This window comes from Nannobrachium achirus (assembly GCF_963921795.1).
Source record: "Nannobrachium achirus genome assembly, chromosome: 19".
In the NCBI taxonomy this organism is placed as follows: domain Eukaryota; kingdom Metazoa; phylum Chordata; class Actinopteri; order Myctophiformes; family Myctophidae; genus Nannobrachium; species Nannobrachium achirus.
Window position 1 is genome coordinate 11,576,031 of NC_137826.1, and position 72,089 is coordinate 11,648,119.

At 42.2% G+C, this 72,089-nt stretch overlaps 3 protein-coding genes across 3 annotated transcripts in view; 1 reads left to right on the plus strand and 2 right to left on the minus strand.

Annotated features, from left to right (window-relative positions):
* Positions 1-399: 399 nt before the first annotated feature.
* On the minus strand, positions 400-27,191 carry bckdk (branched chain ketoacid dehydrogenase kinase). Its single transcript, XM_080749132.1, has 11 exons — positions 26,682-27,191; positions 23,704-23,772; positions 22,790-22,900; positions 21,617-21,664; positions 18,832-18,951; positions 18,136-18,234; positions 16,954-17,027; positions 14,814-14,942; positions 7,220-7,309; positions 5,944-6,093; positions 400-2,695 (listed from the first exon to the last, which is right to left on the minus strand). The coding sequence occupies exons 1-11, from the start codon at positions 27,036-27,038 to the stop codon at positions 2,551-2,553; spliced, it is 1,392 nt and encodes a 463-aa protein (XP_080605258.1). The 5' UTR covers positions 27,039-27,191; the 3' UTR covers positions 400-2,550.
* Positions 27,192-43,040: 15,849 nt separating this feature from the next.
* On the minus strand, positions 43,041-58,059 carry lrwd1 (leucine-rich repeats and WD repeat domain containing 1; the record flags this gene model as incomplete). The annotated part of the gene is made up of 16 exons (XM_080749235.1): positions 58,017-58,059; positions 55,030-55,119; positions 52,541-52,775; positions 51,457-51,576; positions 50,915-51,061; positions 50,708-50,803; positions 50,219-50,548; positions 49,523-49,655; positions 48,331-48,437; positions 47,403-47,613; positions 46,268-46,340; positions 45,950-46,090; positions 45,706-45,809; positions 45,021-45,182; positions 44,361-44,470; positions 43,041-43,190 (listed from the first exon to the last, which is right to left on the minus strand). The coding sequence occupies exons 2-16, from the start codon at positions 55,107-55,109 to the stop codon at positions 43,041-43,043; spliced, it is 2,199 nt and encodes a 732-aa protein (XP_080605361.1). The 5' UTR covers positions 55,110-55,119; positions 58,017-58,059.
* Positions 58,060-69,578: 11,519 nt separating this feature from the next.
* LOC308304610 (lamin-B3-like) overlaps positions 69,579-72,089 on the plus strand; it is a gene marked incomplete at both ends in the record, with an annotated part of 5,252 nt that continues 2,741 nt past the window's right edge. The window contains one exon of the mRNA XM_080749236.1: positions 69,579-70,786. Coding sequence (XP_080605362.1) covers positions 69,579-70,786 — 1,208 coding nt within the window. The remainder of the gene's footprint in view (positions 70,787-72,089) is intronic.

Sequence of the window (72,089 nt, forward strand, 5' to 3'; positions counted from 1 at the left end):
TTTAAAAACTTGCACATGAATTTAAATTAAGCCTGCATGAGGTAAGGCTTGAACCAATAACCTTTAGACTAACAAGGAGAATCTTTACCAACCGAGCCATTCAATTCAAACTTTGGACAGTGTCAAAGGAGCATACAATGATTTGTCTTCCTTTTTTAATGAAGCCATGTCAATGGATAAATCTACAATATCCATTGGCTCATGAAGGCTTCATTCTTGTCCATAGAGCTTGGCCTATTCATTTGTAGGCCAGCAGAGGGCAGTGGACATCCAGTGCTCCATGAGTTGAGTCTATTAAGGTCGTCATGCTACAATTATGGCTCACCAAAAACGTCTAAAACATTGATAAATATTATACACAATAAACATAAATGCAGCTAAGACTTCAGCTTTCTGCTGCCTTTATTTACAGTCCATATGATACACCAGAACCATTATATACTCACAGGAAAGATTCCATTGCTTCAAATGGTGTACCCCCCCATTCTATACAGCTTTATGACATTATTACAAGCCTTAACTTTTAAAGTCAGAGGCCATCATGTTACAACTTTTACTCTAGTCTAACAAGAAACTGAAAATTAGTAGCACACACAACCTCTTAAAAGCAAAGATGAAAAACTGAAACATAAGCATTATTTCATTCGTGCCATACCAAATGTCATGGCAATCCTTGAAAGAAAAAGTTCATGAGCTCCAGAAAAAGGCATTTAGACAAAACTACATGATAATTTTTTGGTTGGGGAATGTACAACAAAATGGAGGAGTGTTGATGGTGAAACAGCATAATTGTTAGTTTCTAGACATTTCCCGGAGCTTTCAAATGTCTTTTTTCATATTTAAACACCTGGACTTTGTGTAATCCATACTGTCCAGACCGGCATAGGAACCCTGTTTTTGAACCCCTCCCGGAATGTGATCTGGTACACTAACACCCACCAGACGAGGGCAAACAATCAAAATGAGCAATTCATTTGAAATATATGAAATACTAAATAATAAATGAAGATATACAACACTTCTGGTACACTCAGAAAACTGTCAAATCATATTAAATCAAAAAACAAAACAAAAAAACTACTAGGATTGATGCAATGGCTGAGCACTTTCAATATAAATCTAGTCATTGTGCAAACAAACCTGCTGACTTAACTGACAGATGTGTTTATGAGAACAGAATCCGACAACAAAGATACAATAAATTGAGTGGCTGTGAAACTGCATTGGTTAAAGGACCGGCATCGCACAGTAAGGCAACTGAACATCCCACTTCCCTCCCTGAGAACGTGATGAAAACACTCCTGAACAAAGACTTTCATCATCTCTGTCGTTCTCAAAAAGTCAGTGGAAAAGAAGTCCATTAATGAGCAAATGGTGTTTTGGCAGTTTCCTCCAAAGTAACCATCCACAAGGTCATTAGAAAGATGGTCTTCTAGATTACAGGGTGGATAGGATACTGAAACCAGACAGTGTCACGATGCCAAGTACGATCAGAATACCACTGTAGTGTAGTGAAAACTACACTGTGGGCAAAATGGCACAAAAGTGGCAATATAACTAGCTCTTGGATTTGGATTTGTGTTTTGTACATTAATGCCACAAACAAATACTGTTGGTCCATATGGACCTTATATTTTGAAAAAGAATTACATTTTTAATAGGTTTAAAAAGGATTTGGAGCGACACTACAGCATTAGTAGCAGATCATGCAGCTCTAGTGATGCTTTGTCGTAAATTGACATTCAGACAGCTAAAGGAGTGTTTAAACCGAGTCGCTCTCTGTCCAGTGTCCAGCTGAAGTATTTTTTAACAGCCTACTCAACACTTTCAAGCTGGCGTTCCTATTTTTGGGCATGTCTTTATAGGAGTAAATCTTGAAAATGTTTCACAAAAACAAGCAAAAATACTGTAGCTCATCTACAAGCTCACACATCACGACACATTGTGAGCTTTTAGATTGGCTATTTTCACGCAACACTGTCGTACAACAAGGTATAAATAGGTCTTAAGTGGTTAAAAGGTGAACCAAATTTAAGGCCAATGTTCTTTTACACCCAATTTATACTGGGTTGAGCGCTAGTGTCTCACACCGTAAATAGCCGATCTACAAGCTCACTCATTTGCAACGCGAGCCATGATGCGAAATAAAGCATAAATCAGGTTTCAGTCGTTCAACTTCAGTAACAACGCAGATATTCAACAGAGCTTTCTTACACGACAGCCTAAAAGCTTCCAAAAAAAAGTTATCAAACCCCTTACAGTGACAAGGGGACATGCGAGGCGCTAAAAGACACAAAATGAAAATGACAGGACACATCAATTTCACAGCCAACTCGGCTTATAAAGACTCAAAGGCAAAAAAGGAGAGGAAAGGTTATGGGTTGAATCTGTGAGCCTCTTTACAACATGTAGACTCTCACTTCATGGACCGTGTCATTTGTAGTCCAGGAGAGGTTTGAACGTGGCTTCCCGGTGGGAAGTTTCCTTGCATCCTGGCCGGCAGTAACGTGAACCCTAAGAGCGCTCTCTGGGCTGTGTTGCGGGGAGCCTTCAAACCCGGAAGCTTTCTCCCTTCCCGTCGATGTGGCGCAGACGCAGGTACACGTCAGTACCGATGCCCTGCATGGACTGAATGGACAGGGAGCCCCCCAAGTACTCAGCGTAAGCTCTGGAGGTTGGTAGCCCGAAGCCGAACCTACAGAATCCCAAAGGCAAAAAGATACAGGGAGTGAGAGGATTACAAGACAAGTTCAAACACTTGACCCCAACGGTTCTATTTCAACAGAAGACACGTCATGATAATGATATTTTCAAACTTTTGAATGCTTTATTCAGTTTTTAGACATCCAACATTTAATGTATCGTAGGCGCTCAGACCAATGAGAATCGAAAAGCCAGGGATGTCTGTATGTGTCTGTGGGTCTGTGGACAAAACAAATCTCTGTTTTTGGGGTGGTTGGTTTAGGCACCCGTTTCCCTGAATGGCCAACCCGACCCGCCAGCTTCAGGGATTAGCGGAGCTTTGCGTAACGTTTGTTCTGCAGCGTGTACGGTAGAACTCCATTCGTACTTCAGCTACACAACGTATTGACGTCAGGGAACCCTGCATCTCAATATTTTATTGATTTTAGTATGTTAGTGGGTACCGTACTGGGTACTCTGAGAACAAGTACTCTGACAAGAAGTACAACAAGCTCGGGGTATTGCATAAATAGGTGGGGCATGTAGGGCTGTCACGATGTGACATTTTACATGACGATTAATTGTCACTCAAATAATTGGCGATTAACGATTTAATTGTGTTTTTGACGTTGATAATTACATTTCTGTTTGGCTTTTAGGCTTTGAAGCTGCACATGGCAATCATGACACATAACCTAAATATACAAAAAAATTACTGACATATTTGCCAACTTTATACTTAAAAAATAACATTGATAGTGGAAATAGCCGATCTACAAGCTCACAACGCGATCGGCTATTTCCACTATTTTTTTCATTTTTTTAAAATATATGAACATCTTTCAACATGGAAAAGATTATGACGATTATGAAAAATAATCACGATTATTTCAAAAAATCACACCCGTGTGAAGTGGAGCTGTGTGTGTGTGTGTGTGTGTGTGTGTGTGTGTGTGTGTGTGTGTGGATCATGTGTACCGATTTTTGTGACATTTGAAGAAAATATGTAGGAAAAGGAGCAAAAAGTGTGTTTTGGAGAAAATTCAAGATGGCGGAAAATCTATCATGGCGCAAATGGGCGTGGCCTATATGGGGAGATCCCAAGGAATCCAGGGAAAAAATATTTTTAATTTTCCGACCTACGGTTCAAGAGTTACAGGCCAAAACGTAAAGTGGGGTGTTATAGCGCCACCATGAGGCCAAATGACACAATTATTTTTTATTTAATCCTTGAAATCATTATGAACCTCCTCTCCAAGTCTTGAAACTGTAGCCCCTGTGGTTTGCGAGAGACAAATAATTGAATGTGAGTTTTTGCGATTCCCATTCTAAGTCAATGGGGAAAATTAATTCACTAATAAATTAATATCAATTAAACTATAGAACCTTTCTCTTAGAAAAGTAATAGCCCACGATTCCCGAGTAAGCCGGTCGATTTGACATATGGCGCGAGTGTTTGGTGGCAAAACTGTGGGACTAGTGGCGTGCCGAAGTTTAGGAAGTTCAGGCTACATACAGACAGACAGACACACAGACAGACAGACAGACACACACACACACACACAGACCCACACAGCCACGTATAGGGAGCCTGTGTTTCACACAGCTCCAAAAAAATCACGATTAGACGATTATGTAGTAATTGTGACAGCCCTAGGGGCATGCATTCCCAACCTGCATGGTCCAGACTCGCGGCGATCCCGAGCAGGCCTTTTCCCATACATAACTGTTAGCCTGGCCCCTGAGCACAGATGTTGATTAGGACTTCCACTTTTTGGTTTCTGCAAAAACGCCCACCCAGCGCTTGGGGCCAGACCGGCCTGCAGAAGACACAACGTGTCGCAGTGCGACGCGTTGTGAGCTTCGAGGTCTGCTATTTTTGATATTTCCACCAAAAGGCCCGTTTAGAAATGTCAGCCCCTGCCTCTCTAACATTTTCTGCACGATAATGTGAATTCATGTGACTGGGATGTTTTACCAGAATATATAGCTGTGCTAATGGGTGCCTTACTGGTTACTGGGTATTACATGGACCCTGAGTTGTACATACAATCGTACAAAAGGTGCTGATTGAAAGATGATGAATGAAAAAGGTATGAATGAAAGTCTTTGTAAGCGCTCGCATTTTCCATTACAGGGCCTACAGAACCTTTTATTTGGCATTATAGCAAAACGTATATTTTGTATAAATACTTTTCACAGGTGTGAATACAGGCGTGCCTTCATATCTTTGACATGCCCTTTGGTGTGACTTAGGCACATAAAGTTTGAAAACCCCTGCAGATGACATTCAGCCACTAGATGTCGCACTACACCTCCTGCCTCCACATCACAACACCTCAAGTGGTTAATACAGTTCATTGCACATCCTGCATATTTCATGGTTGAGTGGGGTGAGACCAGTGGAGTTAGACTCTCTCTGAGTAATGAATTCATTTTGAATTTTGATTAAAGCTATGCTACGTTATGTTATTGGCTAACAAGCCATGGGAACCAAACGTCAGACATCTTGAAGAGATAAAAAGGAGATACATTTTGGACCTGTCAACCTTTGAACAATTATGAATTCCACAATACTCTTTTTTTTGGGGGGGGGGAAGCAATACTTGTATTCTGCCTCATTCTAAAAAGTTCATATTTTCTACCTTTAAAAAATGTTTTCACCTTAAATAATAATAAGGGATCGGGGATTAAAACAAACACATGTAGGGTGATAAAAGAGAGCTACCCAAAGATCTGACCCGCCATTTCCACATTAGTTTAGCTATCCTCATCCATGTTGGAATCAAAATCGCTGTATACAAAGTAAGCATGTGGATGTCGACCAGTACAACATGTTTGGGGTCATTCTTCCCATTATGTCTATTCTTGTTAGCAGTGTTACAGTCAACAAATGACAGTGGCTGCAACAAGAATTCATGCGGCCCCACGTGACACGTCGTAGACAGGATCAGAATGCTGTATTTGCCCTGGGTACTAGTATTTTTCAGTAAAAAAAAAGATAAGACAAGATTTGAGGTACATCTGTGGCCTACTGGCAGCGCGCGTGTGCATACAAAATGTGTTGCCGATCAGCCCAGGGGTTTCAAAGATTAGCTCTGGACAAAGACCCTCTCATAGACGGCCAGCCCCTTGAAGAGCCATGGCATATACTGTACTGTATAGTATACAAGGTTTCAGGCCACTGGAGGCCTTTTTCGGGTCAATAAACATGGCACCACATGAGAAAATGTGTGAATTCTCAACTTGTGATTGTCTTACCCGTGCATAGGACCAGACTGAGGCCCACTGTTGGTCATGTTGTCGAAGAGGTTGCTCATGGCCTGGTTGCTCTCCTCCGCCGTGCTGAAGTGGTAATTCATCACCTTGTCGACTATGTTGTGAGGGATGCCGCCACCACGGTCTGAAATCCTGTCAGACAATGATGAGATTGAAGAGCGATGACAACATTATCTCAGGGGTTTTAACCTGGATTGTATAGAGGCTGACTGCTGACTTAGTGAATTATTCATGTGTGCACTGTAGGATAGAGGTCTGCACGGGTCAGAGCGGAAAATATACGACGAAAAATCCCGATACCCACCCGGACGGTGTTTTATTATGGACATTGGGTCTGGATCGGTTCAGATTCTATTGCCTCTCGGGTCCCGTGTCTGTTTATCATTATGTGCAACAACATCCGGGAAGAACCTTGCTCAGCACTTATCAAGAGAGAAAAGCATTAAGTGCTGCATGATGATTAGGCCTTATGATTGATCCTAGATCACTAGGATCAGATTACAACAGCGCAAAATAAGAGGGCAAAAAGCAGTGTGCCAGGCTGCCAGTTGAGAGTTACGAAAGCGGACCAAACTATACATTAGTAGTCCATTTGGTTCTGTCATTTAAAGAACATTTCTAAACCCAATCAGATCTCGGAACGAATTACACAGGTTCATTAGGGTTCGGGACCATCATTGAGGACCCGCAAAGAGCTCTACTGTAGCATGTACATGCTACTTCACCACTTAAGCTCTATGCTTCATCATACAATAGAGGAAACAGCAAAAAAAAGAAAGAAGAAAAAAACGTGTTGTGGGCTTCCAGATCAGCTATTTTCGCTGTTTTTGAAAGAAACATATGAAATAAAATAATTGAAAAGATTTAAAACATTTTGATCTGCCATGAGTCCATGTCATTAAATACCTTGCTATCCTTGCTAGAACTGCTATCCCGCTATCTCTTCATTAGTACATATCTAATGGCTGCAGTGATTGCTCGTAAGGCTGTGACAAATCACCAGAAACAACAGTCTGCTCAAAAGCTTTCATCCGTTTCTAACTTCTGAGCTCAACTTATCCAAACAGAAGAGATAGCTAATCACTGCCCCTTCACTGCAAGTCAAATAATCTCAGCACCCATGTTCTGATAAGGCTTTAGCCTGGGAAATGCTGTGTCAGGTTTCTTATTCAAGCTGCTGAATCCCGGATTCCAAGCGATTGTAGAGAATGAAATGGCTCCCGAACTGCTTGTGCTGGACAGACATTTAGCCACTCACCTAATGACAAAATCTGTGTCATTATTGGCGATGGTGACACCCACATCAGGCACATTGTACGGAGTGTCCAGGTGGCTCTCCATAGTGGCCCTGCAGGGACAAGATGGTAGATTGAAAGAAGAAATGGTGAACTCAGTGCCAAGGTTTTAAGTAATGTAACAATAGCCTGCACTCACAAACGTAACCTTTTGAATTATTTATTAGTGCACGGCAGTATTACACAACAAAAGCATTTCAGCCTAAAGACGTCATTGCTGTTAAAATGGCAGATGACACAACCCAGGGAAGATGCTTGCATTTTTCAATGCCACTAAATGCAAGAAGACATACACATGTGTGTGAAATGAAAACCAACAAATCCAATGAAATCAAAATACTAATGTACTGTACAACATTTTCAAATAATAGTGTAGTGTTAATGACATTTCAGGGCTGTTGGGGGTATACTGTATATTCAGATACTCCCGCTCACAGTAAAAAAAGAAAAAAGAATATACTCCCGCTCACAGTAAAAAAATCACACTCGTGTGAACTGAGCGGTGGTGTGTGTGTGTGTGTGTGTGTGTGTGTGTGTGTGTGTGTGTGTGCAACAGCGCCCCTCCCTTAACATGTGTGGTCAGAAAAGGTTACTGCAGGCTACGGACATGGAGACAGACAGACAGACAGACAGACAGACAGACAGACCCACACACACGGCCACGTATAGGAGCGTTGTGACCACCACTCAAAAAGAAAAAAGAATATACACTTCTGAATAGGTCCTTGAATGTATAATGTTAAAATATAGCCAGTGTAACGGAGGTGATCCTAACCTCCCCACCCGGCTTCGAACCCAGGTCTCCCGTGTGAAAGTCCAATATCTTAACCATTACTCCAAAGGGATATCCCTATGGAACGAGGGCAGATACTAGATTTTTGAGGCTTCAGGCTGGGGCTGCGACTCTATCCGCCACACTCACCCCCCTTTGACCTCCTCCTACGGGGAAGCCCGGATCCGGGTCACGGCACCAATGTAACAGAGGTGATCCGAACCTCCCCACCTGGCTTCGAACCCGGGTCTCCCGCGTGAAAGTCCAATATCTTAACCATTACTCCAAAGGTATATCCCTATGGAACGAGGGCAGATACTAGACTTTTGAGGCTTCTGGGGCTGCGACTCTTTCCGCCACATCAGCACATAGTGAAGTCAAAACAGGAGGAATATACATTATGGATTTTGAAACAACAACACCACTAGATTTTGAAACACTGTGAATGTTGCATCATCCCCCAGTCAAAGCTTTGAATTTCCAGTCAAAGCAAGAGGAAGCAAGGAAACAGGGTGGGATCCTTATCTTGCCAGGCCACAGGCATTCAAAGTCATACTTGCATAAGAGATATACAAAGGCAAAATGTAAACTTAGATGCCGCTAAACACGGACACTCAAGAATAAAGCGGATTCAGAGGATTTCCTGGTACGTTCAACAACTTAAACCCTATACACTTCATTGACTGGGGTCCCCAAGGCATCTATATGTCCTCCTTTTTCCCCCTCTACACCGCCTCTTTGTCAAAAATGGCGATCTAAAAGCTCACCGTGTAGGTCTGCTATTTTCGCAGAATGTTTGCCTATTATGACATGCCCAGAATAGGGATACTAGAGTTCAGGTGGTTAATCGAGAGCTATTTGATGCATTGGGGAATGTACAGTTAGTATTCTGGCAATGTAGAAAACATGACATTTGAAGCTGCTGTGTTTAAGTTATGTGTGGGTGGGACACCGGGCACGGTGGGTGAGGTTACTGTACTATCTACATTATGTGTTTTCTTTAAATCAATGACCTTTATTTTGTATGAAATATGCTTTATAAATAAAAATAAATGGACAGTTTTTTTTCCATCTGATTGAATGTTTTCGGCTGTTGAAATCGAAGCTTATTTGCAGAGAAATTACTAAAAGATTTATTTTTTCCCCTTTTTACTCCCCAAAAAGTGTACAGAAAGTGTTAAAATTATGTTTTTCATTTTAAGTATTAAGTATGCCTGGTTGTCAGGTGGGTGGTGACCCAGCTGAAGTTAGCCACACCCACAGTGTTGTTGTTGTTGTTGTTGTTGTTGTTGTTGTTGTTGTTGGTGTGGTAAAAGGAGGGAATCATATTATGATGTCAGTTGGGCCTTTTGACAGAGTAGCTTTCAGGAAGTAACTAAAAATAGACATGGAAGACATATTTGCATATTATAAATCACACCTGGGGGTCTATTAAAGTAATAGACCCCTAAACTAAACTATGGCACCGCCTCTTTAATGTTATTGTATTTTCGCACGCTGTTGACAATGATTCCACTGCCGGGAGGTTTAAAACAGCTGAGGTGCTGTAGACATGACAATAAGAACCTTGAAACCTGGGATAGAATGCCATCCAAAGAGATTGAATCCCTCTCTCTATTATGCCCATCATAATGTGTAAGTAGACAATACATCGGAGCCACCAGTCTTCTAAACAGTGTCCATGCCTCCCTGTCAACCTCATGCTCTCTGGTTTCAGCACAATGAATGGAGGGAATGTAGCTGAACCTAAGCCAGGAACTGGAGCCAAGAACAGTGTGTTCCCAGGCGGAATAATGAGACCCACCACAAGCCTCAACAGTCAGAAAGGACATCCTAACTGCCCATCAAGTCAAAATTAGGAGCCTTTGTTTCAACTTAGACCTTGCCTGGCTAGTTCTCTTTCTAACGCCTTGCAGTATCACAGCTTCATAAGAGTGCATTTTCTCCCAAATTTCCCAATCCAACCATGGAAGCTAAAATCCATCACACCGGTGTATGACAGACTCATCATAGCACTACTCCCACCTTTAGATAGGGCTGCGCATCACAGATCAATAACAGCGAGGTATCTCAGCGGTGGGTGAGGAAGAAGGAGGAGCTCCACATCAAATAATCAGGGTCATGTTAAGTATTCTAAAGCTTTCCATTGTAAGTTTACCCTCCTGTTTTAGGACATCCGGACAGATTTTATGTTGTTATGTCCCAACAGCATTTGTTTGAGGATAACGCAATCGATACAACGGTGAAACCAGACTCAATAACTGGTTGCAGCTGGGATGAGCCTGGATTCAATAGTATCAAGTAAGGTTATTCTCATAATTATGTAACACATGCTATTGTCAATCAGCAAAAGTTTCTGTTCCTCATTTCACAACAAGCTTGTTGCAAGGGTATGAACGGACAGGAAAAAACAGGCAGGAAAAAACGCCAGAATGACAGAGCACACTGGTGTTTTCAAACATTATAATACAGGGGTCTTCAACAGGGGGTCCGGGACCCCAAGGGGGTCCTCAGAGTTACTACAGGGGGTCCTCCAAATCTTTGTGATAGAAACTCCCCTCTTTTTTTATATCAACCATTTCAACCCTAGCGTCCATATTTCGAGAACTTTAGCCAAAAATAGCAGATCTACAATGCTCACAACGCCTCGCGCTGCAATGAGGTTTGATTTCGGGGGGGAAAAAGAGCAGACCAAGTACAGAGTGAAAAGTCAAGTTAATTAGGTATTGACAGTTCAAGTCGTTAAATATCCAAAATATGCTGAGGATAGTGATCACTATATGGAAACTATATGGAATCTCTGTGGGGGTCCCTGCTTCATCTCTCTCTCAACTAAGGGGTCCTTGGCCTGAAAACGTTGAGGACCCCTGTTATAATAGATTGTGCTTAAGATTTCCCCTCCAACCTATAACAACCTGTAGTGTTTGTGTCAAACATCTGTCACTGACTGAATGCATTCTCATCCTGATTGAAATGGATAGGTCTTCTACCCGGTAACAGCCGCTGTAAATGTGGCTAGCTGCCAGTTAATATAACGTCCCACTGACCCATTTTCCCGTGGCTAGAACATGTTCTGAAACTACGTGGCAGTACTGTATGAATAAAACCAGATCAGTCATACATAGAAACATACAGTGGCCAATGCATTCTGGGCAAGCTGCCAAGAGGGCGTTCGAGGCCTGTTACACAATACAACTGTTGACCTACTTCTGCTGCGCGGGTCATGGTAGCTTCGTGTAAGCATAAATAGTAATGCATTTCGCAGCCTCAGTGCCCCTCCAAAGTTTTTGTTTAGTTTATTAGCAACAAGCAATGACTAAATAATGGTTTTAGTCATGGCTGTATTTGCTATTACAAAATACTGTGCGGGTGTCAACATAAAGAATATTCAAAAAACACCAGTGTGAAAGGTTCCCTGGTTTTGCTCAAGTTTTGTTATTAGGAATTTGATAATGTCTCTTAGACAAACAACTGCCTCCATTATGGGATATACATATAAAGGTGACTAGCATTTCACTGTAAACTCCATGGATTGTGAATTGATTCACAATACTCAACTCAAATTCCTCTCATACACTGTGACAAATAGCAACATTTGCACAAAACAATAATTATACAGAAGCCAACTCTTATGAGGAGTCACTTGTTTAGAGTTGTCAAAAAAAGGACTGAGGCCCTTCCTGGATTTGTTCCACTTCAGCAATTACATTGTATAGAAATCCTTTCACATGCTTACCCTCAAACATTTGCAGAAGTTTGTACATCCATGGGTTTGGTTAACATCGATAGGACACATACTACCACTCCTTATCATTACCCTAGGCCAGGGTTTCCCAATTTCTTTGGCTCCTATAAATATTTTATTCTTAGATTTCACTCCCAGCACCTTATATTTATAGCATATTTTAGCGATTATGTTGCGAGGAAAGCGAGATTAGAGCCATTTCAGTTAGAACTGACTGAAAATAACATTGTACTTCAAGTTTAAAATGATACTAAACATTTTTAAATGTCCAAATAAATGTCAAATATTATCAAATTATCTCGCGGCACCCCTAGACTGCTGTCGCGGCACCCCAGGGTGCCCCGTCACCCACTTTGAAATCCCCTGCCCTAGGCTACTCAGCAGATCTGTGCACATAGACATCCAAGTGTATTGCAGACCACATTAGAGCTGTTAAGTGGAGACTGGAGAGGTTTCACAATTGTGCTCTATTTAACCACTTTAATCCTGGTGTTTTTACTAAATAAAAAGATTTGAGAAATATTTTAGAAATTATTATAATAAATAATTTATAAGAAATCTGAATAATGTTTGTGATTACGTGGTTAAATGAGATTCCCTGATGGCCCTGTCTAAACGGTCTGAACTGCTCTAGCAATGCTGCGCCACATACATACAGTACAGCTGTGTTTCACTGTAAACAAGATAAACCCCAGCTGGTTAGTTCCCCAAAACCCAGCTGGTTAGTTATCCTTGATGGAAGCAAAGCTTTTGTAGGGACGCCATGAACCCATTTTATTCTATGAATCTGCTGAGTGGTCACAGCTCTGACAACCATGAAGTGGCAACAACTGAAGACAGCGGTTCTTGCATTGGTGCCACTTGGACCAAAGGATCCGATATGGCCCCTAGGGCAGGGGTCTTCACTACAGGGGGTCCTCCAAATCTTTGTGTGATAGATTTATCCTTTTTTATATTAACCACTTGAACCCCTATAGCGTCCATATTCGGGGGACTTTAGCCAAAAATATTCGGCAAAGAGCTTTTTGGTGTAGAGGGGAAAAAGAGCAGACTAAATACAGAGTGAAAGGTCAAGTTTATTATATATTGACGGTTCAAGTGGTTAAATATCTGAAAACACACCATTAACATGATTCCAAAATACACTGACGATTGTGCTGTCAAAAGATGAAACTATATGGAATCTATGAAAAGGTTGTGGGGGTCCCTGCTTCATCTCTCTCTCAACTAAGAGGTCCTTGGCCTGAAAACTTTGAAGACCCCTGCCCTAGGGAGAACTACGTATATCCTACATCTGGGTATTGCTCAACACATCTGTCTCAGGATAGGGAGGAATGAGATCTCAAGTGGTGGTGGACTTATCCCTACTATGGTTCTGATCATTTGGAAAACTTTGCACTGTTTGGGCTCTATTATGATCCAGGTCTTATGACTTATGCCTTAACTTCTTTGCCTTTTTTTTTTTACTATATAGACATATTTCTTTTTATATTTTAAATAGCTGATCTGCAAGTTCACAACATGCAGATGTAGATCAGCATTTGAAGTATTTAAAAATGTTTTTCAAAATAGTAAAAAAAAAAGGCAAAGAAGTTAAGGCATAAGGCATAAGACCTGGATCATAATAGAGACCTGGATCATAATAGAGCCCTTGGTGTGGTATCAGAATCACCAGCATAGACGGCATTTGGCTACTTTTAACCAAAAGTGAAAGCCCTTTGAGAGCTAATCCTAAAATGGGAATCAGTACTCTTTGGCCGGCTTTACACTGCCACTGAAATCTAGCCTGAATCAGATCTGAGTCACTTCAAAAGTGGAATCCGATTTTTTTTAAATAGTCTAAATCCAAACATGTCACATTCAGGTCACATGAAATCCGATTTTGAAAAACCACATCCAGAGGTAGTTTCAAATCCGATCCATATCGGATCTGAGGACATCTGACTCAGTCTGAAAGCAGCAACCACATCCACCCCATAGAGTTATATGCAGGTCACATTCAAGTCACATCAAACTGGCCAAGCGTCACTTGCTGCGCGAGCAGCGCGACCTGAGCGCGGCTGTAAATTACATCATTACAGAGCGCGAGTATTTACTATTTGAAAATTTGATACAGTGCACTGAGCACATGAGAAAAACAAAAGAGAAGAGAGAAAACACGTGAGCTAAACAGTGAAAACGAGAGAGAAGAACGAAACACAAGAGTAAAGAAAAGAAGAGAGAAAAACAATATTAATGTGTGTTTACTATGGTCTATTATGTCGCATTTCCTGAACGTAATCAACCAGCGTCGACGTAGTGACGTAACGTCATGACGCCTACGTCGTTACCACGGTAACCAAAGCATACATGTCACTGCAGGGCAGCTTTGGGCTAACGCCGTCTGAACGCACAGATCAGATCTGTGTCACTTGCAAATGCTGTGTGAAAACTCTGGCCAAAAGATCAGATTTGACATCAAATCGGATTTGGGCTGGATTTGACTGCAGTGTAAAGCCGGCCTTAGTATATTTAGCCTTATATTCATTTTTCATCCACTACCCAAGATGTGTAGCTTCACAACCATTTAACTCTTCTAAGCAGACAACACCCTGCCTTTTCCCATGGTGGATTATCACTTCATAATTTTATATTGCAGAGACACCGGAAGTGATGCAAGACTACAATACTAACATTGATAATCAAAATGAATAATTTTACAAACATGTTGTTTTGGTTGATTCCACTGATATATAATATTTGTATTTATTTTACTTTCAGTATTATCATCAAGGGTGGCAGTATTTGTGGAGGTGACTGTTTATGAAACGTCAATCTATATGCAGTATGTATGTTTCTTTTTAAAATAATGTTTTATGTTGGACTGAAAAGTACTTTGCAGTTTCACACGTTCTGTAAAGTTGGTTGCCTGGTACCTGTCTGTAACTGTGCACGGAACTACAGATGAACTCATCCTGCGTGGGACAGTTAATGAACCGTCCACTGTCCCGGTTACATAAACAAAGTCAGAAAGCAAAGCAAACGTAAGTGGTAGTGTTACCTCATGGCATTCTTGAGTAGCTCAGGCAGAATGTAATCCAGAGGCAGGGTAATGAAGGGGAAGCGAGCGGCTACATGGCCGTTGATCCTCACCCTGGGGGAGTTGCCATACTGGTGCTCACACAGACGTCTGGTGGAGACAAGCAATGTACGCAGTCAGACATCTTTACACTTTCAGAGTTACCATTCTGATTGAAAGCATAATGTTAGGGCTGTCACGATATGACATTTTACATGACGATTAATTGTCACTCAAATAATTGGCGATTAACGATTTAATTGTGTTTTTGTCGTTGATAATTACATTTCTGTTTGGCTTTTAGGCTTTGAAGTTGTACATGGTAGATATGACACATAACCTAAATATACAAAGAAATTACTGACATATTGGACAAATTACTACTTAAAAAATAACATTGATAGTGGCGACGCGTTGTGAGCTTGTAGATCTGCTATTTCCACTATTTGACATTTTTCAACATTCACGATTATGACGATTATGACAAAATAATTGCGATAATGTCAAATAATCACGATTAGACGATTATGTAATAATTGTGACAGCCCTAATCTTTACACTTTCAGAGTTACCATTCTGATTGAAAGCATAGTGTTGCTGTCGGGTCGATTGGAAACCTTGTGTGTCCAAAACAGCTTTTTTTATTAATATTTTTAAAACATTTTAAAATAGTGAAAATAGACAATCTTCAAGTTCACTCCATTTGTGTGACACTAAAATAGGACCAAACAATATGCCAAAAACATAAGAAGTTGAAATAATAAAGAGTTTCCTCCTGACACAGCAACGATAAGCATCAACTTCTAGAACATTAGAAACTCCAAGTCCTGCAGGGCTTAACACAATACTGCCATCACTGAGCATGAGGTTTAGTCTAGAGAAAAGAGACAAGCCTACATGATGGGCCTGACTTTGTTCAAATCTAGCCAGGGCTGTCGACTACAGAGGGCCAGAGAAGGTTTTTGTATTTGTGCACTCGTATCTCTACCTTTATAAAGACCACATATTCACAAAAGGGAGGAAAATGAGGGAACCCGTCCAACGTGAGAACCCCACCCAATATGTAGGTATCTTTTTGAACGCCAAAATGATGGTCCAGCAGTTTTTGTTTTTTTCAAAAGAAGCAATATATTCCATTTTGGATTGCTATGTCCTACCCAAACAGGGCTTCTGACAGGACCGCGTGGTTGAATTGTTAATCCGGTTATTTTGGTCACTCGAAAGTCAATTATTTTTTAACACAACCCACCGATGACATCTCATGGGTAGCGCCATTGTTGTTCTTAAAACGCTAAACTTAGAACTCCCGTTGAAATCCGTCTCTCGCCAAGGCTCGGGGTACTTCTGGGTCCCATTCACTTGCATTGGAGAACAGAAGTAACGCGATCCAAAATTGAATATATTAGTTCTTTTGAAGAAAGAAAAACTGCATAATTTTGGCAACCAAAAAGATACTTTTAAAGGTAGGAAAGCCATTTCTCCCAGAAATGCTTCTTTAAGGTTAGGGAACGAATATAAAAGCAAGCTACCTGGGAATAATACAAGCCAAAATATTGTCTATCATCTGTACCCTCTGTGATTCCATGAAATCTCAAGACTTTTAGCACATAGACAGATGCAAACAAAGCAAACAAAGCTAATTCTGACAATATACAGAACATGAAAAGAAAATCTAGCCCTGGTAAGTAATAAGGGGAATGTGAATTGGCTGTAAAATATACACCCTTAATGGAAGTTGGACGTTTTCTAGAGAAACTTTTCTCTGGTAAACATCCTCAATGAGATTTAGTTTAGTTGCATTGCGATATACATGGAATATACTGTATGTAATAAAAGTAGGCATATTAATAGCTTCAGCAACCAGGATGTACCCACCTGAACCTTCTCTTAGAAGCCAAAGTAAATTTCAACTCTATAAGGACATTTGATAAGATGGAAGTGAAAGATTAATGGGAACAATAGCCTGCACCTCGCTACTGAAATACGACAATGCCTCAAATCTTATCAGCTTATCTGAAACTAAGCAGAGGCCTGTGAGAGCAGGGCGTGAAGAGAGCAGTCATAGTAGCGCTAAGGTCATCTAAAGATCACCATAATCTGAGTGAACAAACACAACACTCACCTAGCAAAGTCCACCCACTTCTCTATGACCTTTTTCGGCGAGAGACGCCTGCAGATGATCCCCACGAAATCCGCCTAAAATGAATTAATGAGTGAATGAATGAAATGACCGAGAAGGAAGTTGGAAAAAGAAATACATTAGATGAGAGTCTGTAAGTGGTTTTGCAACAGTTGAAAGACATGAGTGCTACACGTGAAACTAAATTATGATGCAGTTTGTACAATAGTCAGCACTAGTGGTTTGAAAAAATCACACCTGTGTGAACTGAGCGGTGGTCGTGGTGTGTGTGTGTGTGTGTGTGTGTGTGTGTGTGTGTGTGAGACCCCCCCCCCCCTCCCCTCCCCCTGTTGTGAACGTGTGTGTGTGTGTGTGTGTGTGTGTGTGTGTGTGTGTGTGTGTGTGAACGTGTGTGTGTGTGTGTGTGTGAGTGTGCCTGGCCTATCCTGAACAACAGCGCCCCTCCCTTAACATGTGTGGTCATAAAAGGTACTGTAGGCTACATACAGACACGGACGGAGACAGACAGACAGACCCACACACACCGCCACGTATAGGAGCGTTGTGACCACCGCTCAAAAATCTAAATGTTAACCAGTGTCCCTATTTTGGGCAGATCATTATACTGTAGGCAAAAATGTGTCATGATGTCATGCATCGTTGCATTGTTGTGAGCTTCTAGATCAGCCGTTTTCAAAATAATTTCAGTAAATTGATGAACAGATTTTTCTTGTTGAGTGCTTTTGATAAAACTGTTCCTTGACTGCATGTCCATGCTTCAGTCACTGCTAGGTTACTTTTTTGTGATCTACAATTTAATTCTCAGCTATAAAATGGGCTTAAGGGAAAGACTTATGCCATATCATTCACAACATGAGACACAATATAGTCTCATTCATATAATAATATTGATATAATATTGATAAATTGCCCTGTCCTAATTTGAGTATGTGAATTTCTAAACAAAAGAGGAAGTGCACGCACATGCGTGGCCCAGGTGCAAGACAAGCAGCAGCATCACAAAAGGAAGTCTGCACACTGGAAATACTGAAAGAAGAGCTCTGCTGTATTCAATCAGATCTTCATCAGGACATTATGTCCTGATGAATGTGATTGATCGAAACTTTTAACTTCTAAACAAAACCATGGAGTTTAACACTAAGCTTTAACACTAAACAGACATACGTTGTCCTCGTGGAGGGCTAGGTGGTGTGTTGCCAACATGCGGATACCCAGACGAGAGCAGAGGGTGGTGTCCAGGAAGTTGCGGATCGTCATCTCGTCCTGGAATGTCAAGAGAACAAAAATCTGGGATCTGCTTGCGCTTTGACCTGGTTTACTTAGCTAACATGTCCCCACAAGTGCTCAATATTGAAAAGAACAGACCCACACATGCAATTAATTGTTATAATTCATCCCTTTTTTATAATTTGATTAATCTTGACCATAAAATGTTAAATAATGTAGACCATTGTATGCTAATGCTCATCAAAGGTCATCTGAATTTTTAACACACAGAGACATCTGAAATTGCTTTACATATTTACCATGCAGTCAAGAATATAACCTTTCATGTTATAATATGTAACAAAAGACAAGGATTACAATTTTCACCCCTATTATTATGGAATCATCTGGTTGTTGAGCGCGACCCTGTGCGTTTTAACCGCTTCTACACAGGGCTGATTGTGCACCAACTTGTTGTAACTGTCAAAGTAAGTACCCCCCATGATTAAAGTTATTAACACCAATTTAATATTTGTTCATGAACCTTTTACAACACTCAGGTCAGCTTCAGTTGTTCTCTATGTGCTCTATAAATGAAGTTTGATTTGATGAACAGAGCACATATGTGTTGTTAACATATCTTGCAGTCTTTACCTGGATGTGTTTGCGAGACTCCCTGAAGCCTTCAGCCAGCAGGGTCACCACATCTTTATGGTCATCTAGTAGCTGCTGAACCAGTTTACAGAAACGTGTCTCCATCTCTTGGTCCGTGATCTGTTCAACGTGAGGTCCCAAAGCAAGTTATTTCAATCCAAGGTAATGTATGCTCTTGTCCTTTAAAGCAGGGGTCTTCAACAGGTGGTCCGGGACCCCTAGGGGGTCTCCAGAGTTACGACAGGGGGTCCTCCAAATATTTGAGTGATAGAAACTTTTCTCCTTTTTTATATTAACCACTTGAACCCTAGCGTCCATATTCTGAAAACTTTAGCCAAAAGTAGCAGATCTACAAGCTCACAACACCTCGCAGCACGAGGCGTTGTGAGCTTGTAGATCTGCTATTTTCGGCAAAGAGCCTTGGTGTAGAGGGGAAAAAGAGCAGACTAAGTACAGAGTGAAAGGTCAAGTTTATTAAATATTGATGGTTCAAGTGGTTAAATATTTTAAAACACAAATTGACATGAATCCAAAATATACTGATGATTGCACTGTCAAACAAAACTATAAGGAAACTATGAAAAGGTTGTGGGAGTCCCTGCTTCATCTCTCTTTCAACTAAGGGGTCCTGAAAACGTTGAAGACCCCTGCTTTAAAGTGTTCATATTTTAGATTGTAATTAGAGAAAAGAAAAGATGAGTGTTACAATGTAAATCATTTACTGCTTTCTATCGTTTAAGCCATTTTAGAGATTGATTTCAGCGGTTGGGGGCATGGGTACAAGTGGCTAAATATGTATTTTTAGACACAATAAGCCCATTCCCAACATGCACCGCAATTTTTCATGGTTAGGTGTGACTTATGGGGGCTAGTAGTGTTACTGTAAATAGTTAATAAAGAATTTGTGGACTCAATGTGTCTAAAAATACATATTTAGTCACTTGTACACATGCCCCCACCCACTGAAATCAAACTTGCTAAAATGGATAAAACGATAGAAGGAAGTAAATGAAAACATTATAACACTCATCTTTTCTTTTCTCTAATTACAATCTAAAATATGAACCCTTGTTGTAAAAAAACAAAGTTGTCCTTTAACCTCAAATATTTCAAACTCCAATTTCAGCCTGCTTCACTACCGATGCATCAATTTCTTCTAAATAACTCATTCTGAAAGAACCCAACTTTTGTTTACAGTCGATTCACGATCACCCGCATCATCATTTTGCTTTGAGTAGGTTTGTTTTTGCAATAGAAAATAAAGTGAAAGTGTCTGTCTTTCACTTTGACAGTCTGTGGGTTTTATCAGAAGAGCTTTTTTTCCCCATTTCCTAAAAAGTAACGGGTTTTAGACATACAAGGTTTTCACCCAACAGCGACGACATCATGGTAAGTACATACTCCTGATTGGATAAGAAACTGACACTGTAGCATACCACAACATGATTACATTATTGGATAAAGCGCTGGCATACCACAACATTGATTACATGATTGGTTAAAACACAGCCACAACAGAAACACACGTGGTCTGGAGTACAATCAGCTTCAAATGCTGAGATTTTGTAATTAATTTGAGGCAATCTTTAAGCCCTGCACCATAGCAGTCTGTGCCCCATACTGAGCATGGTATGGAGTAAATGTATATTGCAATTTGATGACAGTGACAGTATATTCCTTTTCCTTAATATTCCAATGAATACAAATACTTCTCAAGGGTAAAGGCACTGGTGGTAAAGCATCATCGTCAAAGCACCGGTCCTGTATGGCAACTACAAGACAGCTATTACAATACTCTATAGTCGTAGGTAGCCTCGTAAACCAGCCTCCTCCGTAAAGCAACAGTACATTCCATTTGCTCTCTAGAAATCGAATCTGAATTTCAGGAGGAGGCTGGTTTACGAGGCTACATTGTAAGTGGCAGCGGCTCAGGAGGAAGTGCGGCCAATTGGGAATTGGAAGGTCCACAGTTCTAACCCCGGTTTCGAAGTGTCGAAGTGTCTTTCTATCAACGGTTTGAAAGGGAATCATGTCCTTGCACAAGTACACAGTGATGGTGTTATGTTGGTCCATCCCTGGCTCGTTTTTCAACAACAATCAAATTGTATTCTGAAAATGGGGTGGTGGGACCCCCTAGTGGGTTCCAAGGGGTCCCCAGAAAAATCATCGATAGTTAACCAATTGGACCCTTGTGTGTCTGTAACTCTGAGTGTACAAATGGAACAAACTCTCAGAGTTAAAGTAACATTGAGAATGTTATACTATAGATTGGGGGTCCCAGAGATTTATCAAATGGGGGTATGTGGTGTAATGCATATCAAAGTTGGGGTCCTTGAAATTAGCCACGCCGGGGGAAAAAATCTTATATGGGAGTGCTTGGCCTAACTTTTTAAATGGGGATCCACGGGCTAATATGTAACACTTTGGGGGTCCTTGCATGAAAAGGTTTGAGAACCAGTGCTGTAGGGTAAATTCATACTACTTTCTATACACTTCATACCGTCTAACCCAAATCTCAAGTTCAGCTTCTACTCATAGTGACCTATGGCTTACTTTGCATGACCCAGCTCATCAGAGTTCCGTGAAAGCATGCAGTAAATACTTCAGTGGCCGACCAAGGCTGTCACATACAGGCAGTCTGTCAACTCCTAAAGTTACATACAGGACAGGGCTGTGGACGGTTATAAATAAGCCAGTTGACAGAGGGATAAATACACTTGAACTTGGGGAAACATTTCCACGGCTTTGTGTGCAACATGTACTGTAAAGTGTGTCAGCCACTCACCGTAGGGAAGTCGCTCAATTTATGGTATGCTCGGATGTACAGCTCATGCTAAAAAGAAGGGGGGAAAAACACGGAGAGTTTACTTAGAATTCCATATGTACTGTAGGCTGTCTCCCTCTAGTATGCGAGTGCATCCCCACCACATTCCTAAAGGGGCCCCCATAGTTTAAACTAGAAAAGAAAATTTCTAAGAAATTTGTCTTCCAGGAAAACTAAGCAATGGCATGCTTCATGCACTGCTTTTGTCTGATATAGAAAAACAGAGGACATTTCCGATTTGGAGGATTTATAAATTAAAAACAAGGTTTGTTAGCATGTCAAACATGGGACATGGGTGTGAATCATTCTTGTGGATGTTGAGAATCAATATGCTGATAACAGAATCAGTGTGAAGTAGTATGTTATTCTTGACGTAACACAATACTGAACATGTCATTCACATTGCAACGAGGAGGAAAACCTGGCATCAAGCCAAGAATTTACAGACGTACAGGATTATCGTGAGGTTAGAAATCTAGGTGAAAGTTCATCAAGTACACAAAACCTTTGCATGCGAGTTAAATGGATAACAATGTGGCCTGAGGGCTGTCAGGCAGTAGGAAACGGAGACTGAAAATTAACAACAATGTACAGTTTTGACAAGCAAAACATTTTTATAAGCCCCTTTATAAACATGTTTGACAAAAGTATTTATGTATTATGCTTTGTTTCCCCAGTGTAATGTAACATACTCGTTTGTCTGCTTGTTTTATGGGGTTTTCTTTTGCGGATATAAATTATCATCTGTGCTAAATCCGGTGTATTTGCATTACGCGGCAGTGGCTCAGGGGTAGAGTTGCCGGCTTAGAACACAGAGGGTTCCCCCAAAGGGTTCCCAGTTGAGTTCAATTCCGGGCTCCCAGAGTTGGTGTCGAAGAGTCCTTGAGCAAGACTCTGAACCACTAGTTGCTCCCGGTGAGCAGGTTGGTGCCTTGCATGGTTTCCTCTGCCATCGGTGTATGAATGTGTGTGTGTGTGTGAATGGGTGAATGTAATGCACAATCTCTGTAAAGCGCCTTGGATAAAGGTGCTATATAAATGCACCATTTACATTGATATGTATTGTTCATTATGGTGTCCCATCCAAATAAATAAATCATGTTATGCCACTATATTCCAGTTTATTGGACTCACCACTTGTAGAATGGTGGGATTACAACCGATGATGAAGGGCAGATTTCGGAAGCCTTTGATGCGGTGTGCGATACGTACAGGTAGCTCCTTATGAAGGTACTTGGCACTGCTCTGAAATTAAACACAAACATACAGTACAGGGAGAAGAGTGAGGAAAGGCCTACTACACATGGATTTTACTGTGTAGATACTATTAAGTTGGCATACTACTAGGCACTGGCTAAATCCAAAATAATATATGGTGATTAATTTTTTTGTATCATTTTATTTGATCTCTTCTAAATTAAATGCTTTATATACTGTATAATTGTTTTATTCATTCGTACAATGACAGAACAGGTTCTGACAGAACAGTTCTGTCATTATCATCGCATGATAAATAATACAGCAGGATAAATAACTACAGCATTGTCCGAATTATTCGGTTCACCCCATTATCGTCATGTTTTCACCAATTTATTGGCACGCATAATGATGTACACAAGTTCCCGCATGGGGAATATCAGACAGGTATAGCAATATTCCACACACTGGCCCAAGTCTACAGAGTACAGACTACACAGCACAATTACTCACGTTCCCCCAGATCCCACAGCATAGAGACAGGAAAGATCGGTAAGAGAATGTGTCGAGACGTGACACAGGCCAACTTCAAACCCAGGGGGTCAGGATTCAAATCTGTACACTATTGCGAATGAGCTGTGATTCTGTTGCATCACAGAATCTTAACTCCTTGGTTTCTACTTTTCAGAGACTTGTGCAGAAAATGTAGACTAATATGAAAATCTATTTTAGGTTGCTAACAATATAATATTCAGGCAACACAGACAAAACAAGCTTTTATCTGCTATTAGATCAAATCGATCTGGTTCCTGCAGTGTTGCCTAGCATTAGAATGGATAAGAGGAGTTTACCAGGATATGGTGTCCATCTGGAGACTTCCCAGCATACAGTAGGGTGGCTGGGGTCAACCGCACTGAAGCCTGAAAAGAGAGAAACAAAGAAAATATAGACACTTAAATGTACAATCCTGCAGCAACTATATGTCCACTATGTCCCTCTCCCAACAGTGAGGTTAATTGCAGTGAGTGATATCCTAAGATGGATGGTGGCACATCTAGTATTTAATTCTGTGCATGTCTCCTTCAAATAACTTTGATTACATTGTCGACCAATAGCAGAGGGTCAGACTTTCTGACAATGGAAGATTAAGGAGACCACCTCCAACCACTGCAGACAGTGCAGACATGCTAGTTATGTTGAATGAAACACTTCGGAATTTACCCAATGCTCCTTTTTTCCCTCTACACAAAATCTCACTGAAAATAGACGATATATAAGATCACAAGTAACACGATACATTGTGTGCTTGCCTTGTAAATCTGCAATTTTTGCTGAATGTTTGCCTATTTTTGCCAAATGTTCACCTTATGACATGTTTAATTTATGACATGCCCAGAATAGGGACACACAAGGGTTCATGTGGTTAACATACTCAAACTATCATACCGATTGGTCAAAATAAATTTAAAATTATTAACAAACTGTAGTTTTAAGAGGAAATATAACCACAAGAACAAAACACTTGTTCTAAAGCCAAGCATTAGCTCATATTACACACAATACTATTAAATGCAAATGTGGATCAACTTTCCTAAACGGCTAAAGTGTAAATCACAGCAACAACAAAAACTCTACTGCTAATGTTACGAGGATGTGTTCACTACTCAAGTTACTTCAAGTAATTTCTTACAGTTGAACAGCCTATCAAAGTTATTTTACAGTCCGAGGTATTAGCAGCCTTCATGGAAATGTCCTTCAGGCATATTTAGTTGGCAGGGGCAAATTACAGCGCAACATACAAAGCCTTCTTCAGAGTACACAACATGCCAACTAAATAAAAGTGCCCGAAGGACATTTCTGAGAACCGGTGATCGCTCCCACTGATAGCATTAACTATATAGGTCGCAATATAAGCAGCCAGGTTATCACACTTTCTAATCAAAGACTGATAGTATTAGTTACTCTATAAAAGTCCAAAATCCATTGAGTTCCTCCATTTACCTCAATTGACTTTTGGGAATACTCTATAAAGTTGGGAAATAACTATAGTGTGTTGCCAATGGGAACCACACTAATAATACAAAATCCCATTCAAGTGCATGTCAAGTCATCATAATGAAAAACACATGAGGCCTTTCACCTATGCTTTTAAAGTAAACACTTCTGCCTTGCCTTGAAACACTATAATAAGACCTTGTGTCAAAAACCCATTGTGCAACAGCACACCACAAGCATGCCATCCATCCATCCATCCATCCAACATGATGGATGTTCTGCACAACCCAGGAGGACAGATCCGCTTGATTTGGCGCTTATACAGTAAATCCACTGTGTCCATTCTTAATCTTAATTTATCCATTGTATAAGTAACTGAGAATGTGCAAATGTACATTGAACATATTACATAGCCAATTTGTGTTGTGGTGTGACTGAGCAATACCTTTATAAATAACACGGTGCATTTTACTGTGTACACAAGAAGCAGAATGCCTATAGACAGAGGAGTAGTTTAGCCTACATCTCCACTGCCTTGGGCCACTGCCAGGTGTCCTCAAATTGTTCATTATTAAAAGTCAGCTTGTTTGGGAATGCTTGACATGGGGTCAGGGTTATACAGTTACAGTTCCCATTAAAATCCGTTGAATGATTACTGTATTAGAAGTTTGCATAGGAAACAGTACAGGACAGTACAGTTCACTGATACAAGGTCAACTATTAAGGATAAAGACCACAATAAAGCTTTTGGGCTTGTTTAAAATGGGGTCCCCTTTTTTCCAGCCACTGATCCTTGCAACCGGGGGGAAACGGACAGTGTACTGTGGCAGAAGTTACCCTGCTGAATGTCATTCTCCAGTCCAGTCCTACTAATCAACAACCACTGTCTGACATTAAAGTCGAATCTTCCCCGTGTCATGTTAGCAGAGTTAACACAGTGTGTTACACGCTATTGTGGTGTAATAAACGCTGTAGGCCTGCCTGTCCGCATCTGACGTTAGCTATAACGGTTAGAACCGAGGCCAGGCCTAGTGGCACTCCAAAATGCAAACGATGATTTGCTCAGATCCAGTTCCACACATTCAATGTGACACCACCACCACGCCCGACCGTTTAGCTTAGCCACCTCGCCATGCTAGCCACAGCCAGGGCCACTGTGCCAGGCAGCTGCCCAGCTGACTGACTGGGTTGGGGAGATGGGGAAGGTAATAATAATGTTAGCCCTGAAACATGACAGTCTGGTGTTCAGCAGTTAGCCATTTTTGCCACGTACGTCAACACGAACGTTCAGATTTCAAAAATAAAGTGCTTACTGAAGACGCCTAGATATTACAATAAGGTACGCTCAAGCAGAATTACCCGTATCTTCAGTATTGTTTAATAAGAAGCATTTTAATTCGATCGGTTGCCGTTTTCTAAAAAGGTTTGAATGTATCATTCAGGTGCATTACACCTCCCAACCGATAGGGTCGCATAGTTGAAAGCATATTGAGAGAAATCGAAAGAATGACCGCCGATCGGATTGAAATACTTTTTATTAAACAACACGGAAGACACGGATAATTCTGCTGGAGCGTAAAATATTGTGACATCGTGAGCCTTCAGTATTCACGTTATATTTGAAATCTGAACGTTTGCGTAGACGTACGTAGCAATTTGGCTAAACTGCTCTACACCAAGTTGAGGTCGATCAAGTTTCCAGGGCTATAACACACCATAAAAGAAATCCCCTCATAAATAATGTATTAATTTGTAACGCAACGTGCCCGGAAGGGTTCGCTTGTCTCCATTTTTAAAGTTAAAACAACATTCTTTTTTTTTTTTTAAACCTAACCTTCTCCGCGGACGAGTCGATGGCAGACTGGTTGTAGAAGGACGCCACCGTCTTGGAGCGCTCCCGCAGCTGCTCCGAGTAGCCCTGCAGCGAGGACGTGGACCTGAACCGCCTCTGCTGCTGCGGACAGCAGGCTGCTCCATGTCTGGTCGTCCTCTGCTGCTGCACTGACACCAGCAGCACCGAAGGAGCGGTTGTTTTGGTGAGGAGCGGGGCCAGCAACAGCCTGCCAGCCCGACTAGCGCTGCTGCCAGTGCTGCTGCTGCTGGCCCTCCTAGCGGCGGTGGAAGGACCAGGACCACCACCGCGACCGCCCAGCATCTCCAGCGCCGCACTTGTCACGCCTATGCGACGCATTTTGGCGATATTTTGTGTTTAATTTCCCAGCGAACGCCAGAGTCACCCCCCGGTCTATATATATTTTTTTTCTTCCAGCTCGGTCACAACGACGACGAGGAGGAGGAGGAGGCCATTACCCGGGTGCCGTCGTGCACAAAGGCACGTCGTATGTGAATTGTATACAGTACATTACAAGCAGAGTCCTTGATAATACGCATGCACAGAACCGACTGGCCAAGGAGCGTCGATGCGGGACGGGCGGGCGGCTTGGCCAATCGGCGGCTGGACGGGAGGCGGTTCGGCCAATCGGAGGCTCGGAGAGAGAGAGGGGGGGGGGGGGGTCGTGGGGTTGACGTCGGGAAGGTCCCGCCCCCTACCCGTCTAGAAGTTACTGTTAGTAGTGTAATGTTTGCCTGGCTCCAGCCAATAGACCCGCCCACTCTCTTCCAGCGTAGAGTCTGAAATCAGGCTAGTGTAATGTTGTTGTGTAGAGCAGCTGGTGGCCAAACAGTGGGTCGGGAGACATTTTTGGGTCGCAGACAGATTTGTATGGGTCCCTTTGTGTTTAGTTTCCTTAATTTAATTTTGTAATTGTTATTATTCAAAATGTGTAAAAAAAAACTTCCCCAAAGATGAATTAAAAAATAAATTAAATTATTTTTCAGTATTCATGAAGAAATCTAAGAAAATCAAAGAAATTCCATATATTAGAACACAAGTGTTTAAGAAAGTGAAAATAGACGATCTACAAGCTCACTAGTTTGTGTCCTGCATGGCAAACTTCAATACTTCAATGGTTTCCTGTGTAAATAAGCCAAGTGCTTTTTCTAACTGTACCGTCATGAAACTGTACCTTTTCCTATGCAAACTTCTAATGAAGTCTTCAATCAATCAAACGTCTAATTTCTCTTTTGGCCCGGCTCTTGAGCTAAAACGTTTGGGACCCACTGTTGTAGAGAGTAGCCTAAAAAGAAAAAGTATTTATGGTGTCGCTCGCTGAATAATAGCAGATCTAAAACTAAAGCTCACTGCAGAACGGTGATCTTCAGTGAGCGACACCGTCACACGACGAAGTCAATCCAGTGTAAAAGAATGACATTACGCAAGGCTTTTTTTTCTTTGCAAAATCAAATGGGTTTTTCCAAGAAATGATGGTTGTGGTTGTTGTTGTTGCTCACACACAGTGACCCATGATCAATTCAGTGATGATGAAGAGTGTGAGTCAGGATTACATTCCCCAGTTTCTGAGAAATAGGCTGCAGTAATAATAGGCTATAAGGGTAATAATCATAATAGTGTACACTGTAGGGAGCTACAATGGAAAAAACTATGGCTCGTGGACCAACCGGTGACTTTGTACACGACTTCGTACATTTCCCATAGATTCTATGGGACTTGACCACTTGCTCCTGCCCTTCGTGTACACGGTCTGTGCCGTCTATAGTTTCTTAATGGGGGGCAGCAGAGAGCCATATGTACACAGGCCCTAGGTGGTGTCCACGACCAGTAGTTTTACATGAACCCTCAGAGGGACACTGTGGGCTTATCAAGTGGTCCGTGGTGGTTCTCAAAGTGAGGTCGGGGGACCCTCAGAGGGACACTGTGGGCTTATCCATACCTTGGCTACAGGGGGGAAATAATTAAATGTACTTTTCATCGTGCCTGTTGCTAAGGTATGGCAACATGATTGGTGTCTTGCAAGACACCAGTCATGTTGCCATACCTTAGCCTTTCCTGAACTGACGCCGCTGTGAACATGTGTACACAGCCAGCATATTACTCAATGCCAAACTTTGCACACACACTCCTTGCCTGCCAATCCACAACCTCCACCCCTCCAGGGACCCCCAGGGCTTATCTCCCGATTAGGACACTTTCCAGCATAGTGACATGCAGAACAAACTGTCCATATAGTATGGTTTACATAAAAGTCAGTTGTCTTTCACACACACACACACACACACACACACACACACACACACACACACACACACACACACACACACATATATATATATATATATATATATATATATATATATATATATATATATATATATATATATATCATTTATTTATTTCATAAATATTTTTCATCACAATTGGGTTTGTGGGGAGCCATCCCTGCTTCAAGCTGTCACAGCATGGCACCAACACTTCAAACTAGTTAAAAAACCCAATACAGCAGATCTACAAGCACCTCACAGATCTACAAGCACCTCGCACATGCCAGGGACAGAGTAGGTTGGCCTGCATAAGCCTTGCTGTCAACACACTATACTACACCACTCAGGCCACCAAGCCAGGTGTGGTCAATTAGTGCCTTCTTTTGATCAGTGGCTTCTGCTTGATGAGTGGCACCAGTCTGTCTTTGTTCCCTGGTCAGTCAAGTTCACTGGGAGAGAATGTTTCAGATCAGTGCAAGTGTATTTGTTTTCCATTTGGACTTACTGTGTTTTGTTGGTACAGTATGCGTGCGACTAACTAATATTTCTGATAATTCCAATTTGTTTGTTGTTTAATTAGCCGGATTGTGAATGCCCTGCATTTTTATTTCATCTTTAGAACCACACGTGTGTAACAAAACAGAGTGGTGATCATTTGGTGTGGGTGAAGAGAAGAAAAACATTTCATTAAAGGAGTAGTTCACCCCCAAAGTGACTTTTTTTCTATTGAACTCAAGTCTCCATGGCGTGAGTAATACATTGAAAAAATAAGTCATTTTGGGGGTGAACTACTCCTTGAATGTCAGTTTTGTGGTGTTTTGACTGGACACCCTGAGGATATTGCCAGATAGACAGACAGACAGACAGACAGACAGACAGACAGACAGAGAATTGTAGGCCTTGCATTTATTTGACTTGGTTCCAACAGATGGCGAAAATAGCTAATCTTCAAGCTCACAATGCCTCACTGTTTGGACAAAGAGTTGAGGCGTTACATTTTGTAAAACACGGCCTTGTGAAAATAGCAGATCTACATGCTCACAACACCTCACAACGCAGGGCGGCGTGAGCATGTAGATCTGATATTTTCACAATTTCTGCCCCTAATATTTAATTTATCATTTTAAAAGTATTAAAAAGTCCTTAAATTGTCTCTTTAGAAATGTGCAGATAGCCTCTGTATACTGTTGAGTGGAAAAACAATGTTTCACATTAAGCTAAACATTTGGGACCACCCAAGATCATTTGGAGACCCCTCTAGGGGTCCCATAGTTGAACCACTGACTTATAAGGGGAGTATGGAGACCCCTCTAGGGGTCCCATAGTTGAACCACTGACTTATAAGGGGAGTATATGAGGCTGGATCCGTCTGGAACACTGCACTAGGCTCTCGCCAGCTCTGTAGCTCTCCACACTTGAACAGTTGTGTCCTTAAATTCAATTATAATAATTAACCCCTGTATATACGGGCAATAGTTTTACATGACTTTGTGTACACAGCCAATAGTTTTACATGAACATGTTCAGGCTTTAGTACTGTACTGTCTCGTGTAGCCCAACAGAGCCCATCACAGCACAACACGGCCCACCAGAGCCCAATACAGCCTACCAGAGCCCAATAGACTCCAGCAAACCTAAGTCCAGCCCAGTCCTGCCCAATAGGAGTATAGACCAGGGAAGGGGGGTAGTTAGATGACTGCACCAGACTCCACCAGGCTGCTCCATGCTCCAGCCAGCTCTGTAGATCCTGTGTACACGGCACTCCTAACTCGAAAGGTCAAGGAAAAGGGTCGTTTTAGGCGTCAAAACAGGCCCTTTGTCCTTAAAATGAATAAAAAAATCAAAAAAATATGTTTTGTTTCAGGCAGGACACACATTTCATATTTGAAGCATGCCCGATCTGATGGAATGGGTTTCGTGTCTCTCCGACACTTTGAACCCTTTACGATTGCGAAAAAGACACCGAAACCCGGATTTTTGTCCTTAAAATCAATAAAAAAATCTAAAAAAATCTGTTTGTTTTACGCAGGAAACACTTTTCATATTTGAAGGATGCCTGATCCGATGGAATGGGTTTCGTGTCTCTCCGACACTTTGAACCCTTTATGATTGCGAAAAAGACACGAAATTTGCACGCCACCAACACGATTACACATTCTTTCGGATAAAAGACACTTATTCTGACTTACTTTTTGACGCTGAATCCAACAAACCCGGTCTCGTGTCTCTACGACACTCCTAACTCGAAAGGTCAAGGAAAAAGCCACTGTGTACACAGGCAGTAGTTTTACATGACTTTGTGTACACGGCCAATAGTTTTACATGAACATGTCTAGGCTTTAGTACTGTACTGCCTCGTATAGCCCAACAGAGCCCAGCACAGAACAGCACAGCCCACCAGAGCCCAATACAGCCCCCCAGAGCCCAACAAAGTCCAGCAAACCTAAGTCCAGCCCAGTCCTGCCGAGTAGGAGTATAGACCGGGGAAAGGGGGTAGTTAGATGACTCCACCAGGCCATTACTGTCCAGATCTGGCTTGAATAGCCCAGACCAGGGTAGACAGGACTGCACCAGACTCCACCAGGCTGCTCCAGCCAGCTCTGTAGATCCTTGCACATGCGATTAACCACTGTGTACACGGGCATTAGTTTTAAGTTTTACATGAACCCTCAGAGGGACACTGTGGGCTTATCAAGTGGTCCATGGCCGGTTCTCAAAGTGAGGTCGGGGGGCCCACAGTGTCCCTCTGAGGGGACACGGCACAGACCGTGTACACGAAGGGCAGGAGCAAGTGTTCAAGTCCCATAGAATCTATGGGAAATGTACACAGGCGTGTACAAAGTCACCAGTAGTTTTACATGAACCCTCAGAGGGACACTGTGGGCTTATCAAGTGGTCCATGGTCGGTCCTCAAAGTGAGGTCGGGGGACCCTCAGAGGGACACTGTGGGCTTATCAAGTGGTCCATGGTCGGTTCTCAAAGTGAGGTCGGGGGCCCACAGTGTCCCTCTGAGGGGACACGGCACAGACCGTGTACACGAAGGGCAGGAGCAAGTGTTCAAGTCCCATAGAATCTATGGGAAATGTACACAGGCGTGTACAAAGTCACCAGTAGTTTTACATGAACCCTCAGAGGGACACTGTGGGCTTATCAAGTGGTCCATGGTCGGTTCTCAAAGTGAGGTCGGGGGACCCTCAGAGGGACACTGTGGGCTTATCAAGTGGTCCATGGCCGGTTCTCAAAGTGAGGTCGGGGGGCCCACAATGTCCCTCTGAGGGGACACGGCACAGATTGTGTACACGAAGGGCAGGAGCAAGTGTTCAAGTCCCATAGAATCTATGGGAAATGTACACAGGCGTTTACAAAGTCTCTGAGTGTCCCACCAGGCTGGAGCAGCCTGGTGTTGTCTGGTGCAGTCCTGTCTACCCTAGTCTGGCCTATTCAAGCCAGATCTGGACAGTAATGGCCTGGTGGAGTCATCTAACTACCCCCTTTCCCCGGTCTATACTCCTACTCGGCTGGGCTGGACTTAGGTTTGCTGGACTCTGTTGGGCTCTGGGGGGCTGTATTGGGCTCTGGTGGGCTGTGCTGTTCTGTGCTGGGCTCTGTTGGGCTATACGAGGCAGTACAGTACTAAAGCCTAGACATGTTCATGTAAAACTATTGGCTGTGTACACAAAGTCATGTAAAACTATTGCCCGTATATACAGGGGTTAATTATTATAATTGAATTTAAGGACACAACTGTTCAAGTGTGGAGAGCTACAGAGCTGGCGAGAGCCTAGTGCAGTGTTCCAGACGGATCCAGCCTCATATACTCCCCTTATAAGTCAGTGGTTCAACTATGGGACCCCTAGAGGGGTCTCCATACTCCCCTTATAAGTCAGTGGTTCAACTATGGGACCCCTAGAGGGGTCTCCAAATGAGATCTTGGGTGGTCCCAAATGTTTAGCTTAATGTGAAACATTGTTTTTCCACTCAACAGTATACAGAGGCTATCTGCACATTTCTAAAGAGACAATTTAAGGACTTTTTAATACTTTTAAAATGATAAATTAAATATTAGGGGCAGAAATTGTGAAAATATCAGATCTACATGCTCACGCCGCCCTGCGTTGTGAGGTGTTGTGAGCATGTAGATCTGCTATTTTCACAAGGCCGTGTTTTACAAAATGTAACGCCTCAACTCTTTGTCCAAACAGTGAGGCATTGTGAGCTTGAAGATTAGCTATTTTCGCCATCTGTTGGAACCAAGTCAAATAAATGCAAGGCCTACAATTCTCTGTCTGTCTGTCTGTCTGTCTGTCTGTCTGTCTGTCTGTCTGTCTGTCTGTCTGTCTATCTATCTGGCAATATGTTCAGGGTGTCCAGTCAAAACACCACAAAACTGACATTCAAGGAGTAGTTCACCCCCAAAATGACTTATTTTTTCAATGTATTACTCACGCCATGGAGACTTGAGTTCAATAGAAAAAAAGTCACTTTGGGGGTGAACTACTCCTTTAATGAAATGTTTTTCTTCTCTTCACCCACACCAAATGATCACCACTCTGTTTTGTTACACACGTGTGGTTCTAAAGATGAAAGAAAAATGCAGGGCATTCACAATCCGGCTAATTAAACAACAAACAAATTGGAATTATCAGAAATATTAGTTAGTCGCACGCATACTGTACCAACAAAACACAGTAAGTCCAAATGGAAAACAAATACACTTGCACTGATCTGAAACATTCTCTCCCAGTGAACTTGACTGACCAGGGAACAAAGACAGACTGGTGCCACTCATCAAGCAGAAGCCACTGATCAAAAGAAGGCACTAATTGACCACACCTGGCTTGGTGGCCTGAGTGGTGTAGTATAGTGTGTTGACAGCAAGGCTTATGCAGGCCAACCTACTCTGTCCCTGGCATGTGCGAGGTGCTTGTAGATCTGTGAGGTGCTTGTAGATCTGCTGTATTGGGTTTTTTAACTAGTTTGAAGTGTTGGTGCCGTGCTGTGACAGCTTGAAGCAGGGATGGCTCCCCACAAACCCAATTGTGATGAAAAATATTTATGAAATAAATAAATGAAATATATATATATATATATATATATATATATATGTGTATATATATATATATATGTGTGTGTGTGTGTGTGTGTGTGTGTGTGTGTGTGTGTGTGTGTGTGTGTGTGTGTGTGTGTGTGTGTGAAAGACAACTGACTTTTATGTAAACCATACTATATGGACAGTTTGTTCTGCATGTCACTATGCTGGAAAGTGTCCTAATCGGGAGATAAGCCCTGGGGGTCCCTGGAGGGGTGGAGGTTGTGGATTGGCAGGCAAGGAGTGTGTGTGCAAAGTTTGGCATTGAGTAATATGCTGGCTGTGTACACATGTTCACAGCGGCGTCAGTTCAGGAAAGGCTAATTGGGTATGGCAACATGACTGGTGTCTTGCAAGACACCAATCATGTTGCCATACCTTAGCAACAGGCACGATGAAAAGTACATTTAATTATTTCCCCCCTGTAGCCAAGGTATGGCAGCTGCCATAGCTTGCCATACCCAATTGACGCCCCTGCATGTTCACCTCCAGTAGGTTGGGAAAGTAGCCTGCCACCCTGTGGAAATAGGCTTGAACTGCAAGATAGGACCCTAAAACAAATAAAATGGAATAAAAAAGCATCCGTAAGACGGATGGGCGAACAAGTGGTGTCCATACGTAGATGGGGTCCCAGAGGACATGTAGAGCCCACCCCCTTATTTTTCACGCCCCCAGGGAACACACAGCGGGGTTTGGAAATTTGTCGTGTACACCAGCCCTAGGACCTCGGCTTCGTGGACCGATTTAACGATAGGGGTAATAATAATAATAATAATAAAACAATCAAAAGTAGTACTGAACTAAATCTTTTCCCATTGTTCCCTCTGACAACTTGCTTCTAATATAGTCCCAATTGCTGAAATAATCTGTCTTGTGTATGTGACATTGATTGACTGACTGACTGACTGACTGACTGACTGACTGACTGACTGACTGACTGACTGACTGACAGACAGACAGACAGACTGATTGAATACTTTATTAGCAGTTTTCACATAGGTAAAGCACAAGACAGTACAGTTCAGATACAAGGTCTACTAATAGGATTTAAACCCAAGAAAGCACTTTGTCTTTTTACAGGGGCCAGTTTCGAGTTGCACCCACCTGTAAGTGTTCTTTCAGAGCGGTTTTAAAAGAGAGTAGGGATTTACATTCCTTTAAGGCTGTTATAGGGCATTCCATATTTTTGTGGAATAGCAGGAAAACGAGTTCTAAGTGTGAGGCCAAGCAGTAGCGGCTAACCTAAGTGTTTTGGGATGTTTGGAGCCTTGTTTTTAAGGCCTTTGAGGTGCTACGGTACCATGTGAGGACTGCACAGTCTAAGTAGGGTTGAATGAGTGCAAATGTTTTTATTTGTTTCGGCCTATATTATTTAAAGACCCATTCCTTGCTTAAACTGTGCTTCAGTTGAGCATCACCTTGGTCCATGTTATACAGGCTTTTCTCTTTCAGTCAGTCCCCCTTATCTTTCTTATTGTGAAACCACACATTCTTTCCACAAATGCAAATCCTGCTACATCCCATCTCTTATTCCATGGCTCTCCGTTCTTGAAAAATGACCTTTTTGACCCAGAAGTTATCATCTGTCTTCTGGACAGCCTGAGCCTACTGATCATTCCCACCAAGTTTCATGGAAGTTCAATCATCCATTCTAAAATTGTTTTGCCAACAGACATGGAGACAGACAGACAGACAGGACTGATACCCTGCGGATCTGATGTGCCAACAGCAAACCAGTGCCAATTACCAGTATAACACTTTCACTTTCAAAATGCCCTGTGTCTGTGTGGCAATGTTTAGTCTATGCCATTAAACACCATTTGGTTCTGAAACATTTTCACGTCAAAGACCCCCAAATTGCAATGGGACATGTTGTGACCTTGTAGATAAAAACATTTTTCCCTTCTTTTTTGAATATTTTATAATTTTGGGATGTTCTGGGGGTCCCTGGCATATCTTTTCAAATTGGGCTCTGCAGCCAAATAGCCTACATATGAATTTGGGGTCCTTGACATGTAAATGTTTCAAAACTAGACTCTGGGGAGAGTTGGTTGGTACAGAGGTTTCTGCTGGCATCTCACCTTTGCTGGCCTGCAGCCATTCAGTCAACTGTCAAAGGTCGCTGTTTTGTTTTGTCACCTTTGCCCCTGCATAAACTCCAGTGCCTCCTGCAGCCACAAAATATACCAGAAGTATGTTTTTCACATGCTTTCACTGCTATGACAACTGCATTTCCCTCATCGGATCTATAAAGGTCTATCTCTCATGGCAATGAGACTTAAACGACTTAAACCTTATACTGTATACTTTGTTGACCAGTATGGAGTCCCCCAGGAGCCCCTCCTTTTGACCCTCTACACCAGAAATAGACTATCTACATCTACAAACTCACAATTAGGGCTGTCACGATATGACATTTTACATGACGATTGTCACTCAAATAATTGGCGATTAACAATTTAATTTTGTTTTTGTCGATGATAATTACATTTCTGTTTGGCTTTTAGGCTTTGAAGTTGTACATGGTAGATATGACACATAACCTAAATATACAAAGAAATTACTGACATATTTGACAACTTACTACTTAAAAAATAACTTTGATAGTGGAAATAGCCGATCTACAAGCTCACGCGTTGTGAGCTTGTAGATCTGCTATTTCCACTATTTCGGATATTTTTCAACATTCACGATTATGACGATTATGACAAAATAATTGCGATAATGTCAAATAATCACGATTAGACTATTATGTAATAATTGTGACAGCCCTACTCACAATACGTCATTATTTACATATACTTGTACGAACTAGCCATAGTTGCTTTGTCAGCAAAATACTGCCACATGGTGGGAAAACAAAATTGATTGATCTAGCAAAAATAACTGTGTATGTCCGATATTGTTTATACATACACTTAATATGAAATGTAATTTGGTCTCGCCTAGTCAGAACAGACTTCACAAAAGACGCCAACAGTAGTCAAAGTTATGCACGTTGATTTATTAACCCATTTTTAAACGTGTGCACCTGCAAAAGTTAAAACAACTATTTACAAAACTTTTACAACATATGAAACAAAATAATACCCTAAGATGGTAAAAAAAACAAAAAAAAAACATTGTTTTGAGGATCCATGTATTCACTATACAGGAAATGAAATGCTGGCTCATCTGTGACTGGAAATGTTTCCAACCTGCATGTAACTGCCGCCATTCATGGCTATTTTGTCATTATTTGTTATTTTCTAAGTTTGTCAAATGTTAATTATCCTGCTCAAAGTGAGGTGCCGGAAGTTGCCCTTTTACGTGTATTCCGGCCAGGTTTGCCATATATGCTGTGCCGGTGAATGGCTCCATAGAGGATCAGTGTGGTGCACACGTCCGTGCGGACGGACGTGTGTTTGTTAGCAGCATGGCGCTGGCAAAGTTGTAACAAGTTCAAGTACTCTTTGAGCATCTCGCTACCTTCATTGTCATGGATGCAGCCAGTGAGGTAAATGAGTTGTTTGTATTTGTCTGTTGTATTATCATTTCCTTATGTTTGAGTTACCCATGTTATGTTTTCTGTTCTACTATTTATGTTCTTGTATTGTTTATGCTTTATTTACAGTTTTACGTTGGTTTTGGAGGCATGCAAGTGCGCTATAATAAACCATCAGTCAACAGAACAACCTGACTCGTTTTTAAGCAGTGAAGGCAGTGAAAGTAAAACTCAATGCATCGATCCGATCCACGGGCAGTTCCAAGTCAACAACTCAACCTGCGTGGAGGTCTCCAGACGGCAGCCACTTCTAACTGGCAGACAGGAGCCCTGCTGCCGAACCGGGACCAAGCGACGCCCCCGCGGGCCGTTTTCGAACAGCACGTCGTCGTTCCACGGAGCTGCATAGTGGACGGTCAAATCCAAGTTCTCGCCCAAGAGCACAGTGAGCTACGCTACTTTGCCAGCTAAAGACAGCTGTTTGTTCATTAAGAAGACGCCCAAGGTTAGTGCACAGTCGGCACAGTTCAAAGCAAAGAAGGAACTGTCTGGTGCTACTAGCATGTATTCAATAGGCATTGAGACATTCGTTCAAGAAAGAAAAGAAATCGCATTGTTATGCAAATGAGCCATGAATGAATTAAGGACCTTTTTATTCATAGTTGTTTGGTGCTCTTAAAGTGTTGCATAATGTTTAAGGTGTAAAGTGTGAAGTTAATTAAATGCAAGGTTAATTTGACATGGGACTAATGGTTTAAATGTATGGTGTATAAGTTGTGTGGGTTAAAAGTAAAGATGTCACAAGTAAACTCTAACAAGTGAGTAAGGACATTTAAGAACCTGCACAAGCAAAGGCACCTACAAAGGTTAAAGAACCAGTCCAACAAATGGAACCAATTAAAGTGTCTAAAGAAAGTTTGCAACCCGAAAGATCAAGGGTTTTGTTTTACAAGTTTGATTACATTTATGATCACTGGAAAGTCCAAGCAAGAAGAATCAAAAAGGGTGTCCTTAACCAGGCTCCAATTGAAAATTTGAGACAGGAAGTCAAAGCACTTGAAAAAGATCTTGAAGAATTAAATCGCATTTACAATGCATATTGTGAAATCGAAATTCCAACCTGTGACCTGCAATGCAGGCTTGACAAATGTAAGAAAGTCACAAGGTATATTGTCCAGACTGCTCAGGTCCACATTGATGGGAGGGATGAGGATTCTGAGTGGCCTGAGAAGGAAGCTGCAGCCATACTGGCAGTTCTGCGGAGGGTGGCAGAGCAGGAGCAGCGACAAAGGGAGCTGGATCAGATGAAAGCGGAGTACCTTGCAAGAGAACACGCTATGGAGCAGATCCGGCAGGACATTGAGCGCTTGGAGGTGCTGAAAAATCAATATGCCCCACAAGCTCAACCAGAACTGAGCTTGGCTGCTAAAGGCACCCCCACCCTGGTTCAGTCCAAATGCTCAGATGTTTCTGGTCCTTCAGAGATGAACAAGATGGCAGAAGAGGTGAAGTTTAAGAAGCCTGTTAAGAAAGCAGTTAAAGTGAAGAAGCCTGCTGCGCACAAGCAACCTGCAGCAGCTAAGAAGCCCAAGAAGGTGGCAGCAAAGAAGCCTGCAGCCACAAAGAAATCACCCAAGAAAGCCAAGAAGCCTGCTGACAAGAAAGTAGCAGCTAAAAGGCACAAGTCCACCAAAAGCTCCAAGAAAGATCGAGGCCAATCTATGAGGAACTGGAGAGGGGAGAAGGAAAGGGCCAAATTTACGGAGAACAGGAAAAAGGTTCTCTTAAAAGATGCTAATGTGGAAGGCAAGAACAGTCGACCACCTGACTAAAGCCATTTCTCTGAAAATTGTGTTGCTCATCTGGGTTTGAAGTTAAAGGTTTCATGAATTGGACTATTGAATTGTTATACATTGAATAATTTATACATGATTTGAATGTTGTACCAAGGTTTGTTATTTTACACATGCCTTTTGTATCAAGATGGGAATCAGGGTTGATTTGACTTTTCAACAATATTGTGTTCAAGGTCATTTGAAATCCCAGAAGTGATTTGGTGGGGAGTGTAACTGCCGCCATTCATGGCTATTTTGTCATTATTTGTTATTTTCTAAGTTTGTCAAATGTTAATTATCCTGCTCAAAGTGAGGTGCCGGAAGTTGCCCTTTTACGTGTATTCCGGCCAGGTTTGCCATATATGCTGTGCCGGTGAATGGCTCCATAGAGGATCAGTGTGGTGCACACGTCCGTGCGGACGGACGTGTGTTTGTTAGCAGCATGGCGCTGGCAAAGTTGTAACAAGTTCAAGTACTCTTTGAGCATCTCGCTACCTTCATTGTCATGGATGCAGCCAGTGAGGTAAATGAGTTGTTTGTATTTGTCTGTTGTATTATCATTTCCTTATGTTTGAGTTACCCATGTTATGTTTTCTGTTCTACTATTTATGTTCTTGTATTGTTTATGCTTTATTTACAGTTTTACGTTGGTTTTGGAGGCATGCAAGTGCGCTATAATAAACCATCAGTCAACAGAACAACCTGACTCGTTTTTAAGCAGTGAAGGCAGTGAAAGTAAAACTCAATGCATCGATCCGATCCACGGGCAGTTCCAAGTCAACAACTCAACCTGCGTGGAGGTCTCCAGACGGCAGCCACTTCTAACTGGCAGACAGGAGCCCTGCTGCCGAACCGGGACCAAGCGACGCCCCCGCGGGCCGTTTTCGAACAGCACGTCGTCGTTCCACGGAGCTGCATAGTGGACGGTCAAATCCAAGTTCTCGCCCAAGAGCACAGTGAGCTACGCTACTTTGCCAGCTAAAGACAGCTGTTTGTTCATTAAGAAGACGCCCAAGGTTAGTGCACAGTCGGCACAGTTCAAAGCAAAGAAGGAACTGTCTGGTGCTACTAGCATGTATTCAATAGGCATTGAGACATTCGTTCAAGAAAGAAAAGAAATCGCATTGTTATGCAAATGAGCCATGAATGAATTAAGGACCTTTTTATTCATAGTTGTTTGGTGCTCTTAAAGTGTTGCATAATGTTTAAGGTGTAAAGTGTGAAGTTAATTAAATGCAAGGTTAATTTGACATGGGACTAATGGTTTAAATGTATGGTGTATAAGTTGTGTGGGTTAAAAGTAAAGATGTCACAAGTAAACTCTAACAAGTGAGTAAGGACATTTAAGAACCTGCACAAGCAAAGGCACCTACAAAGGTTAAAGAACCAGTCCAACAAATGGAACCAATTAAAGTGTCTAAAGAAAGTTTGCAACCCGAAAGATCAAGGGTTTTGTTTTACAAGTTTGATTACATTTATGATCACTGGAAAGTCCAAGCAAGAAGAATCAAAAAGGGTGTCCTTAACCAGGCTCCAATTGAAAATTTGAGACAGGAAGTCAAAGCACTTGAAAAAGATCTTGAAGAATTAAATCGCATTTACAATGCATATTGTGAAATCGAAATTCCAACCTGTGACCTGCAATGCAGGCTTGACAAATGTAAGAAAGTCACAAGGTATATTGTCCAGACTGCTCAGGTCCACATTGATGGGAGGGATGAGGATTCTGAGTGGCCTGAGAAGGAAGCTGCAGCCATACTGGCAGTTCTGCGGAGGGTGGCAGAGCAGGAGCAGCGACAAAGGGAGCTGGATCAGATGAAAGCGGAGTACCTTGCAAGAGAACACGCTATGGAGCAGATCCGGCAGGACATTGAGCGCTTGGAGGTGCTGAAAAATCAATATGCCCCACAAGCTCAACCAGAACTGAGCTTGGCTGCTAAAGGCACCCCCACCCTGGTTCAGTCCAAATGCTCAGATGTTTCTGGTCCTTCAGAGATGAACAAGATGGCAGAAGAGGTGAAGTTTAAGAAGCCTGTTAAGAAAGCAGTTAAAGTGAAGAAGCCTGCTGCGCACAAGCAACCTGCAGCAGCTAAGAAGCCCAAGAAGGTGGCAGCAAAGAAGCCTGCAGCCACAAAGAAATCACCCAAGAAAGCCAAGAAGCCTGCTGACAAGAAAGTAGCAGCTAAAAGGCACAAGTCCACCAAAAGCTCCAAGAAAGATCGAGGCCAATCTATGAGGAACTGGAGAGGGGAGAAGGAAAGGGCCAAATTTACGGAGAACAGGAAAAAGGTTCTCTTAAAAGATGCTAATGTGGAAGGCAAGAACAGTCGACCACCTGACTAAAGCCATTTCTCTGAAAATTGTGTTGCTCATCTGGGTTTGAAGTTAAAGGTTTCATGAATTGGACTATTGAATTGTTATACATTGAATAATTTATACATGATTTGAATGTTGTACCAAGGTTTGTTATTTTACACATGCCTTTTGTATCAAGATGGGAATCAGGGTTGATTTGACTTTTCAACAATATTGTGTTCAAGGTCATTTGAAATCCCAGAAGTGATTTGGTGGGGAGTGTAACTGCCGCCATTCATGGCTATTTTGTCATTATTTGTTATTTTCTAAGTTTGTCAAATGTTAATTATCCTGCTCAAAGTGAGGTGCCGGAAGTTGCCCTTTTACGTGTATTCCGGCCAGGTTTGCCATATATGCTGTGCCGGTGAATGGCTCCATAGAGGATCAGTGTGGTGCACACGTCCGTGCGGACGGACGTGTGTTTGTTAGCAGCATGGCGCTGGCAAAGTTGTAACAAGTTCAAGTACTCTTTGAGCATCTCGCTACCTTCATTGTCATGGATGCAGCCAGTGAGGTAAATGAGTTGTTTGTATTTGTCTGTTGTATTATCATTTCCTTATGTTTGAGTTACCCATGTTATGTTTTCTGTTCTACTATTTATGTTCTTGTATTGTTTATGCTTTATTTACAGTTTTACGTTGGTTTTGGAGGCATGCAAGTGCGCTATAATAAACCATCAGTCAACAGAACAACCTGACTCGTTTTTAAGCAGTGAAGGCAGTGAAACTGCATCTGCTACCAGACTGCAGGCAGTGCAGGGTCCCCTGCTGGAGCGCTGGTACAACATACAGTATCATAACATAATCATGTGGAACCACACAGGCCACAGTAGAAGGATTAAGAAATCCCTGAATGTTCACTTGTTGTAAATATTGCACTTTGGACAGCAGAGACGATGTGCCAATTGAACATTGATCAGTATAGCACGACTAAATTAACAGTAGAGCTCCAATTACACAACGGCAGCGTAATAATCTCACACACAACGTATGAAACAGCTGGAATGATACTGCTCCTTTAGCCATCCATGGAGTATCAATGGAGAATACTCAAAACCGATATCGTTTTCCCATATCCAACTTCAAATCAGAGAGAGGCTCTCAAAACGAATTTTAAATACATATTTTCAACATACTTTTGTTGAATGGAAAACTTGTTTTGTAACAACAGAATCTATAATCTGTTTGATTTCCTCACTACAAATGTACATGATCAAGGAAAGAAAGAAAAATTCTAAAATACAAAATAAACATTTGGGGCAGTACAACCACCAGTCTTAAGTATGGGGCCACTAAAGGATGCATTCTCTCCTCAGGGATCAGCTCTCTTCCACACAACCACCATGTTCTTGTCAGTCAGGGCCACCAGGTAGCGCAGCTCAGGGTCCATGGCTACGCTGTTGATGGTGGGGCCCTCCACTGGACCCCTGTCTGTTAACACTGGGGACGGCCACTGCAACACCTGGGAACAAAAGCCAACTAATTAGCAGCCTATCAAATAGCATGGAGAGAAGATTCAGTGAGGCGTGACGTGGGAATCTATGGGAGCGGTTGGCAAACCCCATCCCCGGAGAGCCTCTGGAATCCAAACCGCACCCCGCTCCCGAAGGTTCCCGAACCCACTTCAGTGACATTCATTAAAACATTTCTTTTATCAGTACTTTACAAAAGGAATGCTAACCTGAAACCCCAAAGGGCAGAAAGACAATTAAGACATACTTGCTTTTCCCCCAGAAACCTGTCTATTCACTTCATGACATTATATACATTGGGAGTGGGGGAGGAAGTTTGCATGAGAGTAAACAATGAAGTTCTAACACTCACTGGTTTACAATAAGAAATTACTTCCCAGGACTCAAACTTGGGTTAAAGAGACAAAAATAAAGACTGAAAACCCCTCGTGACACAATTATACAACTTCATATTTTATACTATGGCTCGTCATAGCATGTATACTCAACCAATCAAAGCTGAGACATTCATGACACAGTGAGAGGTTATGGAGCCAAGTGGCTCACTGCCTGTGAGACATTCCAAATGAAGTCCATGAGCCCAAAGATTTGGGCACGTGGTGTGTCTTACACAGTATGAATTAAGCTTTAGCCTGTAACTGGCCTTAGTCTTATGTGGTCAGAACCACATCCTCATTTCTTATGACGGAGAGTTTGAATCACAAGTCAGCATGTCCCGGTTTTGCCAGAGAAAAACTCAGGTAAGGTTTTTTGCCTGCCCGGCTGCTCATGTGTAAGAAGCGCCACCTGGTGGACATTCGGCATAAGCACCAGTCTATTGAATAGTTGGTCTTTTTGTCCAGAGCAGCACTTCTAGTGTTAATTAACAATTATACAATAAATTGTCTTGGAAATTAAATGTGTATTTGATACCGTACACTTGACAGTACTTTGACGTAATAATGCATTTATTTACATGAGAACTAGTTTCTCACTACCACAATTTAGGCATTTAGCAGACGCTCTTGATCCAGAGCGATAAGTAAGGTAATACATCAATACATAGATATAGTCATTTAAGAAAAGAATGTAGGTAGACCAAGCACCTATTCAAAAACATTTTTTTTTTTTTTTAATAAACAGCTTGCTCAATGGTGTGGTACAGCAAGACGTTACTGTACCTCAGTGGCAGTAATGGGACTCCCGCTCTGGATTTTGGCCTTCAGGAGGTTTGTGACATGATAGGTCCACAGTTGTCCTTTGTCATCACCACAAACTACAACGGCCTCTCCTATGGCAAATAGGAGTACGCAGACACACATTATTTTCTAACTTATATTTTGTTCCAAGTACCTTTTCATAGGCATGCTAATTCTGTGACATTAGCTGTACTTTAAAATAAATAGCATTCATTTATCAATGTAACATTAGTGAACTACTCAAATGAGATAATCTCAACATGAGTTATTTGACTGAAAAAATATGTGTATATATACAACAAAAAACACAAGAGACACACATGTGTCCGTCTATGCTAAAGATGTGGGCCAGAGCCCAATCCAAATCTAATTGAACCGTTTTCAGATCATGTACCTTTGATCCGATATGCATGATTTCTCATCATTACATCTATTGAGTATTAATTTTATTTCAGCCCATGTCTACTGGAAGGATGCAATTGGTCACTGGAGAATAGTGTCTACAGATAGTAATAGTGTTATAGTGATATAGTAATAAGTGTCAACAGATTGAAAGCTTGTACAATCAAGTCTTCTGGCCTGCCATATTGTTCTTTGTTAGCAGAAAATGTGATTGAATTTAAGTTGCGGAGGCGGACTCACTAGGACAGGTGTTCAGTGCCAGGTAAGGAATCTCGGTGGTGGCCCACTGCAGCTCAGCCAGCACCACGGCACACACCTCTGTGGTCCTCTTGTTATGCCGCTGGGCCTGGGTCTTGCTCCAGCTCCACAAGTAGATGGAACTCTGCATGTGGGACTTGGAAGCTAGACATGGGAAAGGGAGAGAGGGTCACTTAACTCATCTACTGCCATTTAAATATGCCTTCTTTGGGCTTTCCCCGCCAGAAGTCTCCATAGACTTCCATGTAATTTATAGTGCACAGATCATGCACGCCCATGCACAGATCATGCACCATGGGTGTGCAGGATGTTCACAGCTTTCAAACAAAAAAGTCAGATTGGAAATCCGTTCAGGCATTCATGAGAAAACAGACATTATGTTTTACATGTTATGTAAACCAAGATGGCTGCCCTGTTTGACATATGGGGTTGTATGGGGGTGAAACATGCAAAATCGCGATTGAAATAGTTTTTACTAGATTTAATGTTTTTATTTTTTAAGTCAAACTCGTCAAACTCGTCATTGGCAGAGTGGACACATAAATATAACTCGTCAAACTAGTCATAAGCAGTGGATGAGAAAAGTGGAAGTGAATGTGATATTGTTTATGAAGTTCTTCTGAGAATTTCCTATGAAAGCCAAGTGTAATTACTTAGGTTAACGTACCCAGAATGTCATCAGTGAGAAATCGCAGGCTGTCAATGGTGTGGTAGTGGTGGTCCTTGTCCTCTTGCTTATATATAGGGAAAGTAATCTCCATCTCTGCAGATCTGGGGGGAAAGGGACTGTTAGGACCCTTCACGTGGCTTAGATAATTTCTTAAAAAATGTATAACATTTGTTTTAAAAACGTGCCTATAATCACACACCTGCCAAAATACTCAAGTTCACACATGCCCCACAACCCTCACCTCTTCATGATGTTCTTGTCGAGCTGGATGTTGTAGCAAAGCAGGCCATCCTCACAGGCAGACAGGAGGTGAGTAGTGGGTGAGTTGGGGGGTAGGCAGATATGCAAAGGAGTTGCGGTGGCCTCCAACACCAGAAGCTGACTGGGGGGAGGATAAGGCACGGTTCAAAATGTCTTGATATTAAAAAGATTTTAAACATTGAAAGCTGCAATCACACTTCAGTCCGATTATCAAATTAACTGTATAAGCAAATATGTAATAAAATGTAAAAAGACAAGTCAAAACAAAGTAGGCAAAATCCTTAGTTAACTGACTCACATGACTTTGTAGTTGTATTGGTGGTCCACACCCCCGATGTCCCACAGCACTATTTTATTATCATATGATCCCGCTACAGGACAGGGCAGAAAGGGCAAAATGAGGCAGGGAAAAACATCAGTACAAATTTCGGAGTTCAGTAAAATATAGAAAATGTTTGTATTGTATAAATATACAGTATATTCATTAATCTAATGTTAAAATACATTCTGACAAAACAAGATGGAAAAATATACTAAAACATGCTTTACGAATCAGATTAAGAAAATACACAAAGCTGAATATACATGTTAGAACATGTTCTAAGAGGACATTTAAAAGATACTGCAGTTTAGGCTGGCCTATGAAGTAATGCTATCATCATCATTATGTTCATGTTTATAAAGAATAGGGCCTTCACAATTTTTACATAATCGTCTAATCGCAATTATTTTAGGTAATCGCAATTATTTCGCATAATGAGAAATGTTGCTATAGTTTCAAACACTTCCAAAAAGTAGTGGAAATAGTAGATCTACAAGCTCACAACTTTGTGAGCTTGAAGATCGGCTATTTCCACTATCAATGTTCTTTTTTAAGTATAAAGTTGTCAAATATGCCAGTAATTTCTTTGTATATCTAGGACTAGGTTATGTGTCATATATCTGCCATGTGCAACTTCAAAAACCTAGAAGCCAAACAGAAATGTAATTGTCAACGACAAAAAAACTAAATTAAATCGTTAGTCGCAATTATTTGAGTGACAATTAATCGTCATGTAAAATCTCATAATCGTGACTGCCCTAATAAGGAAGCAGAGTTAAGCCCTTTGCACACAGGACAGTTGCGTTTTTTTCGTTTGCGGCATGAATAAAACGCATTGGATTTGGTGTGCAAGGCTGTGCGGAATCGGCGCTGCGGATCCAAAAAGGAGTCATAAAAGGAGTGATGAGTTTTTCACCGCATGCGACAAGACGCACGAATCGAACTGGTTTCGATCGAGAAAAAAACGCACGGCGGCAGCCACTCGTCGCACGGCTAATTCGGAGCCGGTGTGCACGAGGTCATAGAGAATCATTGTTTTCTTTTCAAAAAATTATATTGTCCGTTTTATCCGTGCGGTTAAACGCGCCTGTGTGCAAAGGGCTTTACTAACTGAAGAGGAAGTTGCCCTGTCGGGGGCTGAAGTGAAGGACGGACAGGGCCTTGCGGCTGGCACGGAACTCCCCGTAGGCCACGTTGGCCCTGGGATGGATCAGTTTGACCAGGCCTCTCTTCCCAGCCACCGCTAGGATGCTGCAGGGACGCACCACTCCACCACCCTCGCTGGACATCAGCACCGTGGACCAGGCCAGAGAGAACAACTCCTGGGAACATCGATTACCATCAATTACTCTCAACTCATTTGAGCCTCAGAATACAAAGATTACAATGTGTATTTTCATTACATTTAACCATTTAAATCGTCGATGTTTTGTAAACCTGACCCTTCACAATGTACTTGGTCTGCTCTTTTTTTACCTCTACACCAAACCTATTTGCCGAATATAGTGCTGTGAGGCGTTGAGAGCTTGTAGATCTGCTATTTTTGGCTAAAGTTCTCGTCGGAATATAGGGATGTGAGGGTTCAAGTTGTTCATTTAAAATAATGATCCTATCACACAAGGATTTGGCAGCCCCCCCTGTAGTTCTAAGGACCCCCTAGGGGTCCCGGACCCCCTGTTGAAGACCCCTGCTCTAGTTAGTAGTTGGCGTTACCATGGTAAGAGCTAAATAATAATCTATGAAGAGTAGCTGTGGTTTTGTTGTGGAGCAGAAGAGAATCCCTCAGTTTAACCGGGGTGATTAGATGGCATTCAGACAAGCCCTATCTGAACTTACAAAGATACTGCTTTCCGTGTCTAGCCGGCCATAGTATAATTTAGCGTCCTCTTTTTAGACTCCTCCACTCATGCTGCAGTGACCCCCCACTGTTGCCTGCTGATACTCAGTCAGGTCTAGTAAGCTTAGTTATACTTACAGAACTAGATACCAGTCTGCAACTAAGTATAAATCAGGTGTTAGGCTTTATAATTGGCACACACCTCGCCGGGGACTTTATACTTCTTCATCACCAGGCCTGATTCACAGTCAATCAGGCAAACAGTTTCTCCTCCACAGGTGGCCACCAGGCGGCTTCCTCCAGCATCACCTGATACAACACAGGAGAGAGTTGTACAAACACATTTAACTCACAAGAAAGGCTTTGAGCTAGTATTAGCTCATTTCTATCCATAAAATGCATTGAATACAAGTTCCCCCCCAAAAAAAGACACATTCACGTTAATAATACAAAAAAATATATATTCACACAAATATAAACCACAGCCATAAAACCAAATGTAAAACAAAATACTGCAGCTTCAGTGCAAAGCAGCTTATTCCCACTTGAATGACTATGTGGGAGCAGATTGGTGCTGCCTAGGAATGCTACACTGCCCCCTTGTGGTTGAAATTGCATGTTGTCAACGTTTTTGGTTTAGCCACATGAACTTGCATCTCTATTCTGGGTCAAACATTTTGTGAACATAGTAGATCAACATCGCAGTGTGTCACATTTGCCACGTATTGTGAGCTTGTAGACTGCCATTTTCGGCGAAGCTATTTAGCGTAGAGGGAACAAAAGGAGTAGCCCCTTGTGGGACACCGGTCGATAAGGTTTGAGTGATTAAAAGCAAATACAGCCCAATGACATGTGCATAGGAATGGATGCCTGCCTCCAGGGGCGTCAATTGGGTATGGCAGGGGTATGCAGCTGCCATACCCTGGGTCCAGAGGGGGGGAATTAAAGTCACTTTTGAATATAAACCCATGAATGTGTCTTTGTCTGTGCTGGTTATTATGTAGGTCAGCTGCACCGGTGCAATGCATTATTGTTAATTGTGGCACGTTTACTAACATGCCAAGTTTAGCTGCACTTGAACGACCGTTCCAGGCTGCCATATCCAGCCCAAGAAACAGTAGAAACCTGTGTAAAAAAACTGACAAAACTCGTTTTTTTTAGACATTGTGAAAATAGCCGATCTACATGCTCACAACGCCTCGCAGCGCGAGGCGTTGTGAGCATGTAGATCGTCTATTTTCACAATAGAACTGTGTTATACAAAATGTAATGCCTCTTTTCCATGAGGACTCCCATCTTTGCCATACCCTAGCTTTTGCTGAACTGACGCCACTGCCTGCCTCAAACAATGATCTGACAGATTCAAATGCTGCATAGGTGCGAGTGCTGCTCACCGATGGCAGTGGAGGAATCCTGGCCCAGCGTGGGCTGGAAAGCACAGGCCCACAGCTGGGTGGTGAAGTCCTCACTGCTGTCCTGTTTACTGTGGCACTGCAGGACATGGATGGGCTTCAGACTCAGCCGCTCCTACAGGAGGTGGAGATAAGCGTGGTTGGGGGGGGGGGGATTTGAAAAATGGTTCAAGTGAGACAGGAAACACGAAAGGAATTCACAAGTATGGCCCAGAGATATAACGCACGGCACAGTAATAGTTAAAGGTTTTAATGTTTAGGAACCGAAGATGAAATCCTGCCTGTATTTCCCAACACACTGACATCCTTGGTACACTGTACTTAAACGGGCTAAAATGGAATTAAATAAAAAAAGAACAACACATAAGGACAACAGTGCCAAAAAGACGATTTCTATAATAAAATCGTCTTTTTAACTATGGCCTTCCCTGCCAATCTTCTTTTATCGTCTTTTTAAAAAAAAACGCGAAATTGCATGTTTAACCCCCATACCAACCCCATCTTTCAAACATGGCAGCCATGTTTGTTTACATTTGAAGAAAACATAAGGGCTGCTATCTCCTGATTGCCCGAACGGATTTCCAAGCAGATTTTCTAACCCTTTGTACCCTTTGGTGGCAATATAAGAGGTCCCACTTTGCATATGGCACTGAAGTTGTTAATTGTAACAATTAGTACCTCCATCTTGTGACAACTCCGTTTTCTGGGCGATGCAACATCTGTCTGCAACACAGTGGCTTGAACATCTTTGTCGACATCCATTACGCTGACTTTAGCCTGCCGTCTGCGCTCTTCAGGTTGCTGCTTTTTCGAACTCCCCCTGGTTGTTGGGGCTGGGGTACTTTGGCTATCTGTCAGAGGGGTGAGCTGCAAACGGCTGGACTTGCGGGGGCTGGCCTCAGCCTGCTGGGATTGAGGATCTGTTCTGGTCATCTTTCTGGGTGTCAAACTCACATTGTCGGAAGCCGCCACAGTTGACGCCTTCCTCTTGACCGGAGTAACCACGTTCTGTTGGGACACAATAAATGCTGCCAATCACGAAAACGTTTCCAAAATAAATTCCTCCACACACAAGCAACGAAACAAGCAACAAAAGCCTCGTAGTTTTGAGAGCGATTCTAAACATCAGGATGACATGGTAAAATAAGGTGTCTACTGGAATCTTACACAGAGCGGTTTTGTGTCAGTAGCTTCCCCAGTGTCTTCGTCTTGTTCTTTTGGCTCTGTCAAAGAGCGGATGTACTCCTTAGCTATCCTCTCCACCTGGAAACCACAACAAGTCAACAACTGCTACAGAGACCACAATGAATCCTTTACAACTACATATGTTGGTTTTAAGGCCAAATTGGCCAATAGTTGATGATGGTTCAATACCCTCCATCTGGTATAGTCGCTGATGGAGCTGGGGCCAAATTTAACCTGCAGACGCGCTGTCTTGATGAAGTCTCTCTCCAAGGCAGCCATTTTCTCTTTGGTGGTAGGATTTGGGAGGGAGAAGTTTGACCCCCATACTGCAATTACCTGTCGGACAAAGATTGTATATACAGAGAGAACCCAGGGTTTACTAACAGTAATACTCTTTTTGAAAAAAATACGGCCCAAAACTCGAGAAACTGGACATATGGTATAACTCGGGGAAACTCGTGGCAAAGCAGTGAATGAGTTAATTATCCTCTGTTTTAGACTGTCTGCCGTCAAAATAAGCAACAATAAAGACATGAAATTAATGTTATTTGATCATTCTTAAATGCTGTTACCTGGTTTCTGTTATTCATTTGTATTGTGCTGCACCGATATCATTTTCAGCTATATTATGCATATAATTTCTACCATGCAACCGAAGTTTGTAAGCCAGATGTGAACGAACGTGACCGTTTCATATCTTAAAACACAAAAAAAGAGAATGTAATCCATACCCTGGTCCGGAGGTTCTCACTGTAAACATAGCGCATGTGGTTGGCTGTGGTGCTGATGTCTTTCCCATTGAACACTCTCAGATTGGGCAGCAGCACCATCATCTTATAATTGTCATTCACCTAATGAAGAGATATACTGATTTAGCAAGACACTCACAAGTAATGATTCCACGCAGCCAATTAGCCTGCATTAGTTATACGGCAAAGTCTAGGTAGAAAAGTGCACCAGAAAGCTTCCTGAATGTGCTTATTTTATAAAAGTTATAAAATCAAAGACTGCCTTAAAGTGCCTTTAGCTATGCTTTATCATCACCTTGGAATAATCTGCAAAAGGGCTTGAAATATCAGCTGATGATTTAAACACTATGAAGGACAGTTTGGTTGCTCTTTGCTCAAGGTCCACATAGCATGTCCATGTGGTCCACACCACATAACACCTTTTATAAACCATTCGGACGTCTGCACGAACTCTATGGTGACTTCTATGGTTAAGTAAAGGATTAAAAAATATATTATATATATATTATTTACTTCGTAAATGAGGTACAATATTATGAATTATACGTCATATTGTTGATAATATTGCGGTGCATCTGTTAATACAGTGGTTCTCAACGTGTGGGTCGGGACCCCCAGGGGGGTCCCCAAATTATTTTGGAGGGTCCCCAGATGACAAACTTAATGTGCAACATTGTTTTCTCACTCAACAGTAAACAAACCAACATAAAGTTTAAGTGTATTGAGGGTTTATGCACATTTCTAAAGTGACAAGGACTTTTTAATACCCGTAAAATGACAAATTGAACATTGGCCACATTGTCAAATATTAGGGGCAGAAATTGTGAAAATAGCAGATCTACATGTTTGTTGTGAACATGTAGATCGGCTATTTTCACAATAGAACCGTGTTATACAAAATGTTACGCCTCAACTCTTAATGCTCGTCAGGGCGGGGGTCCCCAGTTAAAATATGATTATTTTGGGGGTCACGGCCTGAAAAGGTTGAGAACCACTGTGTTAATAGACCGTCAACACATGAAAGACCATTAGAGCCATTAAGGGGGTCCCTTGGTTACGTCCTTACAGTGATATACAGGTTATCCTCCATCTTCAGCTCCTCCACGCTGACGAGTGACTCCAGCGTGGTGACATCCTCCATCTCATTGTTGCTGAGGTCCAGGGAGCGCAGTGCAGGCAGAGCCAGGCCCAGGGGCAGCTCCTTCAGGCAGTTCCCCGACAGGTCCCATTGCTCCAGGGAGCTAAGCCGACACAGCAGGGGGACCGCTAAGTCCTGGCACTTCAGACCAAGCCTAGAGAGACTAGAAAAAAGGAGTGTGTGTGTGTGTAAACCAGGGGTCTTCAATGTTTTTCAGGCTAAGGACCCCTTAGTTGAGAGATAAAGCAGGGACCCTCCACAACCTGTTCATGGATTCCATATTGTTTAATTGTTTGACAGCACAATCATCAGTGTATATTGGATTCTTGTCAATTTGTGTTCAGATATTTAACCACTTGAACCGTCAATACTTAATAAACTTGACCTTTCACTCTGTACTTTGTTTGCTCTTTTTTCCCCTCTACACCAAACCTCTTTTGTCGAAAATAGCCGATCTACACGCTTACAACGCCTCGTTGTGAGCTTGTAGATCGGCTATTTTTATCGGCTATTTTTTTCGGCTAAAGTTCTCAGAATATGGAGTATGGACGTTTATAGGGTTCAAGTGGTTAATATAAAAAAGGAGAAAAAAGGTTTCTATCACACAATTTGAAGGACCCCTGGTGTAAACAATAGTGGTGGGCAAAACATTGAACAAACAATTTCGTTCATGTTCACGGCAATGATCTGCTAAAAATGATTCATCCATGTTTAGCATTCAGTAGTGCTTCCGGTCCCGGTGGAGCATGTGAGCTACTATTATGCATGTGTGCATCTAATCCCACTGACATGACTGCACAGAAACACAGTCATTAACAATCTAGTGAATAGAAGTAGAAGTAATGAATAACCACACTAAATAATGAGCAAAGTTACTTTTATTAGTCAGGAATTATTTCCACAAAAGTGTTTTTTTTTTCTCCAAAGCAGCCTAACTCGGCACACTCGCATGTGATTTCCTAGCATGTCTTTAAGTAGGTATAGCATACTATTTGCATCTTCTATTCAAACTAAAACATGTTAATTGACCAGTGCCTACCTGTCCTTTGTCTAGACTCGGACCATGCATATTTATTTATTTGACACTTAAGCGTGGTGCTACTGCTAACACTATCTGTCTTTTGTCCAGGAACAACAGTAGGCCACCTTTATTTCAAGCCAAATAGTAAAGTAACCGCACCATTGTCTAGCGGCCTGTCCGTCCTGTGTGCGGTGGTCCAGCGGGGGTGCATGAAGGGGAGCGTGAACGTACCGATTTCAAGACGTACTGTTCACGGCAAAGAACTAGTTCTTATGAACAAATCGATCACGAATGAGTCGACCCATCACTAGTAAACAACGGTCCTCTTTCAAAAGTTTTGAGAAATGTTCGAACATAGCAAAAATAATTATAATTTTTAATAGGGGGCTTAAGTGATTAAATAAAACAACCGAAAGAATAATACATGGGAACTTCAGGAATGACTAACCAAATAAAATACTGGAGCACTTGACCGGTCTGCACATTTCTTTATTGCAGGGGTGATCTTGCAATAGAGAAAAGGCCGCCAGACAGACCCCACTTCCAAGGGAAGACAGGCTATGATGATGATGCACCCACTGCACACACAATGTGGTGGAAACAGAGCTACACTTTTCAACCACATGCCCACTATACCAAGAAATCAGAGACACATACTTCCCACAGATCACACACCCCCAAAGTAAGTTTGTAAACATGACCAACGACAAAAAAAACTCCCATACCTACTGGGAGAAATACAACAATGTGCGAACACAGCAGCAAGATTTGTAGACTGTTGCGATAAAAGAAGGCTAGAGAATGGAATACAACCACCCTAAGGACTACACCATTGGAGGCATCTAGACCTACTGCACACACAGTATAAACAGAGCTGCTATCTTTAAACATGTTTTAAATTTGAGGCTTTTTTTAATTTTCCTTCATTTGTATGCTATTGAAATTGTATCGAGAAAAAAATAAATGCAGATATTTGTTCCAAAAAGCTTCATACCCTGCCTGTATACATAATGACAAAATGTGTGACATAGCTGTTTACACAATGCTGTACCCCCTCCAACTGTATATGTTCCCCATTTTCAACAGTTTTTATTATGTTTTGAAGCTTGCTTTGGCAATGTAAATGTATGTTTTCTCATGCCAAAAAAAGCTAATTTGAATTGAATTGACTGATGTTTTTGGGTAGTCATTCCTGCAGTGCCCAGGTATTATATTTCTGATGCAGTTTGTTGAGCACCGACGAGCCCTTCTACCAACTGCTGGCTGAAGCTTGCAGACATCTCCTTACCTAAACAAAACAACCCTTTGCTTTCCTTTACAAAGTATCAGTAATCAGTGGTCGGACCAAAAAAATCACACATCAACTCAAAGTCAAAGAAACTATAAGTATACTTACTTCAATGTTTTGATTTGTTCCAGTTTGTTGGTTTTTGGAGAGCCTTTCTCCAGCAACAGTTTCTCCGTTATTTTTTCCATTGCTGCACCTCTGGAAAGGATGAAGAAATCAATGTCAGTTCCAACTCCCTTCCCAAGTAATGACTCTTAACTATCTGTCTAGCTGAATGACCTGACTGCCTGGTAGTGGCTGCAGTGCTGGCTGGCTGCCTGTCTGGCTCTATATAACACCTGGTGTGTGTAGTTGATACTGATAGCAGCCAACAACCCCCACAGTCATCTGCATTAATGCTAATGCGATTGACTGGGTTGATTTGATTACTCTATTCAAAAGGAAATCATCCCCTCCCTTCCCCAACACCTCCAGGTGTTCTGAAACCTCAACATGAATAGTGTGTAGGACAGGGGTCTTCAACGTTTTCAGGCCATGGACCCCTTAGTTGAGAGACAGATGAAGCAGGGACCCCCCACAACCTTTTCATAGATTCCATATAGTTTTATCGTTTGACAGCACAATCATCAGTGTATTTTGGATTCATGTCAATTTGTGTTTTCACACGTTTCAGATATTTAACCACTTGAGCAGTCATTACCTAATGAACTTGACCTTTTACTCTGTACGTCTGCTCTTTTTCCCCTCTACACCAAACCTCTTTGCCGAAAATAGCCGTTACAAGCTCACAACGCCTTGCAGCACGAGGCGTTGTGAGATTGTAGATCTGCTATTTTTGGCTACAGTTCTCAGAATAATTATGGACACTAGGGTTCAAGTTGTTAATATTAAAAGGATTGGAAGATTTGGAGGACCCCCTGTAGTAACTCCGAGGACCTCCTAGTGGTCCCGAAACCCCCTGTTGAAGACCCCTGGTGTAGGACCTTTATAGTCCATCGAATCGTCTGTTGTCAAGGCCAAAAATTAAGCTTTGTGCAAATAGGAAATTCTCCTCGGACAACCTAACTGATTGGACCACCTAGTTCGGTGGTTCTCAAACTTGGGGTCGGGACCCCAAGTGGGTCCCCAAATTATTTTGTGGGGTCCCCAGATGATTAGCTTAATGTGTTTTTTTGTTTTTTTTGTAAACAAACCAACACACAGTATACCGATAAGTGTATACAGGGTATCTGCACATTTATAAAGTGACAATTTAAGGACTTTCAAGACCATGTTAATACAAAACTGGCCAAACTGTCAAATATTAAGTAAGCGAGAGGCGATCTGTGGAACCGAGTCACATTAAATGTAATACCTACGATTCCAAGTGCTTGTCAGGGTGGGGGTCCCCAGTTCAAATATGTTTATTTTGGGGCTCACTGCCTAAAAAGGTTTGAGAACGCCTGACCTAGTTTGGTGGTTCTCAAAAGGAATATAGAGGGTATGAATGGAACCAAAAGGACATTGAGTCCTTGAAATTTAAAGTTTGAGAACCAAGCTGAAGAATGCTTGGCTGGGGTTAGCCCCATATAGAACCTCACCCGTCGCTGCATACTGTTGTGCTCAACAGTATGCAGCGACGGGTGAGGTTCTATATGGGGCTAGGCTGGGGTTTTTGTCACAAATTAACTACACAGAGATTGATGATCACAATATGTTATATTATTAATTTGTTGTTGTGATGTATTAATTGATTGAATGCTTTATTAACGGTTTGCAAACATACAGTTCGATTTGACAATGATTGTTAAAAGGATAACACAAAAGGCCCTTATGGGCTGGTTTCCATTGTGGCCCTGTGTATTCAGTTCATAAATTATAATAATGCCACTATTTACAGTAGCAATAAATGTTCTACTTAAGTTGAACTCTCTCTACCAATACAAGCATGCTACTGCTCAGTGAAGTGCACATATACAATACATGGCATCACCTCAATGGAAAAGGGCACGTACCTTTTAGGCGAAGCCCGAACTGGCGAAGTGGGGAAATGTCCGATACCGTAGCGATCTGGCGAACGTCTTCTGGACAGGGCGTTTATCGTGCGCTTGCCCAGGCCTTACGGCCTGGGCATAAATATAACGATTGCATTCACCACGGCTTCGTAACTCGCGCGGCGCTCCGCCGGCCGCGCGGCCCTGGCCCGCTCTTCGCGGCCACTCGCGCCTGCGGCGCTCGGGGGCGAAGAGCAGGACCAAGGTCCGCTGGCCTTCGCGCCGCTTGCAGTGTCGTGGACAATCGATTCGCCAGATCGCTACGGTAGGAGACAAATCCCCACTTCGCCAGTTCGGGCTTCGCCAGAACAGGACTTTCCCTGAAATACCACAGACTGAGACTGCATACAAAAGCAGCCTGGAACTTCTCGAAACATGTCCAACTTCACTCCCCTCTTTTCCAGTGGTGGAAAGTAACTAAGTACATTTACTTGAAATTCCATTAACTTAAGTACTGTACTAAGTACAATTATGAGGTATTTGTACTTGAGTATTTCCAATTTCCAGTACGTTTACTTCTACTCCACTAAATCTTGAAAGACAAATACTGTAGCCTACTTTGACTCAACTGCATGTATTAATAGTTAGTTACTACATAACTTCGTAGGTTTTGCTTATTATTCAAAAACACAGCCCTATACATTTTGGCCATCTGAAAATAGCCGATCTACACACAGATCTGCTCACAATCCATCGCGATGCAACACATTGTGAACTTGTAGATCTGCTACTTTCAAAGGAGTTTTATACATTTGAAAACAACTAAAATGGGACATTCTGCATAATGATTACTTTCTAATTTAAGTAGGCCTACATTTTGATACCAACACTGTCTAGTAGGCTACTATTACTCAATTTAGAATTCAGGACTTCTAAAGTATTTCTACATTGCAGTATCAATACTTTTACTTTAAGTAAAAATTGTTAGTATTTTTCCACCACTGTTCTCTCCACCTCTCCATTATGAAGACCGAAAACAATAACATTAAAACCTTACGCTGACTCAACCACACGTGCATAATGTTCAAGTATCAACAAGTTGACGAAGAGATTACTACTCACCACTCCTGCAGGCAACTAACAATTAAAGTAACAACACCAAAAATATAACGCCACGCTAGTACTCTAGTACTACTCTTGAGTCTAGCTGATGATGCGAGGTGGTTCACGCTCCGCTTTCTCCCGGGAAAAAAAGAAACCTCGCCGCCGTTCGCGCAGCCTCCACGTTTTTCCCAATGACCCTAAGCGCGACGGTGGGGGCGCGGGGGGCTGCAAGAGAAAGGAGCGCTTGTTTTTGTAAGGCGCGCCGTCTCAGGCGACCATGATCCACATGAGACACCTCCGAGCGAGCGGTAACGAGCGAGTCTCCGTGTCGAGCGTTGCGACGGTCGCGTGAGCCGACTCAGCGCCGTTATCGAGTTATGTGCCGTTATGGACAAGAATGGTAAATCTTCGTCCCCCCGACTTTCGGTACCTCCGCGCGGTCCAAGTGAACACAGCGAAGCGCTTCCTTCCTCCTTGCCCACTGGCCCCCACCGTTGTGCTTAGGTTCCTTGGGAAACGCCAGGTCACGTTCGCACATGCGTCGAATGCGCTTCCGTTGTCGATGTTGGGGTTTCCGGTAAGAAGATTTCAAAATCAGAGCCTCCCACTCTGGACTGGAGTCAGATCATCCTGCAACAACAACATTCGATCATTACATAAGTAATTAAACGATTAACCACAAAGTGGCCAGTTAGTAATTAAACTGTTATAGCCAAATGGGACAATGCAAAAAGCTATATAAACGTTGAGAGTAAGACAAGTGATGTTATTTACCCCCCCCCCCCCCCCTGCTCTTTTAATAGTAAACAGAAAATGTATTTTCAGGATTATGGGATATACATTTACCTAATCGGGATACAGCAGCATAGGAAGAAATGGGCAGAATTTAAACACTGAATACAGGATATCACTATTTCCATTTAGCCTGGAATCCAGCCTGTTTGCTCCGTTCCACATTTTGTATTGTCTCTACGCATCACTGCGTAGAGACAATACAAAATGTGGAACGGAGCAAACAGGCTGGATTCCAGGCTAATTTCCATTAGCCCCACATAGAACCTCACCCGTCGCTGCATACTGTTGTGCTCACAGTATGCAGCGACGGGTGAGCTTCTATGGGGCTATATTTCCATCAGCAACTCCCAGGTGCGTGGCTTCTGTTTCTGGATGTTGCCCTGGACAATCAGCTTGTCCTTCAAGTCACACATTGCAACGGTTACTCATGTGTTTTCCTTTTTGAGATAATTAACATTTAAAAATGTTATACTGAAAGTCAACAGAGAGACAAACTAGAAGAAGTGCTCTTCCGAGCACAGGTCTCCACCAGCCACGCGTCCTGTATGGGGCTGTTAAGTATGACATCATTTTGTAGGCAGAGGAGAATTTCTGCCCCCAGTTTCCGTGAATCTTTTTACTATTTTTACTATTTACACATTTTTCTTCTCTTTGTTGTTGAAAGGAAAGTGTTAGAATTATACTTTAGTCGTTATTCTTTAGTCGTTGTTTTTTGAAATAGCGAGGAACAGAAAATGCTCTGGGGGCAGATTCTCCTCTGCCTACAAAATGATGTCACGGCTTAAAAGCAAAAAGGGTGGCATGTGTTCTTCACCAATCTTAGACCTTTCATGGTGCCACCATGAGGCTGATTTGAACATTTTGTAGTGTAATTTCTCCCTTTGCCTTTTGCGAATGTGCGTGCACAATTTCATTACAATTGCACTGTTTGGTTTGAGGCATTTTGTTCTAAACGGATCAATCCTTTGGAGGCCAATCTTAGCCAATCAGGATTGAATATTTAATATGGGACAGATCCGTCTTGATCATATGACTGTAGAGATACTGTGTACTGATTTGTGTTAATTTTGGGTAAAATCTGAAGGAGTAATATCCAAAAATGTGTCTTACATAAGTCGGCCTCCTGGTGGCACTATAAAAGGCTGATGTGAAAAATACAAGGAAAGGGTTTTTCCTTGGCCTATAGGGAGTGCGCTTACAAAGTTTGAAACTGATCGGTGGAGTTATCAGGGGCATAGTTCTGCCGATTTAAAATGACTCCAATACGGAACTAAAACTTCCTATGATTGGCCGCTAGTTGCGCTGTTTTCCCCCCCGGACGATCACAAAAAGAATTGCCCTCCATTGGATCCCATTCATTTTCCCCTTTCGTTTTCTAACCTTAATTAACATTTTCATGAATACTGTATGGTTCCTATCGCTAGTTAAAAATTGCCTTTCAATCACCATCATATTCGTTTTGTCAAAATGTGGTCCAATGTATTTTAAGATAAATGATAAAGTTGCGGGGGGGCGTGGCCAACTAAACTGATACCAGCCGGCTGTGTTCTTCTTCGTGTGCTGTATTTCGGGAGGCTCCGACCACATTCTCCCATGTATCCCTGCGTTGCACGTGACCGTTGTCAGCCAATAGCATCTCTGATGCCTTTACAATTCTATGATGGCGACACTCATTCCAAGGGGTAGAAAGGGCCATTTGCGCTGCATAGAAACCAATGGCTTCGCTTCGTCCATATTTTTCTACAGTCTATGGGAGTTATAGGTAAAACCACGAATACGGTAGTTATAGTGCCACCATGAGGCTGATTTCAAAAATTTGAAGTGGCATTTCTTCCTCGGCCTAGTGGGAACGTGTGCGCGATTTCATGTTAATTGTCTCCACCAGCCGAAGGCTTGGGGGAGAGTATGTTTTCCCGTTCGTCTGTCCGTCCGTGCGTCCGTGCGTCCGTCCGTCCGTCCGTCCGTGTGTCCTCGCAGTTTGTGTGCAGCTAATCTCAGTCGCTGTTGGCCCGGTCGCTGCCAAAGTGAGCACACACATTCCCTGGATGCCAATCTAGAACCTCTGCCCTAAAATTTTCAAATGGGCCTTTTCTAGCGCCACCTAGTGGCCGATGTTCGCAAAAGACATTTCTGTGCACTACTCTTACAGATTTTGTCCAAAAATCCTACAAATCGGTAGGCAGTATCTCGACAGTCATGTGATCGACACAGATCTGTCCGATTTTGCATATTCCTTCCTGATTGGCTAAAATTGGCTTCCAAAGTTTGTAGGATTGAGCCGTTTTGAACAAAATGCCTCAAATCCCAAACGCAAAGTGCAATTATCATGAAATCGCGCACACACGTTCCCACTAGGCCGAGGAAGAAATGCCACTTATTTTTTTTAAATCAGCCTCATGGTGGCGCTATAACAGGCCGATTTGTGGTTTTACCTATAACTCCATCGATCAGTTTCAAACTTTGTAAGCGCACTCCCTAGAGGCTAAGGATAAACCTTTGCCCTGCATTTTTCACATCAGCCTTTTATAGCGCCACCTTTGGGCAGACTTATGTAAAACACATTTTTGGATATTACTCCTTGAGATTTTATCCAAAAATCACGCAAATCGGTACACAGTATCTCTATAGTCATGTGATCAAGTCCGATCCATCTGATATTTCATATTCCATCCTGATTGGCTAATATTAGCTTCCAAAGTTTGCAGGATTGCTCCGTTTTTGAACAAAATGCTTCAAATCATCAAGGAACAAATGCTACCTTTTTTCACATTGGCCTGTTATAGCGCCACCAGCAGGTAGAGTTTAGCAAAACACATTTTTGGAACACAATGCTTCAAATCATGCATGCAGCGTCCGATTTACATGAAAGATCTATGGTGAAGAACACATGCCACCCTTTTTACATTGGCCTATTATACAGTAGCACCACCGGGACACACGGCCTGGTGGAGACCTGTGCTCGGAAGAGCACTGCTTCTAGTTGCACTCTGCATTTGTGATTTGAGGCATTTTGTCCAAAATGGACCAATCTTACAAACTTTGAAAGCCAATATCAGCCAATCAGGATGGAATATGGACAATCAAACAGATCCGTGTCGATCACATGACTGTAGAGACACTGTCTACCGATTTGCGTGATTTTTGGACAAAATCTGTAGGAGTAGTGTACAGAAATGTGTTTTGCAAACATCGGCCTCATGGTGGCGCTAGAACAGGGCCATTTGAAAAATGTGGGGCAGAGGTTCTGAATTGGCATCCAGGGAGTGTGTGTGCTCATTTTGGCAGCGACCGGGCCAACGGCGCCGGAGATTAGCTGTACACAAACTCGGAGGACAGACGGACGCACGGACGGACGGACGCACGGACGGACGGACAGAGGCGAAAACATACTCTCCCCCTGCCTTCGGCTGGTGGAGACAATAACCCCATATCTGGACGTCGAGGTGACGTCAGAGCTATATGACCTCACATTGTGCATACACTGTTTCATCAGGAAGTGCAGCCAGTCAGTGCTGCCAGAATCTAACGGCATCGTTCAGGATTTAATTTTGTGAACGCAAACGGTACAGAATACTAGTGTTTTCTGTAACAACAAGTCATCATCAGCATGTCCTTGTTAGCCGACAGTTCCCACTCTCACTCTGCACCCCGACAGTGTGGTAGCCCAACATCTCTCCCCCAGGTCCAATCGAAGGATAAGCTACGGCACCTCAATGAGCGCCTTGCTAACTATATCCAGCGTGTCGTCGATTTGGAGAGCGAGAGATCGTCCATTAATCTTCTCCTTGATGAGAAAGATGATCTAAAGACCAAGGAGGTGGACAACATCCGGCAGCTCTATGAGGAAGAGTTGGCAGAGGTCCGGAAATCATTGGACGAACTATCTAATGACAGGGCCTGTTTTCAGGCCGACTACGATCATCTCCTTGAAGACCACATGAAACTTAAAGCCAGGAACCAGAAGAAAGAGGATGACCTTGGTGATGCAGTGCATCATTGGAGGAACATGGAGGCAGCCCTCAACAAAAAGGAAGCTGACTACACCAACCAGCTGATGAGGAACAGGAGATTGAATAGTGACGCTATTGACCTCCGCACCCAGCATGGAGATTTGAATGCGTTGCTGACAGACGTCAAGGCCCAGCTGAACTCTGAAACAGCGAAGAGAGTGGACATGGAGAACCAGCTGCAGACACTCAAACAGCAAATTGACTTCCAGAGGAACATCACTGAGCAGGAGATTCAAGATCTCCGGGACAAGAACGATAACAGTCTGATGGAGCTGGATTCAGGAAGACGGAGAGAATTTGAGAGCAAACTGTCTAGGGCCATGCACGAGCTCCGCCAGGAGCACGATCTACAGATCCAGCAGTACAGAGAGGAAATGGAGCGCAACTTCAATGCCCAGCAGGCTGCACTGAGGAGGAAGAGTGAGGTTGTCTCTGTCGCCAAAAGAGACGAATTGATAGCGGCCAAAGACCGTGCAGATGACCTCTGCTCAGAGGTACAGCAGTACCAGAAAGAAACAATAATACTGGCAAACCGCATTCGGGAACTAGAGAGGTCCTTGGACAGAGAACAGGAGATGTCGCTCCAGAGACTACACCAGAAGGAGCAAGATATGCTGACCATGCAGAGCCAAATGCACAGCCAGCTGGAGGAATATGAGAAACTGCTGGAAGCCAAGCTGGAACTGGACATGGATATCAGTGCCTACAGAAAGCTGATCATGTTATTGGAAAGGGAAGAGCAGAGACGGGAAGAGCAGAGATGGGAAGATCACAGACGGCAACAATCGCAGAGCCCCTCTCATGAACATAGGAAGCAGGGAAGCAAATGGAAAGGGTGAACAAAAGTGGAAAGAAGTGCAAACCACAGCAATGAGTTATTTAGCAATAAAACCATTTCAAATTAAATATAAACAGTATGATGGGGGTACAAACTGTGATGTAACATATTTAGAAAATCATAGAGTTGTAGGTAAGTTTGTACACAGTGTAGCAGTGTGAACGATTTGAGAAATATCTAACCTTCGTTTTCAGGGAACATAGTGATTCTGAAGGGGTTCAGGTAAAGTAGAATTATTTCTGGTATAGCCCGAGTGTTTAGCCCAGAGAAAACACTTATTCGGTTGATTGGCATCTCTGGAAATGCACCTTTCATTTCTCACCTTCCAAACTGACTAGTCGGCTACACATATTTTGCTTTTTTTGTTCTTTATCCTTATTTTTCTTGAATGTCCTTTACCATTTCTCTTACGCTTTATCTCAAGGTCCTTGTAGTAAGCATTTATTAATTAGGTAATTATTAAAGATTATTATAGATTATTGAGTTAATAAGACTACATAAGTGTTAATAATAGCATCATAAACATGTTAATTTATAGATTATATAAGACTAGATTATATAAGACATGTAGAAGCAATGAAGAAACAAATACATGTATTCAGTTTGACTAACTTACCTATTATGTCATTACTTAGCTAGTTTTTGTTGCTTTATTTACCGTACATTAATATACATTATGCTTTATTATGCATTCATTAGCAGTTGGCACGCATTAACAGTTTATCCTTTTTGCATTTTTGCATACGACCTTTTTCTTAATTATTTTTTATATATATTTTTTAATTGGATCATTCATTTTCATGAAAAATCCAGACTCAAATAGAAAATTACGGTATCAACATTGAGGTAAATAATTATGGTAAAATGCATTCTGAAAATTGGATATAGAACATTGCTAACTGGAAATGGGTGCTCCACAGAACACACATCTCCACTTGGCTGGGTTGCCTAGTCAGGGCTGAGTAAATTAAGCCGTCAGAACCCGACGAAGCTGCAGGGGGAAGTAACATTTACAACATACTATATGGTGCAACGCTTTTGATGGTAGAAGTGATTTGGAGCTTAACTTTTCTCTATAGAGGCCATTCAACATATGATCCAGTTATAAATCGCTTTTGGTTCTACTTTGTCTCAATAATGTGTGATAAAAATGTTGAGGTTCATTTCTGGCATTCTTTTGTTACTGTAGGTCCATCCTGCAAACTTTGGAAGGCAATTATAGCGAATGGAATATGACATATCGTAATGAAGCGTGATTTATGTGATTTGTATAAATCTAAATTAGCAGCAAAACGTGTTCATTGTATGACCTATGGTTCGAGAGTTATAGGCAAAAAAGGTGGACTGGTATAGTATAGCGCCACCATCAGAGCAATTCGAAAATATGGAGTGGAGTGTCTTCCTTGGCCTACTGGCAGTGTGCACGAAATGTTTGACACATTTGGTCAAAATCTTCGTCGAACCAGAAAGGTAGGTAGGTAGGTAGGTAGGTACCTAATATCTCAAAAGAAGAGCAGAGAGACAAAGTTATTTTGTCTTAAGATACTGTTAAGTCTGGATACCTAAAGTTAGTTATATGTATTTCATTTAGAGAACTCTTACTTTATGTGTGCTTCTGTATCTATTAGTTTAACCAGTTTTGTAGTTAAGGCCTCTAACTTAGGCAGCTGAAGTTTGCTACCACGTGTCGTTGTCAATAACAGATGGGTGTGTTAGCTTTTATGACCATGTGAGAAAGTTTTGATGTCAAGAAGAGAGTGTAGCTCAGTCTATGTAAACTGTAGTCATGGCATGCGCTGGGTGATGTTCCATTAAAATCTTGTACATTAAAACTCTTTCTCAGCCTGAACGCACATATACGCATTATTGCGCAAGACGGCCCAGCCTGGTCGCACATATACGCACTAGGTGATTAAAAACGAAAAGAAAAAAAATGATAAAAAAAAAAATATCGGCACACCTTTTTTATCACCAGATCGGCTTACCCAACATATCGGCACACCCCATCTGCGTGCAAGGAGGAGGGGGGAGGGCCCAGAGGGGGATGGGTGTTTTTTTCTCATTGACTTACTGTGTACACAGCAGCCACTAGCTTAGCAACATTGACGGAGCCGATTGAAACGAAAATGCTTGGAGTTACGGTACATACCGAGATCATTGATTGTGACCACATTGACGTGCACGAAACGCTCACGCGAAGCTTCCCGGGGGGGGAGAAGGCTCCGCCAAATCGCCACTATATTCCAATGGGGAGCTAGAATCTTCGCTGGTAAGTAAACATTAACCGACGAAAACAAAACAAAAAGAGACACGTGGGATGTGAAGATGTGCCGATGGCCTGAATGAATGAATGCACTCTAGATCATAATACAATAATAAAAATTCCCGGCTAATCTGAGGACAAGCCATTTTAGCGGAGACTGGGAAAGAGTTAAGTCTGTCTATTTTCACTATTATTGATATTTGTTAAAAATTCTAGAAAGTATTTCAAATTTAAAAGCAAGTAGGCTAGTCTGGTACATTAACTCGAGTTCAAATTGGACTGAGCAAATTTCACTTGAGAGATACTTGACTAGGAGTATCTGCCTCAAATATAGTGCTACTTTGTCCAACACTGCATGGCGTCGTATTTATCAACCCGCGGTAGTAAAATATAGAAATACCTCATATTCAGACGCTTGTGGTAGTAATTACTATTGATATCATATTTATTTAATGAATTACTGAATTACATTACATATAAATTAGAAGTATAAGTGAGGTTGTGTGGGAAGAAATACACTAGTCAACATGCTTTCCTCATAACCTCATTTGCCGTTCAAATACATTCCATTCTTATGCAATTCATACACAAGTACACAATTCTAAACCTTATTACTCTGTTTGATTCCATATAATCCCTTATCTTATCTCTACAAATTCCTCGCCTGGCAGGATAGTCATTTCTCACAATAATGTACAGTATGTCTGGACTCTCTCCCTCCCCTGAAGGAAGTGACTTACTGACTGTATGTAAACTATCGCTTTTCTCTGTATACCAACTTATTGAACTGTATTCTCTCCTCATATTTGGCTTCACGTCTTTTCAAAATAACTGACTCAGAGCTTTTCATTCAAAGGTTAATTTCCCTAGCTATCAAATATTACTATACAAACTTTATAGTAGCATCTGAGTTTGACAATGCAGAAAACATTCTGTCCTGAAATCGCTGAAAACACAGTTTAAATTATTCAAACAACACCCTGTAAACTAGAAAGGTGCAAATTGCAAATGTGGTTGTGTCCACCGCACCGGGACCTGATGAATACGCTGGGAGGAATAGTGTGGAGGCAATGCGAAGTGCAATTCAAATTTGGTGCTGATCGGATCATGCGTTGGTGATACATGATGTTTTGTTTTTAAGAAACTGGCTCCTCCCACACATTTTTGAAAGCCAATTACATTGTCACATCACTCCTGAGATTAATTGAATTGAGCAGCAGGAGCGGTTTTGCAGTCGCTTAATCGCACTGTTGTGAAGAAAAAGAGTTGAGCCGTAAGGCAAAGCTCTCTGTCTTTCGAGCAATCTTCGTTCCCACTCTCACCTATGGTCATGAAGTGTGGGTCATGACCGAAAGTATAAGGTCTCGGGTACAAGCGGCCGAAATGAGTTTTCTCAGAAGGGTGGCTGGTATCTCCCTTAGAGATAGGGTGAGAAGTTCAATCACCCGAGAGAGACTTGGAGTAGAACCGCTGCTCCTTAACTTGGAAAGGAGTCAGCTTAGGTGGTTCGGGCATCTAGTACGGATGCCCCCCGAGCGCCTTCCTAGGAAGGTCCTCGATGCACGTCCCACTGGGAGGAGACCCCGTGGCAGACCTAAGACCAGATGGAAGGATTATATCTCCAGACTGGCATGGGAACGCCTTGGTATACTCCCAGAGGGAGTGGAGGAAGTTGCGCAGGATAAGGAAATCTGGAAGTCTCAGTTGGAGCTGTTACCCCCGCGACCCGATTCCGGATAAGCGGTTGAAGATGGATGGATGGATGGACTATTTGAGTGGGTGGACCCCCCCAAAATCATGTTTTTTCATCAAACGGTTACATTACATTCGTTGAGTACACAACCCTCGACACTCCTGTCCTGTAAACTTGTAAACATTTTGAGTGATTTTATCCGGATTGTTTCTTTTTGAGCGGAACACAAAAGAAAATAAAAGCCTGGGTACAGGTTTTTTTTTTTTTCTTTTTTTGGCTTGAGTACCCCCTTTCCCTGATTTCAGAATCCAAGTACCCCCTTTACCCGACAGGCGACAACATCATTTTGCTTATAAAACTGCAGTTGAAATATAAATAAATGGTGGTATATGACGCTATGATACCCCCCCCCCCCCCCCATTTCAAGAATATAAAATCAAAAATAAGAAATGGAGTGAAAGAGTTTCAAATGGTGCCTCCTGAGTGTTTTCATGTCAAACAATTTTAAAACACATGCCAGTTTCCTGGTACCATGTAATTTGGGTTAGCAACTCAGGCTCATATCAAGTTTCTCCATGTGTCATCATTAAACATAACAGTAAATGTTTTTTCCCCTCCTAATTCAATGTAATATTTTTCTCGAGTACCTTCTGCAGTACCTCTGCATACCCCTAGGGGTACACGTACCCCCATTTGAGAAACACTGTTATAGCAACCACACTAACTTGAAAGGTGTAACCCTACTCTGATTAGTTGGAACAACACCAAGTGGCTTTCCAGCCACTGCGGCTTCCGATTGGTCTGTGGTGCGGGATGGGACAAATACACCAGTCTGTATTGGCTGGCTGATGACGTAGCTACCCTAACCCTACTCTGATTTGTTGGAACAACACCCAATCAGCAACGACCTCGCTATGTCACAACGGACGTTCAGAAATGCAAGTCAACTGAGTAATTTTCAGACTGTGATGCGGAAAGACAAAACAGATCGTGGAACGGAGCGAACAGGCTGGCACCCAGGCTAGCAATTCTGGGAAATTGCAAGTGTGTGGTTGCATGACGCGACTCTCGCCGCTGGGAAATAAATTCCGTCTTACCATTTATTTTAGATATTGTGATTTCAAGTGAAGCATGACCAATCCAATCTGATTGGACAATCAGAAAAGGGACAGAAGAGGTCCATTGAACTCAATGGACTTTTGGGATTACTGAAAAAGGTTAACAGAAAACAGGTTTACTTTAGGTGACATAAAAGTTCTTGGACCTAGAACAATAGTCTGTTATATAGCAACCACATTAACCAATGGCTACAACATGTCTCTTGTGTGGGTTGTGTTTTATTGAAATATTTAACTTATATTTTATAATGGAAGTCAATGGTCGGCCGAAATGGGCTGAAACCAAATATGGAGTAATAATAATACTTCGTAGACTGGCCAACATGAAGCTTGAGATCCACATGAAGCCACACTGTTAATTGTTTATTCTCAAAACGTGGGCTCCCAGCTAAGTCATACTTTCACCTACAGTTTATTTGGGAATCGTGGGGCGAGGAGGAAAAAAGGAGGCAAATAATTCCATATTTGGGCATCGATATGATGTCACAGATATATGACATGTTTAAGTATTTCAGTTCGTGAACTCATTGCACAGGATAATACTGATTGCACCAACAATGCTTCTTCAGCTACAGTATCAGTGTTTTTAAAGTTTAGCAGTTTGTTAACTAGACAGCATAGGATAATATTGATTAATTCCAGCTCTTCAGTGTTTGTACACGCACTATTGATTCTGACCTTTATTTGCTTATGCAATAGTTTAATTTGACCTTGTATTTTGCTCTTTTTTATACACAACAAGAATCTTTGAACATCTTGCTGCAGTGGACTCTAACTGTCGGTTTGGGTTGAGCAAAATAAGAGCAAGGCCCTTTAGTTTGTGTAAAAAGGTTCAGGTGTAACGACATAGTATCAGCATCAGCATGACTTCGTTTTCCACCAGCCCAACATGTGTCTCCCGGGTCCAGGAGGAAGATGAGCTAAGGCACCTTAATGACCGCCTCGCTAACTACATCCAACGAGTCATCAAGCTTGAGAATGAGCGATCATCCATGCACCGTCTCCTTGGCGAGAAGGAGGAGTCAAAGACCCGGGAGATGGAAAACATCCGACGGATTTATGAGGAGCAATTGGCCGATGCCCGGAATTCATTAGACGAACTAGGTAACGAGACAGCCCGTTTGCAGATCGATTATTCAAATCTCTCAGAGGAGCATAGGAAACTTACGTCCAGGAACCAGAAGAAAGAGAGCGATTATTCCCAAGCAGCGACTCACTGGAAGAACCTGGAGGCAGGCCTCATGTCAAAGGAATCTGAATTCAACAATCAGCTGACGAAGAACAGGAGATTGACCAGCGAGGTTACTGAACTCCGCGCTCAACTGGACCATTTGGAGGCTATGCTGTCAGACACCAAGCTCCAGCTGAACTCTGAGATGCTGAGGAAAGTGAACCTGGAGAACCAGATGCAAACGCTCAAACAGCAACTTGACTTTCAGAGGAACATCAGTGAGCAGGAGATTTACAAGATCCGGAGCAAGCACGACAGTCTGGTCGAGATGGATTCAACGAGGCGGAGAGAGTTTGAGAATAAACTGTCGGAAGCCATGGCGGAGCTCCACCAGGAGCATGGTGGTCAGATCCAGCAGTACAAAGAAGAACTGGGGCGCAATTTCAAAGCCAAGCTAGAGAATGCCCAGCAGACTGCACACAGGACAATTCAATCTGCCAGTGCTACCAATGATGAGTTAAATGCTGCAAAAGTCCGTGTGGAGAACCTAAACGCACAGCTACAGCTGTACCAGAAAGAGAAAACGACACAGGAGTGCCAGATTCAGGAACTAGAGAGGACCTTGGAGAGGAAGCGGGACATGTGGCAACAGAGACTGAGGGATAAGGATAAGGAGCAGGAGAAATTTCAGAACCTGATGTACAGCCACCAGGAGGACTATGACAATCTGCTGGACACCAAGCTAGCCTTGGACACGGAGATCAATGAATACAGAACTATATTAGAAGGAGAAGAGCAGAGAATACAGCATTCACCCAGCTGCAGCCCCACTCCGAGTGTGTCTGTGTCACACTCACAGACACAGAAAGGAGTCGGACGACGGAGAAAGAGACGGAGACGGTGACGTGGTCTAAACAGTGAGTGAGTAAGCGTATCTATGATTGAGAAGTAATTCATTGTTTTTGTGATAATGCCATCTCAAATTCAATATTAAATAGTATGGGGATACAGAATTCGAAACTGTGATGTGAGTATCTTCACACTTTTAATAGACAATAATAGAAGAACTAGTACAAGAGTGTATGCAAAGTACAGCAGTGTGCACTGTTTGACAAAGACTATTTGTCTTACTTTTCAGGGGACATGCACATCACACTGTTCTGAACGGGTACAGGTGAATAGGACCGTTTCTGGTACAGCCTGAGACAAACATTCAGTTGCATGACATCTTTAGAAATACGACTTTCATTTCTTACCAGCCAAACAGACATAAGATCTTTCTAATTTGCTTTACCTTCAAGCACCTCAAGGTGTGCTATGACTATTGCTCGTACTTATTTTTCTCCAATATCCATTTTCTTTTTACTTCTACAATGTTGAGGAACCAAAACCAACACATTTTACTCATGTGTACTCATAAGATGTAGCAATAAAAAAAGAATCCTGAAACTCCGTCCTTTTAGAAATTAGCTGCTGATGATGTTAAAGCATGGACACATGCTGAATCAGTAACTGATACGGAGTAAACCGGTAATGGATGGAGCAAGTCAGAGAGATAAGTTGTATAAAGCATTATGCACAGCACTCAGTCTAAAGGCACTTTTAAGTAGGAAACGTGTAAACAATTCTCTTTTTTGGGGTTCCACACCACTAGAAGTTTTGCCCGGCTTTCTATGACGTGGCTCAGTAGGAAGTGAGCCGTTTAGAAGAGGGTCTCCCAGGCAGCTCAAGTGCTTGCATTTCAGCATTTATTTCAAAATGAATCTTTTGTCTGTCTGCGTGTCTGTGTTTGTCCTAGTCTCGCAAACCACTACATCGAACAGTGCCAAATATTTGTCTTATGCAGGCTGCCAACCGGACAAGGAAGTAGATCCCCAAATGTTTATGTCGTGAGGCCGAGGCATCTAGAAGAGTCTTTGTGTATGTCTGGGCTAATCTCGCGAACTACTGGACCCATCAGCGCCAGATTTGTTATGCACACTGCATAGGCCAAGAACTTAACTTCACAAATGTTTACGTTGTGGTTCTAAAGGGCTGAGCCATCTACAAGAGGCAAATATTTTTTATTTCCTTGATTTGATTTAGATTAGATTAGATTAAATTAGATTAGATTTAATTTAGATTAAATCTAATCTAATCTACAAAAGGGTCTGCGACTCTGTGGGCTAATCTTTTAGATTTTTTCCAACATGCTTTGTTTTAG

Bases quoted from the DNA above. Each gene is read 5' to 3' on its own strand.
- bckdk (XM_080749132.1), bottom strand. From the start codon at position 27,038: ATGCGTCGCATAGGCGTGACAAGTGCGGCGCTGGAGATGCTGGGCGGT. The intron at 22,901-23,703 runs GTAAACTCCTCT...GTTTAATTTCAG, and splicing joins CAGATGGACACCATATCCTG to AGCAGTGCCAAGTACCTTCA. The intron at 18,952-21,616 runs GTGAGTGGCTGA...CACGTTGAACAG, and splicing joins AATTGAGCGACTTCCCTACG to ATCACGGACCAAGAGATGGA.